We start from the raw sequence: 72,089 nt of genomic DNA, 5'->3' as shown, positions 1-72,089 counted from the left end.
ATAAGGCTATCCCTAGTAGGCAGAGTGGCGGTGGCGAACCAAGTATTTCTTGCACCTATGTGGTACATCACCTTGTGCTGGGCCTTTTCTGGGGCTTGTATTGGCCAAGTACAACATTTGATCCAGAACTTCTTGTGGGCCGACAGTGATGGTAGGCCAACCAGGGCCAAGGTGGCATGGAGAGTGATCATTCAGCCACATAGCAGAGGGGGGTTAAGCCTCATTGATCCAGCTATACAAAGCCGTGCCCTGTTGGGCAAGTTGATTGTCATAGGACTCCAACCCGGTGGTGAGCCTTAGAAGGATTTTCTCCTGGCCCGGATTTCAGCCTACACTCCGAGCCTTGGAGGCCCTGGCCCACAGAGTACTAGATGGATCTTCACAGAGATGCAAGCCCGTGGTTTTAGTCCTTCCTTTGAGGATAGATTCACAGCCAGTCTACTTCGTGCTTGGCATTATATCAGGCTAGCCCTCAGACAGATTGTTCCAGTGGCCTCAAAGGAGCAGCTTCGGTAGCCTTTGATCTGGAACCCCCTAATCCGCTCACCCAATGGCTACATGCTAGGGGCCTGATCGCACATATCTTGGGGTGCCTTGAGCATGGGACCAGTCAGGTCTCTTGGAGATTGTCACGTAGGCTGTAACGCCTGTGATCGACGGCCGGCAGACCGGATGGCCATGTCCGGGGTTCAGTGGGAGAGGACGCCCATGCGGAGTCATGGCGGCCAGGCTAGTGTGGATGGCAGGCCACACACTATATAGCCTGGGGGATGAGGGGCAATCCTCATTCTTCCTCTATGGCTGGGTGGTGAGCCAGAGGCCGTCCCCTCCTGTGGTAACGCCCGTAGGTTCGAAGGGGTCGTCAAGGTCCGCGCGTGACCGGGGGACCGGAGCCCACTCAATGGTTTTCAACCATTCATCTTCTCATCCTTATCTCCAATGGAATGTGTGGAGGGAAGCGGCCAGAATTGAAAGGAAGATTTTGAAGGGAAGAACTCTCTCTCTCTCTCTCTCTCTCTCCCCGTCACACACAACAAGCGATTGCAGATAAGATCTCGTTTTTTTTCTCTGCGTTGAAGCTTGTGTGCAAAAAAAATTTGGTTTGGTGTGGGGGGGCGAAGACCAGCCCCATGACCCGTCTCTACTGTTTGGGGGGGGGCGAAGACCAACCCCACGACCCAATACGGACGAGACAATGCTGTGAAAAGCCAACATTGATTCTGCGTGGGGGGGCGAAGACCGCCTGCTGAAGCATTACGCCGTTTGAGGTGGGGTGAAGAGCACCCTAAGCGCCGTCTGAGGGGGGCGACTTGCGTTGAAGAGGAACCTCCGTCTCTACTGGGTGGTGGTTGTGAGGGGGGCGAAGAGCCTAGGTGGCTAGCCCAAGCGGCCAGCCCAGTGGGCGGCCAGGCCAACCAGGCACAGCCAGCCCAGGCTGCCTAGGCGGCCAGCCAGGCTAGCCAGGCGACGGCGGCGGCGGCGGTGGCCAGCCAGCCAAGCGACGGCCACCAGAGCAGCCGACGACTAGCAGGCAACCAGCGCTGTAGGCGGCCAGAAGAAGAAAAAGAAGAAGAAGAAAAAAATATTTATTTATATATATATTTTTTAATTATTCATTTTTAATTTATTAAAAATGAAACTAAATTCAAACGGATCCTCTCTCTCGGCTCGGCTGGGGAGGGATAATCCCGGCAAGGGATAATCCGATGTTTCTGTTGTGTATTTCTGGTTTATTGCATTGTTTACATTGCAAGTAAATAAAAATGTCTGCCCGTCCCAGTGTGTCCCCACCCACTAGTCCGGTAGGTTTTTCAAGACTTCTCTCCTCGGTCGCGGGCCTTACCTCGACCGAGTTGGCTGGCCGTAGATGCCAGGCCGTCTCCCGTTCAGAGGGGCGCTCTCCGGGCACGTCTCGTGACCCGCAGGCGCCTTCCACGTCTCGTGACCCTGCCCTTGACCTTGGCATGCCCGTAGAGGCCGTCGACCTGGCTGACCCCGCTCAGGACGATGAGCTGGATTATATGGACACTAAGTCCCCGAGGGGGACGATGACCTCTTGGCAAACCACGACTTTGACCGGTACCTTACTGACCCTACCGACATGAATAAGTACCCTATGCCACGTATGGACGAGTTATTTGATCAACTCTATGGGTCGAAATATTTCTCTAAGATAGACCTGAGATCTGGGTATCATCAGGTTAGAATTAAGGTCGAGGATGTTGCGAAGACAGCATTCAGGACACGATTCGGTCACTTTGAGTTTTTGGTTATGCCGTTTGGGCTAACCAATGCTCCAGCGACTTTTATGACGCTGATGGACAATGTTTTACGTCCATACTTAGGAAAATTCGTAGTAGTTTTCCTAGATGAGATTCTTGTGTACAGCAAAACGCATAAAGAACACTTGGCACATTTGCGATTAGTGTTCCAGTTATTGCAACAACACAAGCTATTTGCGAAGGAGAGCAAATGTGAATTTTTTGAAAGAGAAATTCACTATTTGGACCACATTATATCCGCCCATGGTACGCGGATGGAACCTGAGAAAGTGGAAGCTATTCTCAAGTGGCTAGCCCCGAAAAATCTCGAAGAACTGCAGATTTTTCTTGGCATGTCGGGGCTTTACCGACAGTATGTAAAGGACTACGCGAAGATTGTAGTCCCGTTAACGGATCAATTGTGCACAAAAACAAAGAATATATGTTGGGAGGGAGACCAACAAAAGAAGCTTCGAAAAACTTAAGGTAGCCATAACAGCTGCACCTGTTTTGACTATAGTTGACCCTACTGAGCCATTTGTCTTGGAGACAGACGTTAATGGTGAGGCCATTGGAGCCGTGCTTTTGCAGAGGGGACGCCCTGTTGCATTTGACAGGAAAAATTAGATAGGGCTCAGCGTAACTACTCGGCTTATGAGCGGGAGTTACTGGCCATCGTACATGCACTTAAAAAGTGGAGACACTATTTATATGGTGCCACTTTTGAAGTACGTACGGATCACGAAAGCTTGACATAGCTTTCGAGTCAAAATAAGTTGAAAGGTCGGAAAGCTCGATGGGCGGAGCTCCTACAGGAGTTTGACCTTCAAATTTGCTACCAAAGGAATAAATATAATGTTGTGGCGAATGCGCTTAGCCGCATGCCACAAATTAATGAGTTAAGCTTTACGGTTTTCAAGAATGAGTTCTTGGAATCACTCTGTGGCTTGTGTGAGCATGATCCTGTCTTTACAGAGGTCTGGTGCACTGTACGTGTACGCACTTTGTCACAGTCGCGCCCACCTTTCTCGTCGGCAAGTAATGCTAGTCCGGAGAGATTGGCCGTAGGTGCGGCGGGTAGCGAGGCGAGAGTTAGTCCGGAGAGGCTGGCCGTAGGTGCGGCGGGTAGCGAGGTGAGAGTTAGTCCGGAGAGGCTAGCCGAGTCTTCGGGGTATAGTTTTGAGCCGGAGAGCTCAGACATAGGCCCTTCATCACCTTTGTTTTCCGACACGGTTTCAAAGGATGATGCTAAACTTCGTCGGGGGGAGAAGTATGCTAACTACTCCATTGACGACGGGTACTTACTCTACAAGGGTAGGGTGTGTGTACCAACTATTGGTGACTTTCAAGCATGCATTCTTAGAGAAAGTCACGATAGTCCAAGTGCTAGTCATCCCGGGATACAAAAGACCTATGCACTAGTCAAACGACAATTTTATTGGCCTAGTTTGTTCAAGGACGTCCAGACTTATGTGCTGCAATGCAATAAGTGTCAGGTCAATAAGCATGAAAGGCTAAAGGTTGGGGGCTTACTCCATCCTTTAAGCATTCCTCAAGGAAAATGGGAAAGTATTTCCATGGATTTCATCACCGGTTTACCCACGACAAGTCGAGGGAATGACTCGGTCTAGGTGGTGGTGGATAGGTTAACCAAGATGGCAAAATTTATTGCCACCAAGAAAATGGTAAAAATGCCTGAGTTGGCAAAACTCTTTATTGAACATCTCTACAAGCTATATGGCTTGCTCGCAGATATAATGTCAGATAGAGATAGAAATTCAACAGCCACTTTTGGAGGGAAGTCTTCAAAAAGCTGGATACTACTCTGAGTATGAGTACGGCGGACCATCCGGAGTCTGATGGTCAAACAGAAATGGTTAACCAAATACTCGAGGATATGTTGTGTTCTTATGTGCGAAGCAATCAAATTGGGAAGAATATTTGCCCATATTGGAGTTTGCTTATAACAGCTCCAAGCATTCAGGACGACGACTGGATTTACACCATTCATGTTAATGTATGGATTCCAGCTGAGATCTCCAATGGCTGTAGGCCTAGAAAAGGATAAGATTCAATCTGTCAAGGATTTCCTTGAAGATATGAATGATATGCTCAAAGCCGCACGTGAGAGCATTCGTAGCGCTCAGGATCGCGCTAAAACTTATGCGGATAAAGGACGTAGAAAGGTGACCTTTGCAGAAGGTGACTTTGTATTCCTCAAGGTTCCTGCGCAGTCAGAAACCATGAAAATGAGAAAGTGTGATAAACTTTCTCCGAGATATTGTGGTCCTTTTAAAATCCTTAAGAAAATTGGGGACATAGCATATAAACTTGAGTTACCGGAGAGTTCTCAAGTCCATCCTCTCTTCCATGTCAGTAAACTGAAGAAATCAGTTCACGGGTTAGAGAACGCAGTTTCTCTAGAGATTTTGGTGGACTTGATAGAGCCACCAAAGATACCACATGAACCTGAAAAGATTCTAGAGTATCGTGACAGACAAACCCGACATAAAGTGTACCAGGAGGTACTTGTTAAATGGACAGATAGGGATGAGAAGGTAGCTACCTGGGAACGCTGTAGTGTAATTTCCAAAAGGTTTCCTTAGTTTGTTTTCGAGGACGAAAACTCTTCTTAAGGGGGGGTAATGTCACGTGGGCTGTAACGCCTATGACCGACGGCGGCAGACCGGATGGCCATGTCCGGGGTTCAGTGGGAGAGGACGCCCATGTGGAGTCATGGGCGGCCAGGCTAGTGTGGATGGCAGGCCACACACTATATAGCCTGGGGGATGAGGGGCAATCCTCATTCTTCCTCTATGGCTGGTGGTGAGCCAGAGGCCGTCCCCTCCTGTGGTAACGCCCGTAGCGGCGTTACGGATATCTAACAGAGATTGGGTCGCACACAAGCAGTTTCCTCAAGAGGAGAAGGAGAGAGGCTTGACAGGGATCCGAGGTAGAGACAAGCTCAGCATCGACATCGACTCAGCTATTCCTCCAGAGTGGTTGACTCCTATTCTAGACCCGACCCCCCCAATGTGGCTAGGCGTGTTCCATAAGACACAATATTCTCGTGGCGGTCTATGGAGCAGATGAGGACAGTTGTCTACTCACTTTTTCTATTGGATTACATGGCAGCTTAGAGAGATCAGAGCACCCCTTGAAGGATTTCAGAGGCTGCACCTTGCAGAGGGTGAGGGTGATTGGTTTTTGGGCACGTGCATGGCACATAGATCCAGCACCGGCCAAGGTGCTAGGGAAAGATTTTGGCGGTTATGGATTTGGGAGTGCCAACCTCTCATGTGGTTGTAGTGGGACCCTAGAGAGTGGATGTGGCATGATCCCACATATCGGGTGGAGACTCTGGATGCCCCTTTCTTTGCATATATAGCGCGGCTTGGCCGCAGGATCCAAATGTCAGAGATAGATGGCACACCGACAATAGTAGCACACTGGCAGTCTCAGGGCCTATCACAACGCTTCCTTTTAGATTTTTGGAAGAGGCTTTGGGACAGCTTTCGGCCGAGGAAGATCACTCTCTTCCTCTGGTTGACGGCACACAAGAGTCTGGCAGTGGCCAACAGTTGGAGGTCGGTCTCAGCAACTTGCCCAAGGTGCGGCCATCCCCAAGTGTCTCAGCGACATTGCCTTTGGGATTGCCCGAAGGTTCAATAGATTTGATAGCGGATTCTCTGCATCTTTGCTATGGACAAGGCATCGACCTGGATTATTACTTGGGATACTATCGCTTGGGCCAACGAGGCTAGAGTGGTCAGGACTTACGAGGAGGATGAGGGAGGCCATGGCCTTGAGGTCTCCCACTATCGTATTGCAGTAGTACTAGTCACAGCCCCACCTATAGGTGTTTGGCGTCTAGGCTCATGCCAACACTAGGAGATTTGCAGTAGCATAGCAACCTGGCACATATGGCGTGCTAGATGTAACGAGGCCATCGAGGGTACCCACACTTCGCCGGCTGAGACCATCAGGAGCATATGGCTCGACATCATTCACACCCTCCGCGGTCAGTGGGGGGGGGGAAGCTGCAGGGAGGTTTTGACCGCATGCGGAAGCCTTCTTGAGACTTTGGCCTGGCCCTTTCTTCACAGATAGAGGTGGTGATCCCATTTGGCACTAAAAACCACCTGTGTGGTTGTTTCTCCCCCCTCCCCCTGTATGACCCCCTGTATGAGATAGCCTTTTGCTCATAGAGTGGCTAGCCGGAGGAAAAGCATCTCTCCCCTTTATGATTACTTGTTTCCCGCCCTTATATGAGACGAGTTTGTATTTAGCCCTTCGTTGTTGAACTTAGCCCTTTGTGGCTGTTTTCTCTAACTAATTGAATTATCTTTTTTCTTGGGAAAAAAAAAGATGATACGGCAACACAACTTTTTAAATTATAACTTGGTTAAGAAACTTAATTTGCCTCAAGTCCCAAGTTCTCATAAGTTATCATTAGCCAATGGCTATGATAAAGATGAGTTGGATACTGTGGTAAACCAAGTTTGGATAAAGATTCAAGAGTATGAAGCACTTTAAAATTTCAAGTTATACATTTATCAACCGTAGATGTAATTCTTGGGAGAGAATGGTTATTCTCATTGGAAGAAACACTTTCGAGAAGCTATTTGCCTAGTACACTAACATTTGAGCCTAGCGGAAAATTTACTACATTGCAAGGAGAGCACAATGTACTATCTTCTCCTTTGATATGTTATATTGAGCTCCAAAAGCTTCATCAAGATAATGAAATAGAACAAATGTTTTTGTGTTATGCAATGCCTCAATTTAAAAACCATTGTGAAAAGCTTGATTTAAGTATTTGTCAAGTAGTTAATTCTTCTTTGAACAATTTAAAGCTTGATTTAAGTATTTGTCAAGTAGTTAATTCTTCTTTGAACAATTTAAAGCTTGATTTAAGTATTTGTCAAGTAGTTAATTCTTATTTGAAGAATTTATTAGAAGAATTTAAAGATGTTTTTCCAAAAACATTGCCAAAAGGTTTACTTCTAGATAGAGGGACAAATCATCCCATATAAGTTTTAAAGGATTCAAAGCCAATTAGTAAGCCACCTTATAGAGTAAGTTTGATCGAAAGACAAGAAGTTAAAAAACAATTGGCTAAATATTTAGAACAAGGCTTTATTACGCCAAGTAAATCTCCCTGGGCTTCACCAATATTATCGGTGAAGAAAAAAGATGGATCTATGTGCTTGTGCATAGATTATCGTGGATTGTATATAATGATAATAAAAAGATGGATCTATGTGCTTGTACATAGATTATCGTGGATTGTATATAATGATAATAAAAAATAAATTTATATTCCCAAGATAGATGAGTTGTTTAATTGACTCAAAGGTGCTAAATATTTTAGTAAGATAGATTTAAGGTATGGATATCATCAAGTAAGAATTAGAATTGATGATGTGCCAAAAACAGCATTTAGGACATCTTTTGGACATTATGAGTTTTTGGTTATGCCTTTTGGTGTAACTAATGCTCCCGCTACTTTTCTTACCACGATGAACACTATACTTCATCTTTATTTAGGAAAATTTGTGGTGGTTTTTATTGATGATAGACTAGTCTTTAGTAAAAATGAACAAAAACATATTGAGCACCTTAGAAAAGTATTTTAATTCATGAGAAAAAATAAATTATTTACTAAAAAATCTAAATATAACTTTTAAAAAAAATAAGTACAATATATTGGACACAGTGTGTTTGAGGAAGGGATTTGTATTATGGATCTTGCTAAATTTGAAGCTAGATTGAGATGGAAGGCCCCATCCAATAAGGATTTACAGGGTTCTATCGAAAGTATATAAAAAATTATGCTAAGATAGATGTTCCAATGACGAGAACCAGCTTAAAGGAAAAGGAAAACAATTTAGTTGGTCAACAAACTAGTTTTGAAAAATTGAAAGTAGTAATAGCTACTACTCCGATTTTGCAAATAGTGGATCCAAATGAACTATTTGTATTAGAAATCAATGCTAGTATTTTTGTTGTAAGAGCAGCATTAAGGGAAGGCCAGTTGCATTTGAAAGTAAAAAGTTAGACAAAGCTCAAAGTAACTATTCAACTTATGAAAAAGAACTATTTGCAATTGTACATGCTCTTGAAAAGTGGCATCATTATTTGTATGGTGCCAATGTCGAAGTATTGTCTGACCATGAAAGTCTTAAATAGTTAAATACTTGAAAAGTGGCATCATTATTTGTATGGTGCCAATGTTAAAGTATTGTCTGACCATGAAAGTCTTAAATAGTTAAATACTCGAAAGGAGTTAAGAGGTAGGAAGGCTAAATGGGTTGAAATCCTACAAGAGTTGGATTTTCAAATAAGATCTAGAAAAGGAAAATTTAATGTCGTGGTAGATGCTCTAAGTTGAACACCCATGATAAATGAGTTGAGTTTTACTCAACTAAAAAGTGAGTTGCTAGCTCACTTAAAAGGAAAATGTGCTAATGACCCTAGCTATCACAAGTAGTTTGGAATTACTTGATTAAAAAAGATAACTTTCAAATAGAGAGTAAAGAAAATGGTGATAATGGGTACTTATTATATAAAGGTGGCATTTGTGTACCTAAAGAAGAAAATATTTGTGAGAATATATTACTAGAATGTCATGACAATCCAAGTGTGGGGCACCCGAAAATTTCTAAAACCTATGTACTTGTTAAAAGATAGTTTTATTGGGTAGGTTTAAAGAAGGACATCCAAACTTATGTTATAAAATGCCCTAAGTGCCAAGTCAATAAAGTTGAGTGCCTAAAAGTAAATGGAATATTATAACGACTACAAATACTTGAGGATAAGTGGGAAAGTATTTCTATGGATTTCATAATGGGACTACCCCGAACAACTAGATGACATGATTTAATGTGGGTAGTAGTGGATAGGTTAACAAAGCTGGTATAATTTATACCAACTAAAAAATAAGTAATTTTAAACACCAGAATCAGCTAGAATGTTTATCCATCATCTATATAGATTGTATGGATTGCCACCCAACAGATATAGTAAGTGATCGAGATACAAAGTTTACAAGCCATTTTTGGAAAAAAGCGTTCAAAAAATTAGACACCAAACTTAGTATGAGTATATCTGAACATCCACAAAGTGATGGACAAATGGAAAGGGCTAACCAAGTCCTAAAAGAAATGCTTCGAGCATACGTTAATCATAAGCAAAACAATTGGGATGAGTATCTTTTATTATTAGAATTTGCTTATAATAGTGCTAAACATTTTGCTACCGGTTTTAGTTTATTTATGTTAATATATGGATTTCAACCTAGAGCACCCATAGCAGTTGGGTTACAAAAAGGAAAATTGTAGAGTGTAAAAGACCTTCTCAAAGGCATACAAGATAGTCTAATCATTGCAAGAAGTAATGTTGAAAGAACACAAGATCGTTTTATTAGTTATGGTTTATGTAAAAGTTTCTTAAAAAACTTTAAAAAGTGAAAAAGTTTCAAAATTAAGTCCAAGGTATTGTGGTACTTATACAATACTTAAAAAATTTGGAAGTGTATCTATATGAGAGTGAACTTTCTTGAGAATTTAATTATATTTATTCAATAAAAATTATAGTTAGAGATGAGAGTACATGAATATCTCTAATCAATTAGAAAAATATAAAGAAAATAAATTTATGATAAAAATAGCATATGTATGATAAAGATCCCCCAAAAATAGGTCGATTTTTGCATATGGTTGAATTTAGCAAAATGGCCCACTTGAGTTGTAGACTAGGTCTATTCCCATAATGTTAAGTACCAACTCGACTATATTCTGACGAAAAACCAGAGAGATACAGTGGCTACAAGTTGCAGGCATGTACTTGTATATAGGGAGTCAAGACAGGCTGAGATAGGCAAACGTCTACGGGGAATATTAATTCTCTTAATGTTTTCCTTATATGGTTTAATTATTTCATGAGAATGAGAGAGAGAGAGAGAGAGAGAGAGAGAGAGAGAGAGAGAGAGAGATTAAACATGGTTTGTAAGAATTGTAGGTTCCTTGGATGAAGTTCTCTTTTCTTGGATGAAGTTCTCTTTTCTTTCTATGTTCTCTTTTCTCCTCTCATGAGAAGATGTATTATTGTATCAAATGCACACAAGCACATAAATACACTCACATACACAAGTACATGTTCACACACATGGACATGCACACACTCACACACACATATGCACTTGCACGTGCACACACATAGATGTACACACGAGTATATTCACATGCTCACACACACGTACATGCAGGCACTCGCTATGGATACACATAAATAAAAACACACACCATGTACACACACACACTCGCTATGGATACACATAAATAAAAACACACACACCATGTACACACACACACAACAAATACACACTAACACATAGACACAATCAAGACACACTTGCATGATGCATGAACGCGTGAAGACATTACACCATCACACATACGTATGTATGTGCACACACAATCACACACATATGTATGTAAAAGAGAAGACAAAAGACATTGTATATAAAATACACTTATTTAAGAGTGAACACACCTCATCATGCATCCCCACGTATTAAATTTTAATATTAATTAAAAATATATGTTTATATGTGTTTATTTATTTTATAAATGCACATGTATCTATATGTATACGTCTCTAAATATAATAAAACATAATATTATAGATAATATATATTTACATGTGTGTGTGTGTGTGTGTGAGAGAGAGAGAGAGAGAGAGAGAGAGAGAGAGAGAGAGAGAGAGTTTCTATATGTGGGCGAGTGTGTGTGAGAAGAGAGATAGCGTGTGTCTGTGAGTGGAGCGGAGAGAGAGAGAGAGAGAGAGAGAGAGAGAGAGAGAGAGAGAGAGAGAGAGAGAAATGAAATGATATATTAACGTCTTCAAAAGGCCAAAATGACCTATGAGACCAAAAAGGTTACAACAATTGGTGGATCTGATACAATGTCTATGTAAGAAAAGCTAAAACAACTAAACAACTAACTGAAACTGAAACAACAACTATGGGGAAAAGTAAGGTACTAGGAGCTCTTAATGGATAACATATGGGAAGGAAAACTCTAGCAACAAAGGTAAGCATCATATACATCACTATCCAAAGATGTCTCTTATCGGTCGATGGCAGATATAATCAATGTCCTCCATGGTGAGAACTCTGACTGGATGTCTCCCATGCTGTGCTAGTATGGTCCTGATCCTCTGTTGTAGTCTTCGCCGGTGTCAAGATGGGCCTCTCATCTTGGGGTGCCTGGACCGCCCCAGCTCTATAGCCTGATCAATCAGTGTATCTCTTGTGCGGCTATACTCTGGGGCTAGCTGCAATGCCTGCTGGCCTGACTGCTCAATCTCTGGTCGAAAGAAGTTTGTAACCTGCCTCTGTAGGTGTCTCTCCCTCTCTAATCCCCTCCCTCTCAAGAGACCCTCTCTATATCTACGTAGCTCCAGCAAGTATAATCCGAGGCATATCTGATCTCCTGGTATCTCATGACTTTGGAAAGTGGTCCGAAACCATCTCTGAACAGGCTGTGAAAACGGCCTCGTATCTCATAATATACTGGACAGTGACATATGTAATGTAACTCTGTCTCTGGCTCCATCTGGCACAACTGACAAATCCTGGCCTCAGCTGGTACTCCTCTGAATCTGCCAGTTTCAATCTCTAGCAGGTGTGAGGATGTGCGCATTTGACCAATAGCACACCGTACCCCATGAGAAAAATAAGCATCCATGTAGTTGGGTCTAATCACAATCCCATCCTCCGTGAGCTGGAGAAGATGATCTCTATAGAAAGCCATCTTCGTACCAAGCTCGTGTGTCGGCTGTATCCATGTCCTCCTAGTGTCCAGTTGAGTCAAGTCCTGCCTGATAAGTCTGGTAATCTCTGCCCGTGTGAGAGAGAGGGAGGGTGCATCCAGGAAGTACTGAAATGGAGGTAGCCTGTCGATACTAAAGCCATGCAGCTGGAACCAAGCTATCATCTGTGCATACCAACATGATCTGTCTCCCTGTGATGCCAACTATCGTGAAGGCTCCAGGGCTAAGTGAGCATATCTGTCTCTAGGGAGAGCCCAAGTGCTATGTATAAAGGAGACTGATCGAGTGAGTGCCTCTACTACTAATGGGGGGGCAGCCATCTCTGCACGGATAATATCATGTGGTATGGAGGCCATGGCCCTAATCATCCAGGAAATCATAGAAACCAAGGGCCGCTCCATCCATCAGTGCTACTAGCTCGGCTGTGGTGATCCACTGAGGGTCCCCATATCTCCACTCCATATAGCATGGCTGAAGTGACCAAAGTGTTAAAGAGCCAGAGCTTTGTTCGAAGTTCGTGAAACTGAACCTGCGAACACATCCTCTCTAGTCTCCCCAATGCTACATAAGCCCTGGTCAATTTGGTCTCCGCTGCTCTCCTCAAGGAAAATAGTGCTCCACTAAAAACCACACCAAGGTAAGTATATGCATCTGTATACTCCACTGTCTCTTGACCATATGTAAAGGTGGGTGCTGACCTCCTAACCCACTGTGTTGTCGTGTTAAACACCATCACCTTGGTTTTACCAAGGTTAATAGCCCTGGTCAATCTGCTCTCCTCAAGGAAAATAGTGGGCCACTAAAAACCACACCAAGGTAAGTATATGCATCTGTATACTCCACTGTCTCTATATAAAGGTGGGTGCTGACCTCCTAACCCACTGTGTTGTCGTGTTAAACACCATCACCTTGGTTTTACCAAGGTTAATAGACAATCCACTATCCTGTGCAAACGTGTGCAATGCATCCAAATGACGCTGCATCCCCTCTAGAGAATATGAGATCAACACAATATCATCGGCATACAATAACGGTGGAATCCATGTCCCTGCTAGCTATGCTCCTCTGTCACCCTCCCGCTCTACATAGTCCGAAACCCCATCCACATACATCCCAAATAAGGTGGGAGAAAGGGGGTAGCCATGTTTCACCCCAGTAGTGGAGTGAACCATCTCAGATATACCCTGAGTAGTACGTACCTGCCCCACAACTGTCCCCACAACTGTCCTATATAAAGCCATGATTTCCCAAATCAACTCTGTGGCACTCCCATCTCCTGTAGTCTGCGCATCAGTCTGGCTCTCGATACTGTGTCAAAAGCTTTGCGGGAATCCACAAAGCAACAATAAATCCTCCTGCCATATGATCTGCCCTCCTCAATAATAGCTCTGAGTGTCAAGATATGGTCAAGAGTGGAGAAACCTCTCCCGAACCCTGCCTGAGTGCCAAGATATGGTCAAGAGTGGAGAAACCTCTCCTGCTTGCCCTGATGCACGTATGCCCTCTCTCTCTGCCCATCTACTCAACTCCTACTCAAGAATAGATGCATATAATCTAGCCAATGTGTGACCAATCATGATGGTACGATAATTCCGAGGAAGCATGGAATCCCCTGACTTGAAGATAGGTACAATCGTGGACATATTCCAAGTCTCAGGAAAACCCTCACACATGGCTCGGTTAAACATCATAGCAATAAGCTCTGCAAGCATATCTCTGGCACGAATAAAGTGCTCTGCTACCAAACCATCATGATCATATGCTCTCCCAGTCCTCATCCTCTCAATAGCTTTCCTTACCATCTCAGCAGTAAAGAAAGCACATGTCTCTAGGCATGGCTCCGATGGGTCTGGCAGGGGTGGCTGTCCTGGTGCTGTGTACAGGGATGCTGCATACTCACCCCAAATCTCTGTGGAGGTAATGGTGGCTGGCGAGAGAGAGAGAGAGAGAGAAACACAGAGAGAGACAGAGACATGTAAGTCTATGTGTGAGAGTGTGGGGGGGGGAAAGAGTGTGTTTGCATTAGTACATGTGCATGTGTGTGTGTGTGTGTGTAAGAGAGAGAGAGAGAGAGAGAGAGAGAGAGAGAGAGAGAGTTTCGACATTTGAGAGTGTGTGCATGTGTATGTGAGAGAAAGAGGGTGTGCATGTGCATGTGCATGTGAGAGAGAGAGAGAGAGAGAGAGAGAGAGAGAGAGAGAGAGAGAGATTACATGTCCTCACCACTCATCCCTTACCATTAAAATTTAATTAATTAAAATTATATATGTGTGTAAATCTCTGTGTGAGAGAGAGAGAGAGAGAGAGAGAGAGTTTCTATGTAGGAGATAGTTTGTGTCGGAGGAGAGAGTGCGCATTTGCATTAGTGTATGTGCGGTGTGTACATGTGTGTGTGTGTGTGAGAGAGAGAGAGGCAGAGAATTTCTACGTAAGAGATAGTTTGTGTGGGAGGAGAGAGTGTGCGTTTGCATTAGTGTATATGCAGTGTGTACATGTGTGTGTGTGTGTATGAGAGAGAGAGAGAGAGAGAGAGAGAGAGAGAGAGAGAGAGAGAGAGAGAGAAATGAAATGTTATATTAACGTCTTCAAAAGGCCAAAGTGACCTATGAGACCAAAGTTACAACCATGTGACATCTGATACGCTATCTGGAAAAGAAAAGAAAGGACTGAAGGTAAGTATCTAGCCCTACAATACATCAGTAGATAGGGAGCATCCGGAAGCAGCAACTAGGGAGAGTGGGAAGCTAATGCTACTAGTCAAAATGGGATACATGAGAGTATGCATGCATGTGCGTACATTTGCATCTGTGTAGAATGTGCTTGAGAGAGAGTGAGATGGGGCAGACCTGGAGAGAGAGAGAGAGAAAGAGATGTAACGAGGGAGAGGGTGAAAAGAGAGAGAAAGAGAGCGAGAGATAGAGAATAAAAAGTAGCTTTTAATAAAATATAAATTAAATAGAAAACATATATTTATATGTGTGTGTTTTTATTTACATTTATAACATACATACATACATATGTAATACATATATATGTGTGTGTATGTGTGTGTGTTTCGATGTGTGTATGATATATCTATCTGTATATTTAAAAGTGACCACAGCTTATCACCCATCTTTGCACATTAAAATTTAATCAAAATTAATTAAATTATGTCGATGTTTGAATTTATATTTTTTAATACATGTATATATGTATAAGTATATGTGTCTATGTATAAGTATATGTATCTAAAACATAATATTGTATATACTATATATTTACATACGTGTGTGTGAGTGAGAGAGAGAGTGTGTGTATGTGTGCATACGCGTGTGAGAGAGAGAGAGAGAGAGAGAACGCTTCTATGTGTGGGAGAGTGTAAGAAGAGAGAGAGAGAGGGTGTGTATAAGTGTGTGCATGTGAGAGAAAGAGAGTTTCAACATTTGACAGTGTGTGTACGTGACAGAAAGAGGGAGAGGGTCATGTGCATGTGTGTGAACGAGAGAGATGGTGGTAGAGAGGGAATAGTTCTTTTCTGGAACCTTGGTAGCGGCAGCAATGCACTGGTGCGATACTAGTATATATATATTTACTCGCTGAGGGGGGGAGCGAAGGTAAAGCATTCGCATTTATAGTTTGCACGTCACAACAAGGTTTTCATCAAATGGTTTAGCAATTCTTCAATCGTTCGTCAGCGGTTAAACAGTGAGTAATAAAGCTTCTTCTTTTTACTTCATACTAGACAGTAAAGCTTTTGTAATTCCTTGTGGGTGTTGTACAGTAAGGATTATATGATAATTAGGATTCTTTTGTTCTAAATCATCCATTCATGTGGGTTTTTTGCATTATACTTGGATATTTATCACAAAGCATTTTTTCCCATGTGGGTTTTTTGCATAATACTTGGATATTTATCACAAAGCATTTTTTCCCATGTGGGTTTCAAGTTCTAGTTTATGCTGATGCTTGAAGTGGGGATATGATGCTGGTGGGGGCTTTTTGATTCCTTGCAGTGCCCAAAATCTTAGAAAGTCTGGTGCTGGGCATCCTCACTGAGTCTTAAATCTTTGTCATGGTGTATGCGATTGCCTTGAAAACTCTGTTTCTGGCAAGTTTGATGTGTGCAACCCTCATCTACATCGACCTTTTCTAGATAGGGGTTTTTTAAAACCACCATTTGCCTTTGTTGGTGAGCTTTGAAAACCATGCCGTACGTCCCCCCGCACTTGCGTGTTTCTCAGGACAACAAACCCAAACCCACCCCAGTTGCTCCTCCGTCTTCATCCCGAAATCCACAGCTTCGTGTTCAAAGCAGGAAGGATTTCTTACCTGATGTGTCAATTCATAAGTCTCGTGACTTCATCAACAGGTTCACCATAGTGCTTGATGAGAATTTGAGTGGCCAGCATGTGGAGTTTGCAAGATTTGAGGGGGAGACGTTCGCCCATTTGCAACATTCCGTACTCTACACTCTTAAAGCTGCAAGCACTGATACGACAGGTATGCATGTGTATCCAATGTGTCATCAGTGTTTCCTAGCAGATGGGGGTGTTCAAGTGATCAATCTTCCAATAGTTACAGATCTTGATGCACATCCAAGCCAGGGAAGCTCAACTGGGAATGATCAGATGATCGCTAGACTAAGTTTGCAAGAAAGCAAAAAGCCAGCAAAGTTCATCATCGAAGCTCTGCAAACGGATCTCAGAGAAGTGCTAGAGAAGTTGAAGGCATTTACTCAGGCAAATACTCGCGACAGAATCATTCCTTCAATATGGCTGCGATTTGGAAGGCTACTCTTCAAAACGAACAGGTTCGTCTCCTTTCCAACACACACATGGAAAGGTGCATTTTTGCAACCAGATGATGAGGCTGTGGTTTTAAATTCAACAATGTTGCAGAGGTTCTTTTGATTGGCCAGGAAGTTACACTCCTGAAAATGTAGAGAAGCATCTTCAAAGAGAAGGGGATCTCTCAAAGACATTTGATAATGGCTTGTCTAGAGCGGAGTTTACCTTTCTACATGAGTTAGCATACAGGAATGCCCTGCAAAGCTGGTCTAAAGAGCGGTTTATCATCGATGTGTTACCTAAACCCTAAAAACCCTAAACTTTCAAATGCTGAAAATGTGTCTTGGCCTTTAGCTGTGACATCCTTAGGTGACTCAAAAAGATTGAAGAGCGTTTGTTTCTCTTTCATGGCATCAGGTTGTGGACGAGATGAGGCCAAATTCAGACCTAGTGTGCGTGTGCCTTCTTTCCAAACTCGATGAACGGAGCTCAAACCCTGCTGAGAGTCATCACTTATCAGAAACCAAGGGTCCTGCAGAACACTTTCTAGAGATGAAAAAGGTAAGAGTCCTTACCTTTTGGGTGACTCAGGTGAGACTAGGGCTGGATACAAAACTCCTCCTGCCTGTCAGCAGGGCGGCCGCTGACAGGTGGTTGTTGGAGATTTCCCATCCAACTCCCTCCTTTTGCATGGACGGGGAGGGCTGAGTACCCAGCCTAAGATGGTAACTATAGCGCATGTATACATGCACATAGGAAGGTGAGTTTCTTCAGTTCTTAATTGTTGAGCTTGTACAAGAGTTTGCAGGTCAAGATGAACCCTGTTAGGCACATGATTGGTGATGTTGCATGCATAGGCAAGAAAAGAGATATCCGGTTAGCATTTTTTATCAAAAAGTATCTTCATGGGCTAACTGTAAGTACCTGCAAAAATGTATTGACTGCATAGCTCTATACGCTTTTCTTTAGTGAGAGGTTTTGACAAATGTACTAAAAGCTTGAATTATCATATGGCATAGGAAGAGGAATTGCGTGATCTCAAGTCAAGTTTCAGCAAAGCATACATCGATGATAATGTGAAGGGAGGCATGCATTGGCCTCTTGGTAGCACACGTTCGACTTCCAGAAGATTCAAGGTTGTGAAAAGCTTGCATGAGATACAGACAACGGTGATTGGAGGAGGGCTGCGGTGGCGTCTGCAGAAATGCAACAGGGTAGAATTTAAAGCCTCTTCGGGAAGGATATCGTATGAAGTATCCGTAAGGCCTGCCATTTTCAATGAGTTCAGCAAGGTGAGGGTAAACTGCTAAGAACACATTTTTTGCGCTTGTCTGTTTTGTCTTTTCACTGCAATAATTCTAGGAAAATCCATTCCCAGCCCCTTTTCTTAGAGTGCATGGTGAGGACTGTCTTGCAGAGAACATTCAGCATTTTGTGATTTCACTCTCATTTAGTAAACACTTCACAAGGGGGTAGCCCAATTGTCACCAGCCCTCTTCTCCTTCTTCGGCCTCTGCTTTTCCTCTGCCGCCTTCTTTTTGGCATCCTCCCCTCCCCCCCCCCCCACCCCCCTCCCCGCTGGTTCTGCCTGTTTCTTGGCCGCTGTCCTTGCCCCTGTTTTTCTCCGTTTCCTCCTCTCCCGCCTTCTTGCTGCTCCTTGGTTAGTTTGCTCTTGTCTGCAGCTTGGTTGGCCCTTTGGCATTCCCCTTCGAAAGATTCCATGGCAGCCGCTCCTTCACCCCACCCAAGGCCGCCGTCAGCTGTCAACTATTTGAAGCGGGCCTTGTCATATGGTGGTCCCCTTAGCTCGCTGGTTCTGCCTGTTTCTTGGCCGCTGTTTTTCTCCGTTTCCTCCTCTCCCACCTTCTTGCTGCTCCTTGGTTAGTTTGCTCTTATCTGCAGCTTGGTTGGCCCTTTGGCATTCCCCTTCGAAAGATTCCATGGCAGCCGCTCCTTCACCCCGCCCAAGGCCGCCATCAGCTGTCAACTATTTGAAGTGGGCCTTGTCATATGGTGGTCCCCTTAGTTAGATGGCTTACATTTCTTGCAGTGGGTGTTGTTCTTTGGATTGCCTGGGCAATGTTTTGTACGCCGTTAGATGGGCTACATGGCATGGGCCTGTCCTTGTTGGCGCTCGAGTACAAAACAATCATCATGAGCCCGGGGAGGTTGGACCCCACACTGGTGTTGAGAAGGCCTACTTGTCAGCGAGTGTGTGGGCTCACCTTGAGCGATTGAGGCCCTAGACGGATTGTGACCATTCCCCATCCAACCTCGCTCCCAAAACCTTGCGTGCTGAGGACAGGCCACCACCGTGGGGCTGTAACCTCTTCCTAGTCATGTGGATTGTCTCATGGAATGTCCATGATTTGGGCGGCTCCCACCAAACCATAGTTGCAATGAAATGCGTTTCATTGCAACTGAATGAAACGAAATGTTTCATTGCAATGAAACACGTTTCTTTCATGGCAATTGGGAAAACCTACGAATTCAATGTTTTTTATCCAGAGCACGATTTTCCAGAAAAATGTCTGCAGGCGACCGTGAAACAGATTGAAGGAGCTCCTACCTTGCACAAATCAGCCCCTACCAGCTCCTCCCGCACGTCCTAGGTTCCATGCCCGCCATCTCTCAGGTTGGTTGTGCTGATTTGTGCTTTTTTTCTTTGATTTTGCAAAAAACACACAGATTTTGAAATTTTGGGGTTTTCATGCCAGGGTGCCAATCCAGCCCTACCTTTGTCAAGATGCCTCGCAATAAGGATGCCATGTGGGCCCACGTCATTCCTTTACCTAAATGTGGTGGTTCATGCACACAAAAGTGGAAATGCAATTTTTGTGGGGTTTGTTCAGGAGTGTCCATAATCCGTGTCAAGGCCCATGTCACAGGTTTAACCGAGGAAGACATTGGTGCATGCAAACTTGTGCCTACAAACATCAAAGCCGAGCTACAAGAATGAAAAAGATAGCAACTGGCAGGATGCGGTTGTGGGTCTGTGCTTGAGGATTTTGGGGCTAGTGAGGATACAAGTGATGCATCAAAGAGAACACGGTTGGGTTCAGAGAAAGATGGACAGAGCCAAGTAGGATTCGGGGGTGTTGGTAGTTTCACTCCCACAACATTACGAACCCCTTTGCCTGCAGCATCCAGAGCCTCTCTAAAGAGAGCAAGCATTCAAGCAAGCAATTAAAGATGCAACTAGGAAACTCACTAGGCTTTTCATCCAATGTGCTTTGTCTTTTCACATTGTGCGCACACCACGATGGAAAAAGGCCATGATGGCAATCAGACGCATTGGATGTGAGTGGGAGGGACCCTCCTATGAGACCTTGCGCAATAAAAAGCTCAGAAGAGAGCAACAAGTAGTGGAGGTGGAGATGGAGCCATTAAAAGCTACTTGGAGCAAGTATGGTTGCACATTGTTATGTGATGGGTGGTCAGACATATGCAAGAGGAATGTGTACAATATTTTGGTGTCCTCTTGCAAGGGCACTATGTTTTTGCGTGCCATTGATGCATCTATGCTTGGGACAGTTGTTACAGGAGAGTTTCTATGGTTACACCTCCGCAAGGCTATCATGGAGATAGGTCCACAAAACATAGTGCAGGTGGTCACTGATAAATGGTAGCAACTGTGTCTCTATGGAAGGGATGCTAGAGGATGAGTTCCTGCAGATTGTATGGACTCCATGTGCATCCCATAGCCTAGACTTGCTCATTGAAGATCTTGCCAAGATTAGGTGGATTGTTGACATCTTTGACACTGTGTGTAGCTTGGTGAAGTTTGTTACCAAGAGGCCCAAGGTCTTGGCAATGTTTCGTGCCAATAGTGACCTTGAGCTTCTGAAGCCCTCACAAACCAGGTTTGCATATATGTTCATTGAGGTTGAGAGGGTAGTGAGAGTCTGACACAGGGACTCATGCGCATAGTGGTCTGTTGAGAGTGGATGAGCTGGGAGTACCATGAGCACCCAAAGGCGGTTGCTTTTGCACACAGAGTGATGCAAGAAGGTTGGTGGAAGGAGGTAGAGGCTTTATTGAGCACTCTTCAACCAATCTATAGTGTTCTTCGCATCATTGACATGGAGGGTAGCACTCTTGGACTCTTGTACTAGTTCATGGATTGGATTGGAGAGGCTCTTAACCGATGCGCTCGCTTGACAGATGAGAGGTACTGAACTTCCAACTAGTTGTGTTCTTGATGTAACTTGTATTGTAGGCTTTAGCTAAGAGCTTTGATCATTCATGGCTAATTTTCAGGGTTGCGGACATTCGACGGGTTTGGAACAATCCATGCGGTTCCCCACATATTGCACCGTCTGGCATAGTGAGGCCCAGTATATTAATGAAGAGTTGGAAGATGGATGGCAAGATTACATCCAGAAATGGACAGGAGGAGACGTGGAGCTCATGAGACGCTTGGAGGATGAGCGGCTAGTGTATCGGAATGCCAGCCACGCATTTGGTAGACAGACTGCATGCATGCGAGAGATAGCTTGAGCCAGTCTCATGGTGGGAGAAGTATGGGATTAGTAGCCCTCACTTGGTGAGTACAACTCTAAAAGACAAGTCTGTTATTTACACAATACATTGATCAATGATGATTATACTTAGTACTTACAAAGTTTTGGTATTTGAATGGCAAAAACGCCTCGCCATTCGAGTCCTCACAGGATTGCAGTTCGGGTCCTGCTGAGAGGAACTGGAGCACATGGGCCCTCTTCCATACAAAGAAGAGGAACAGGTTGTCTACTGCTCAGTTGGAGCGGTTGGTGTATTGTCATTGCAATCTCCGCCTAATTGAGCGGTCGGGCAATCCGATAGAGCCTCCCCAGGTCAATGTTGATAAAATCGATATTGAGAAGATGAAAGATGTCCCAGAGATATCTCATGAGGAGCGCGACATATATGCCATGTTGTATGAGGAGTTGATGGCACCTGCTCATGCGAGCATCTACAACAACATTATTAGGAGGTGCTAGTACCAGTGCAACAGTTGAGACGAGTGCGACAGTTGAGGCAGCATCGTCCTCTTCTGAGAGTGACGTTCAGTCTATCGAGGAGACTACTGATGAGGACATCGAGTTGAGGATTGAGTGCCCAAACTCCAGATTGAGGATTCTAGTCTTTGGGGCCATCAAGCTCCTCTGGTTTATTGTTTGTCGTGCATGATTGCACCTATGAGCATGCTTTGATTTGTGTATTTCAGACTTCAGTTCACTTTTTTTGTATCAGCTCAGCATTCAAACTTTTTGTGATCACTTTGAGTGCCATTATTGAGTAGTTGCTGTAACGGGAGGCGGACGCGTGTATTGGAACCATATAAATGTGAACAAGATTCTGAGCACTTAACACTTGAGCATTACAACCACAAAGCTGAAAATGACAGTACACCACATAAAGGGGCCGATGATAGGCTGACCCCCCCCCCCCTTTAGGTTATATTACCAAAAGAGTCTGCAAAGTACAAGATTACGGGTGCCTGGGGATTCACCACCAGCCTGCACCTGATTCTTCCAAATACATTATGAATGAATACATTTCAAACAAGAGAATCTGTAGATACATCCGCCCTACACATATCCGCCCTGCACAAGCCTCTTCACAGGTACATCCGCCCTGCACAAGAGTATCACAATCCTCACAGGTACTCCGCCCTGCACAAGATGTAAATGGATCTTTAGGCCATGTTTCCACGCGAGAAACTGATCCAGAAACCTGTGTTCTCTGCGAGCAAGTGTCCCCAATGCTTGCCCTAAGCACCTGCTATACCGGGAATCCTTGAGACACATCCATGCTTACATATTCCATTGCTGTCCGGCCTGTTTTGTGCAATAACTAGTCCAAAACAGCAACTTTCTGTCGCGAGAAATCCACCTGTAAAGGGTCCTACAGCCCTGTGGAGGTCCCTAGAGCTGTCCTGTACTGTCCAAGTTGACTTTGGACACTTGTAACCAGCCCAAAACTCGCAATAACCAGAAATTGCAGGTCTGAAATTTACCAACCAGCCCTTTAGAAGAGTGTGGGGATCGTTGTCCAAGCTTGTGTGAGTCCGGGAAGCAAGCAACCAGCCCTGTAGCAACTCCCAAAGCTCCAACCAGCTCTCCAATATGTTGAATAATGAGTAAAACAGCCCAAAAGGGCCTCTTGAGGGAGGCGCCTTTTTCAGGTGCCACCTCAGGGTCCTGGTGGGTACACATGCTGGCTGACATGTGTCCCCATAAGGTGTCCAGGTAGGTGTCCAGCCCATAGTGCTCCATTTGTCCTGTTTCTATAAGTTTAGGTCCAACCAAATGGGAAATGGCCATAAGCTGTCCGGACTTCATTAATTTTGGTCCAACCAAATGCGAACGCATTATAAGTTGTCCGGCCACTTATTAATGAGTGTGGACCTGCAAACCAATAAACCTTAGTAGTAAATGAAGTAAGCTGTAAATTGAGTGTGGACGCACTTACCACCTGCAAAACCCATAAGCCCACAGTTTTAGGCCCAAACAGGAGTGCACACACGTGTCCACAAGGAGCCCGGGCGTCCCCGGTCCCTCGGACTTCACAAGCCAAAATAACAAGCATTTCCAAGCAGCAAGACAATGTCACACAAAGTAAAATAAAGTTATGGCATGCATCATTTATGCATTGTGCACACGTAAACTTGGAGAACCACCTATCATCATTCTTGTACTTGAAAATATTCCGCCTGCCATCATAACACACCATGTGTGCATGGCCGGAATCCACACGGGCACCGCGTGAAAGTCCACAAATGTCCTGCCATGTCCTTGGACTCATATGCATCCACTCATATGATCCATACACATGCCCAGGTATAATACATACATGCATCTGCATGTTTCTAGGCCTGACACGCATCCGCATGTCCCTAGAATATAGGGGTTTGTGACATTCCCCCCGGCTTCTAATCAGTTGACGGCAACTGAAAAGCCTCCAGATAGGCCTTCAAAAGATCTGGGTAATCCTCGAAGTAGGCCTCATCCATCCATTTTGCATCCAAAGCTGAATAATTCTTGAACTTCACAAGGTACCTACGAACAAGTTTGCCTCCCGCAAGCTTTCGTTCCTTGTGAAAAACAATCTGTTCAGGTTGAAGAATCTCTTCCAGCTCATCCACCTCGGGTGGGTCTTCCAAAACCGGCTCAAACGGTGTCGGTCCCACATAAGGCCTCGATAGGCTCACATGAAAAGCATTATGCATGTTCCAATGATCTGGGATATGCTTCCATATCCTTGCGAATATCTGGCCAAAAGATATACCTCTCCAAAGCTTGTGCTGTGGCCAAAATGCCTCTATGACCTGCATATGGAGGAGCATGGCACTCATCCATAACCTTATGGCGAAGGTTCTTTACCACACACATACGATTTTGCATCATGAGATATCCATCTCTTATGACATAAGATGGGACAGCAATACCCTCTTGCAAATCAGCCCATACATGTGCAAAATCCTCATCCAGATGATAAGTATTACGCATATCCGATAAGTCCTCATGGTATGCAACTGTAATAGCATGAACCTGTGGTCGTCTAGATAAGGCATCTGCCACCACATTCTTTTTCCCTGGAGTGTGTAAAATCTGAAAATGAATCATTGAGAGGAAATTTGCCCATCTGATATGTTTCTCTGAGAGCTTACTTTGAGTCAAAAAGTATCTCAAACTTTGATGATCAGTTTTGACCATAAAATCAGCCCCTAAAAGATAGTGTTTCCAAATAGTAAGGGCATGAATTACAGCCAACAACTCCTTCTCATAAACTTGTAAGTGAAGCTCTGCATGTTGCAAGCGTTTGCTCTCATAGGCAATGGCATGTCCTTCTTGGTTCAAAACAGCCCCTATGCAGTCCCCACATGCATCACATTCCACCACAAAAGGTTTGTGCAAATCCGGAATAATGAGTACCGGTCCTGAGATGATTGCACTCTTCAACTTTTGAAAGGCATCTCTCTCTTCTTGTGTCCATTTAAAGATTGCGTTCTTCTTCGTTAACTCATGTAACGGAGCGGCAATGAAAGCAAAATGCTTGACGAACCTCCTGTAGTAAGCACATAAACCAAGGAAGCTCCTCACTTCATGGACTGATTTCAGCTCTGGCCATTCTTGCATGGCTTGTATCTTTGCGGGATCCATGCGCACACCATCCTTTGATACAATGTGACCAAGATAGTGAATCTCTGGGAGGAAGAATTCACTCTTTTTTGCATTTATGTAGAGCTGATTTTCCTTAAGCTCTTTAAACACAATAGCCAGGTGCTCACGATGTTGGGCTTCATTCTTTGAGAATACAATAATGTCATCAAAGAATATACCCGTGAACTTTCTATGCTTTCTGAACACCCTGTCCATCATCCTGTTGAAGGTAGCGGGTGCATTTGTAAGGCCAAAAGGCACCACCAAAAACTCATAAAGACCAAAGGCTGTCCTAAATGCAGTCTTGTGTACATCTTGAGGTGTCACTCTCACTTGATGATATCCACTCTTGAGGTCTATTCGGCTGAAACATGCCGAACCTTCAAGCTTGTCCAAGATGTCATCAATGCGCGGAATCGGAAACCGATTCTTGATGGTTATCTTATTGAGGGCACGGTAATCAACACACATCCTGTAAGTACCATCCTTCTTTTGAACAAGAAGTACCGGCGAGCAATATGGCGAGGAACTAGGCCGAATCAAACCCTTTTCCAAAAGTTCATTCACCTGTGCCATAATCTCTTCTTGTTGACTAGCACTCACCCTGTATGGTGGCCTATTAGGTGGAGAGCTACCGGGAATTAGATCTATGCAATGATCTTCCGGCCTCTCGGGTGGCAACCTTGCTGGCAAAGCATTCGCAAAACAATCTTTGAACTCATTCAAAAAGTTAAGCTTGTCTTGATCTAATGTACTAACATCAACACTAGAATGTTCAATGGTATCACGTACAAAAACCAGGTAAGAACAAGCTGATTTCTTTATTGCCTTATTAATTTGTACATGGCTTACAAGAGGTATGGTACTTCCAGTAGTACCAGCATCTATAGAGTGCTCACGGCCTCTATGTACAAAGCTGATTTTCTTCTCTTTGTAAGCCTTAATAGGCTCTAAACGGTGATGCCAGGGCATTCCCAACAAAACATCACAACCTGTAAGAGGAGCCACTAAAAAGCTCTCATGGTCGAGGTAGTCCTGTATATGTACACGGAGCTTACCTTTGACCGGAGTTACATCAACCTGTGTGCCCTCAAAGGCGGCATCTGCATTCATTTGCATTCCCATGTCTTCCACATTGAGACCTATGGCGGCAGCCATCTGTACGGATATAAAGTTATCTGTGGAAGCATCATAAAAAAGAAACAAAGCGGGCATATCCTTCAATTTGCCCCAAGCCTTGCATATGACTCTACTCTTGGGCTCATGCCTTGTATTACCCTGCACATCGGGTACAACATTCACAAGAGGCTTTTCCACATTAGGCTCAGCATTCTTAGGATTCTGTGGGCATTTAGGATATATATGATCTTTACTGCCACACTTAAAGCATTTTCCAGCCTTCCTGTACTCTTCCAATTGCTGTTTTGAGAGCCCAAAATTGTGGCGTTTACCCCCCGGCTTCCTTTCGGAGTCATCCTTTGCATCTCGGCCATCTTTGGGAGTATTCTTAGGTGGCTGTCCACCCTTTTTCTGGTCATAACCAGCCCTGAATTTGCTCTTGTTTTGACCTGCAAATGGCTTATTTGTGGGTGCTTTCATGTGCAAGTTCTCCGCAATCATGGCTGAGTGTATAAGCTCTTGTATGGTCTTATTTGGGTACACTCCCAAGCTTTGTTGGATGATGTGATGGAGCCCCGATTCAAACTTTCTCTTCTTCTCGTCCTCTCCAATCTTCATGAAGGGAGTAACCTTGAGAAGGACTTTCCAAAACTTTGCTATGTATGAAGCAACGGACTCTCCCTCATCTTGGGACAGCCAATCCCACTCCTTGCGTACATCCTTTGCAAAGTTTGGTGGTAAGAATTGATCATAAAACTGAATTTTGAAAGAAGACCAAGTTGGGGCAGCACTTCCATCAAGTATTTTTGCAAGCCACCAATCACTTGCCGTATCCTTGAGATGCATTCCCACATGCCTGAGCATAGACTTTTCCGAAAAGTTTTAATTGCAAAAAGCTATCTCAAACTGTCTAATGAAAGCAAGTGCTTTGGTAGAGTCCATCCGTCCCTAAAAGTTTTCAAACTTTACATCCTTGTCACCGGACTTGAACTCTCGAGGCTTCTTCCTTCTATGTGCATCCCTATGTACATCCTGTTCATCTCCATGGTGATGAAGCTGCGATGAAGATTCACGATCCCTCTTCGTTCTCTCTTGAGCCACTCTCTCCGAATGAGTGGAAAGCTCAACACGAGAACGGATATGTCTTCTTGGAGCAAAGCGGGAATGAGTAGAGGATCCCTCATCCTTACTCTTCTCTTGACCTGCATCAAGCCTAGCACCAGGGACTCTTGTCCTTTCAACATTTGGCACTTGCTGTGCTCTTCCTGCTTGTTGTGCATCATGTGCACCATCACGGGCAGCCATGAGGGGTGGCTTCTTGAAAGCCAATCTACCATCTGCTTCGGTGTATACATCACCCTTAACCATTAGGTATGCAAGTGCAAGCTCTCGGGGTTTCTCAACATCCATTTCCTTTGCAATTGCTTCAAAAGTGACTTCATGGACCGAAGCCTTTGCCTTCGCAGCCAACACCCTTTGTACATCCGGGTCATTTTTCAATGACCTAAGCTCTTCGGTTTCAGCCCTATAGCGTCGCACTTGACGCCTCAAAGATTCCAAATCAGAATGCATAGTGTCATGAGTACCTGCATCTCCATAGACATCATTGCCTGCAACATCTCTTGCATCCCTTGTACCATGAAATTCACGGTCCTGTGTGTTCTCCACATTGTCAGAAATGTGGCTGTCCATGACACTCAAATCAGGTCACCAGTTATGATTCCAAGCCTCAGACCGTTTTCTAATGAGGGAAAAAACTGAGCTCTGATACCAATGTAACGGGAGGCGGACGCGTGTATTGGAATCGTATAAATGTGAACAAGATTCTGAGCACTTAACACTTGAGCATTACAACCACAAAGCTGAAAATGACAGTACACCACATAAAGGGGCCGATGATAGGCTGACCCCCCCCCCCTTTAGGTTATATTACCAAAAGAGTCTGCAAAGTACAAGATTATGGGTGCCTGGGGATTCACCACCAGCCTGCACCCGAGTCTTCCAAATACATTATGAATGAATACATTTCAAACAAGAGAATCTGTAGATACATCCGCCCTACACACAGGTACATCCGCCCTGCACAAGCCTCTTCACAGGTACATCCGCCCTGCACAAGAGTATCACAATCCTCACAGGTACTCCGCCCTGCACAAGATGTAAATGGATCTTTAGGCCCTGTTTCCACGCGAGAAACTGATCGAGAAACCTATGTTCTCCGCGAGCAAGTGTCCCCAATGCTTGCCCTAAGCACCTGCTATACCGGGAATCCTTGAGACACATCCATGCTCACATATTCCATTGCTGTCCGGCCTGTTTTGTGCAATAACCAGTCCAAAACAGCAACTTTCTGTCGCGAGAAATCCACCTGTAAAGGGTCCTACAGCCTTGTGGAGGTCCCTAGAGCTGTCCTGTACTGTCCAAGTTGACTTTGGACACCTGTAACCAGCCCAAAACTCGCAATAACCAGAAATTGCAGGTCTGAAATTTACCAACCAGCCCTTTAGAAGAGTGTGGGGATCGTTGTCCAAGCTTGTGTGAGTCCGGGAAGCAAGCAACCAGCCCTGTAGCAACTCCCAAAGCTCCAACCAGCTCTCCAATATGTTGAATAATGAGTAAAACAGCCCAAAAGGGCCTCTCGAGGGAGGTGCCTTTTTCAGGTGCCACCTCAGGGGCCTGGTGGGTACACATGCTGGCTGACATGTGTCCCCATAAGGTGTCCAGGTAGGTGTCCAGCCCATAGTGCTCCATTTGTCCTGTTTCTATAAGTTTAGGTCCAACCAAATGGGAAATGGCCATAAGCTGTCCGGACTTCATTAATTTTGGTCCAACCAAATGCGAACGCATTATAAGTTGTCCGGCCACTTATTAATGAGTGTGGACCTGCAAACCAATAAGCCTTAGTAGTAAATGAAGTAAGCTGTAAATTGAGTGTGGACGCACTTACCACCTGCAAAACCCATAAGCCCACAGTTTTAGGCCCAAACAGGAGTGCACACACGTGTCCACAAGGAGCCCGGGCGTCCCCGGTCCCTCGGACTTCACAAGCCAAAATAACAAGCATTGTCCAAGCAGCAAGACAATGTCACACAAAGTAAAATAAAGTTATGGCATGCATCATTTATGCAGTGTGCACATGTAAACTTGGAGAACCACCTATCATCATTCTTGTACTTGAAAATATTCCGCCTGCCATCATAACACACCATGTGTGCATGGTCGGAATCCACATGGGCACCGCCCGAAAGTCCACAAATGTCCTGCCATGTCCTTGGACTCATATGCATCCACTCAGATGATCCATACACATGCCCAGGTATAATACATACATGCATCCGCATGTTTCTAGGTCTGACACGCATCCGCATGTCCCTAGAATATAGGGGTTTGTGACAGTTGCCATTATTGATGATGGAATCCAGTTCTTGATTCTTGATACTGCTAGTTTATTTATGCCAATTGGTCAGTGACTCAGTTGGGTGCCCACTGTAACTAGGTCACCCAGATTCTTTAGTTTTAGCTTGTAAACATGTTTTAATGTGCAAATGATCCATGTTTAATATTGTTTTGCAGGGAAGGCAACATATTCTTAACATATTATAAACTTGTATATAAATTTTGGGGCCAATACTCCCCCCCCCCTTTTTTGTATGAAACTTTTTGAAACTTCTGGGAAATGAAAGAAACGTTTATGAAACGCATTTCATGAAACGCCTGGCAACTATGCACCAAACGCAAGAAACTCATAGCACAAATGAGTTCTAGAAATTTCTTTTCCAAGTGTCAACATAACAAGTTCCACAAAACCAATAAAGAGCCCACATGATATGCATGGTAGCTGCATGCATATCCGCAAGTCCATACATTTGTTTTATTCTTGAGATGCCAATCATAGTACCCTAATCTCAACATGTTGTTTATCAAGCCTCAAAATAATTGCTTGCATAAACACATGAGAGGTTTAGTGTTGCAAGTACCATCCTGCAAAGATACGTGTTATCCTAGATGTCTTTTTTTTCCCAAGAAAAGATCCTTTCATTAGTTACCAAAAATATAGCTGAAATGGCTAAGTACATGACCCAGTCTCAATCAAGGGAGACAAGAGAAACAATAGGGTGTTGGAGTATGCACAGGCGGAAGCATAGACAAAGGAAGAGAGAGAGAAAGAAAGAAAGAAAGAAAGCTGTATTAACGTCTACTAGAGGCCGAACTCGACCTATGAGACAAATCAATGTACAACTGTCAATGTCTTCTGGATCTTGTGTGGTTGGTTTTTAGACTCTGGAGGACCATCCCTTTTGTTATGACTCCTGTCCCTAGAAAGTCGGTTGGTTTTTAGCCTCCGGAAGCCTCCAGAAATCCTCTCACACGCATAGTGGATGGTTTTGTTGCGTTCTAGAGAGGAAGTGCATATGCCCACTATGGCGAGCTTTGACGAAGAGAGAACAAAGAAATCCGGAACAAGAAGCACTAGGGAGTCCTTCGAGGACGGCAAACATGAGTGTGCACAAGATGTTCCAGACGATGATCTGAACACTCTCAAATCCCTTGTTTATCCTTATCAAAAGCGGACCTCCCTCCAGCTCCTCGCCACAACAGTTGCCTCTCTAGAGGCTTCCACCTTGGTTTGCAAGATTGTTGGTAGCCGCCTGGCACGAGGACAAGATTGTTGGTAGCCGCCCGGCTTCCACCTTGGTTTGCAAGATTGTTGGTAGCCGCCCGGCACGCGGACAACTCAGGGATCTTTTAAGGCTAGCCTCCTTGGAGTGCCTGCAAAGATCACATAGACCTTTGGCGCGTGGCTACTACCAGGTAGAGTTTGACTCGCCAACGGTGTTAGATAGAGTCATGCAGTTGAGCCCCGTCGCACTGCGGATGGCCCATGCCTTCTTTGCGAGGTGGCAACACGGCTTCGACCCCGCATCCGACTCATTGGCTGGCGTTTTAGGCTTTCCCGTGATAGTTTGCTTCCCAGGCCTCAGGAAGGTTCCTCTTCTCCTGGTGGAGCCATTGGAAGAGTGATGGAATCCCCCCTCATTGCCACTTCGTCCCTTGCATGGGCAGTTGTGATTCCATCCCTCCGCATCTGTATTGCCTCGTCAGAGACTGTGCCTCACGTCATATCCCTTCCTTGCCTCCGAGGAGACCCCATTCTGCAGAGAGTGGAGTACTCAAGCCTCCCAGACCAATGTTTCGTTTGCAGGCAGATGGGTCACCTCGCCACAGTTTGCCCTCGACGACAGTCCAGGAGACCACCACCGGTGGTTCCCCCTTTGGCCATAGCTCAGATCATCATCAGGGGGCATGGAGAGATGCAGGTCCCGAGGCAATTGAGCACCAGGACCTGACCACGGATGACTCTGCTTCCGGAGAGTGCCAAACTGTTGGCCCATGCCAGGGCCGCCGATTGACTTCCAGAGCTGAACGGTGTCGTCGGGTGCGCCAGGCTGGCAGAGCATAGGAGGATTCGGTTCTGTCAGAGAACCGTTGCAAGCATTTATCGTAGCACCCACCCGTCGACGATGGGCCACCCCTAGTCACTGCGAGGGTCCCACCTCCGGCCCCTCCGGTTTGGCGGTCATTACCTTGCCGAGACTCCTCCTTAGGTTCTCAGATTCCAGAGAGGCCAGCTAGCCCCTTCGAGCCCCAGCGAGTCCCTCTCCGCACCCTCCCTATCCAATGGAGCACTTCTAGCCGTCTCCATCTCCTTCTCCCCCGCCTCCCCAACCCCAACCCCCTCTGCCTCCCCCCCCTCCCCTCCTCATCCTCCATCCTCGCCTCGGACCCCCCTAGCAACCCCCCCGCCTTGTCCTCTTCTTTTGAGCTCACACTCCCCCCTCTGAAACCGGTCTATGGACACATAAAGCGGTAATTCATTCACAAATAACCTGGACTTACTCAGACACACAATCACAGAATCCTCGCTCCCTCGCTCAACAACACATTGGCCCCGAAGTCCGGCGCCCCTTGCGGTATTTCTTTATTGTTAAAAGGTTGGAAATTACAAAGCACAAGTGCAACAAAGCACTCTACTTGCATCAGCTGAGTTTTACAAATTCTGGGAGAAATTTGCCAGCATAACTGCACTAAAACTGTTCCATAACATCTCAGAATGAGTCCTAACTGACAGGCTCACTTCCATAGGCATCAGGCTACCCAATGGAGTCCAAAACATCACAATTCAGCTTGCTGTAATTTTCTGCACAGACCTGTTTTCAGCCCAAAATAACCCTTGTACTGTCCTGGAGGACTTTAGCAAAGTCCTACTGCATTTTGGCATCAACCGGGCAACATAACAGCCCAAAAACAGCACCTAAACAGTGCTGAAACAGCATTGTATTGAAGAGGTTATCACCCTCTTCCGTCCCTCCTTTGGTGTAGGAACCAACTACACCTGTTCCTGTTCAAGGAGGCAACTAACCTTTGCATATAAGCATGAAATTCACACAACTGTACCTGATTTTATCTGATGAGAGCATTTCCATAGTCTGCAAGAGAGAGAAAGAGAGAGAGAGGCTGTGGGGAGCAAGCTCAACCCTCAATTCATGAGTTGTAGGGCAAGGGAGTGCACCACAAATGTTGGTTTTCCTGCAACAAAACTACACGATGGCTGCAAATGAGCCTCCTCCTTCCCAAATTCCCACGCTTCCCTCTTCTCTATGAGGAAAATGCACCAAAATTTGACACTTGGCACATTTTTAAGCCTTTTCCACATGCAATCTTCCAGGCTAAAAATCTCCTGACTGGTTCACATTCTCACAACAGTCCTTTGTCAGCTTTTGGTCCCCTTGACATTCCGCACAAACTGACGCGAACACTTTTCAATTTCGACACTGCCAAAAATAGCAGTTCCCTAGATTTTAGGGATGATGTCATCTGCATTCCTTCTGGTCTCCTGACCATCTTTGACCACTATGGTCACTTCAAAATTTGCTTAGAATTCAAGATACATTCACATTTCGGTGGCGGCCACTTACTAATGTAAACTGGCCTATACCCTCATTCAGTGGCCATGTCCTGGACACTGTCCTTCATCTTTCAGTGCCCATGTCTTGGACACTGTCATTCATCTTTCAGAGGCTTAGCCAACCACTGGTCCAAAGTCCCACTGGCTGACCCATTCTGACATTGCAATGGCCCAAGCCCTTCCAAGAGATCCCGGGGGAAAGCAACAGCAACCAAAAAGAAAGAAAAGAAAAATATATATTTATAAAGAAATGTAAATAAGGAAAACAACTGCAAAAAGTTTCACCTCCTGGTGACATACCCCCCTCTTGAAAGAAGCAAGCGACCTCGATTGCAAGTCCACATGCAAACGGATGACACAGGACGATCACAAGACTCCGCAGGTGATTAGTGTCATCGCATGTATCTCTTGCCAACGGATGACACGGGGCGATGATAGGGATTCCCCACTACCATTTGTGCCATCGCAGGTTCAAGCCTTTCAAATACATGTTTCCGGATGCAACACAGGGCGATAGCATATATCTTGTACTATTAGTGTCACAACATGTAAATCATTCATTTGAAGCGTAACAGATACAACTTCAAAGCACTGAAAGTTCATTCATTGATTAAGTCATTGACAACAAACGTCAAAACTGTACATTGCCAAACATATAATACAAATGTACAGGTCATTCAAAATTCAGGTTCAAAAAGCAGAAATAACTGGGACAGACTCTCCTTTTAGCTTCACATCCAGAACATGAGTCTTGTCCTTATGTACAATTGTGATTTTCCTGTTGAAAGCATCCAACACTGCATGTTTCCTATGACACCATGGAATTCCCAATAGGACATCACATGCTTCCAAGGGCATGATAAGAAACTCCTCTGTGTCGACATAACTCTGTATATGCATGCGAAGTTTGCCAAGTATGGGAGTGACAGGAACTGAATGCCTAGGGCATGCCAAATCAGCCTGTCCAACTGGTCCCATCTCTTCAGCATGAATTCCTAACTTGGCTGCCAATGCTGGTGAAATAAAGTTGGCTCGAGCACCAGGGTCAAAGAAAATCAGAACTGTAGCATCTCTGATTTTACCCCATGCTCTGCACAATTCTGTCGCATCATCACATGGCTGGTCACCAACCATGTCAGGTATCAATCCTGCACTCGGCATTGTCTTCTTCTTGGGTGGCCCTTGTTTATCCTCCGCATCTTTTGCTGGCTGTTGTGGACATTTTGCAGCCATATGCCCTTTCTGTTCACAGATGAAACATTTCCCAGCTTGCATCAATGCCTTTCTCTCTTCAAATGACTTGCCATATAGTGGCCTCTTCTGTCCTTTGTCTTGAGGTTCCTTCTTCACTGTGCTCTTAAAGCCACGTGAACCTCCCTGTAGCAATGCATTAGCCATGTTTGCATTCTCAATGAGCTGAGTCATATTAGACACATTGGTCTTAATGCAATAATCCCTGATTTTTTTGGGCAAACCACAGCAATACTTCTCTATTTGCTCTGACAATGGCACTGTCCTGTAAGAAGTTACTGGCAAGAGTGCATCCCAAAACTTCTTATTGTACTCTTCCAGATTTGCACAATTAGCTGCATCCAGTTTGTGCCATGCTGTCATCACATCCACTTCGAAGGTGTTTGTCAGCCATGCAAAAGAGAACTGCTGCTTGAATTGGACCCATGTAGCAGGTGCCTGTCCTTGCATCAACAGTGAGGTCCACCATTGCAATGCATTACCTTTCAAGAAAGTAGCAGCCTTCCGCACCATAGAAGACTCTGTAAAGTTACCCCCAGTGTATGCTGCATCAAACTGCTGAATAAAAGTCAGCGCTTTCAATTTGTCTTGCATCCCACTGAAAGTCTCAAACTTGACTGCTTGACCACCTTCTTTGTAATCCTTTTGCTTACTGCTCTTGGGGGTCAAGTAATCATAGACTGGTGGCTGTAAGAATGGTAAATCCTTCTGCACTTTCTCTGCACCAGTCCTTGCTGCCCTTTGTCCACTAGGCTGAGAAAATTCAGCCACACTGACAGGTGCTGCGGGCCCCAAAGCTGGACTAAAATAAGTTTGAAATCCGGGCTGCACACCTATATTGGCATAAAGAGGGTTCACAACTTCCATAGGCATCATTCCTGGTGACCCTCTTGACATCAGTCCTGGCAAAACTGTGGGCGGCCTAGCCATGGCTTGGAAAACAGACCCACCACCAAAATAGCCAGGCTGGGAAGCAATGAATGGAGGAATGGTCGGCATGACCCTTTGCACATTACTGCCCTGGCCATTAAATGCCTGTACCTGTGCCTGGGTAACATGTTGCACTGGATCAGCTAGTATCACAGGTGCCTGCTCAACATGCTCTACCCTCATTTGCAACTGTTCTTGTGCCCTCTCTATTGCATGTTGGGATGCTTCAACTTGGGAATCCCCTGTACGTGACTGCAAAAATTTCTTCATTCTAGGATTCTTAACTAGTTGTTGAAAAGTTCCAAGCATGCTAAGAAGCTGTGCCTGAAACAAATCCTCCTGTTCCTGTTCTTCCTCTAACAAGGCTGGCTGTACTATTGGCTCCGTCCGAGCAGAGGCCGACACCTGGGCACCTGTCACCTCTATACGCTGTCTGCGAGTAGAAGAGGAACTCTCTTCGGCAGGGAGCTTGCCTTTCCCTTTGTATGTCATACTGTCAACTGAAAGTTTAAGGGAACCTGTATCCAAAGAAAGAGACCGTACTCTTTCTCACCTGTAATCAGTTGTACCTCACTATGTGTGTCTCCTGTTCACCCAATCCAATCCGTGTCCGGGCTCTTGCAGAAAAGAGGACCCTATCCCGGCAATGGAACCATGAAACCGGTCTATGGACACATAAAGCGGTAATTCATTCACAAATAACCTGGACTTACTCAGACACACAATCACAGAATCCTCGCTCCCTCGCTCAACAACACATTGGCCCCGAAGTCCGGCGCCCCTTGCGGTATTTCTTTATTGTTAAAAGGTTGGAAATTACAAAGCACAAGTGCAACAAAGCACTCTACTTGCATCAGCTGAGTTTTACAAATTCTGGGAGAAATTTGCCAGCATAACTGCACTAAAACGGTTCCATAACATCTCAGAATGAGTCCTAACTGACAGGCTCACTTCCATAGGCATCAGGCTACCCAATGGAGTCCAAAACATCACAATTCAGCTTGCTGTAATTTTCTGCACAGACCTGTTTTCAGCCCAAAATAACCCTTGTACTGTCCTGGAGGACTTTAGCAAAGTCCTACTGCATTTTGGCATCAACCGGGCAATATAACAGCCCAAAAACAGCACCTAAATAGTGCTGAAACAGCATTGTATTGAAGAGGTTATCACCCTCTTCCGTCCCTCCTTTGGTGTAGGAACCAACTACACCTGTTCCTGTTCAAGGAGGCAACTAACCTTTGCATATAAGCATGAAATTCACACAACTGTACCTGATTTTATCTGATGAGAGCATTTCCATAGTTTGCAAGAGAGAGAAAGAGAGAGAGAGGCTGTGGGGAGCAAGCTCAACCCTCAATTCATGAGTTGTAGGGCAAGGGAGTGCACCACAAATGTTGGTTTTCCTGCAACAAAACTACACGATGGCTGCAAATGAGCCTCCTCCTTCCCAAATTCCCACGCTTCCCTCTTCTCTATGAGGAAAATGCACCAAAATTTGACACTTGGCACATTTTTAAGCCTTTTCCACATGCAATCTTCCAGGCTAAAAATCTCCTGACTGGTTCACATTCTCACAACAGTCCTTTGTCAGCTTCTGGTCCCCTTGACATTCCGCACAAACTGACGCGAACACTTTTCAATTCCGACACTGCCAAAAATAGCAGTTTCCTAGATTTTAGGGATGATGTCATCTGCATTCCTTCTGGTCTCCTGACCATCTTTGACCACTATGGTCACTTCATGGCAATCCATCCGCAAAACAATTGTTTCAGCAAGAAAATTTATTAATCTATATGTGAGAGAGAGTCTCCCTCCTTGCCGGCATTGATAACATGCATGCGGTCCTTATGAATAAAAGTGATTCTATTTGTCTTGTAATACTTGCGGATTAAGGCGATGGTGCCATAGCTTGCCTAGCAATACATCACAACCATTGAGAGGAGCAACCTAGAAGTTTTCATGATCCAAATAGCCTTGAATATGCACATGCAGCTTGCCTATAATAGGCGTAACTTGCAGGTGTTTGCCCACAAAAGCGGCTTCCCCTTCAATTTGGAATTCTACCTCAATGCCTAAAACGATGGCCATTTGCACGGAGATGAAGTTTTCCGTTGCACAATCATGAAACATGTAGAGAGCGGGCTGATCTTTAGAGTTTGCATAGCACTCTCTGATTGTCCTCATGACTTGTATTCCAGTAGCTGCATGTACATCACCTTAGGCTACTTGTCATTCTTATTTTTTACCCCTTGGGAAGACGATTCTTCTATTAGCTACCAAGCCAAATAGCCAAAATGGCTAAGTACAAACTCGGCTCCACATGGGGAGCAAGAGTCAAGAAGCATAAAAAAGGGGGGAGGATTCTCTCCTCCTCTGGTTGGCTGCTCTAGGAGGAGAAGGTTATCTCATACAATGGGGGGAGGGAGAAACAACCACACAGGTGGTCTATAGTGCCAAGTGGACTCACCACCAATGTTAGTAAGAAAGGGACTATGACACCAAATCCTGAGGAAGGCTGGTCCGCGCTTTGGCATGCGGTCTAAACCACCTTGGAGCTTCCCCACCATTGGTCACGGAGGGTATGAATGATATCTAGCCAGATGCTCTATTGGCGGAGTGAGGATGCCTTCCATGGCTTCGCTGCATCGAGGTCTCCTGTGCCATGCGGCTATACTGCTGCAAATCTCCCATCTTTGGTAAGAACTTGGAGTCCAGTGACCAGTAGATGGGGTTGGGACTGGCACTGCAGAAATACGAAGGTGAGAGACCTGAAGGGCCAGTTCCCCACCCTCCTCCTCATATGTGATAGCCTTAGCCTCAGTTGTTAGCCTTTGGCCTTCGAGAAGTCTTGGTGTGAACAGTCTTACACACGGACACTTTTTACCCTGTGCTGGTAGGGGTTTTTTCCCTGTGTGAACACTCTCCTGTGTGTTGGGCTTTTTAGCATTGGGACTAGTGTACTTTAGTACACACACTTGTACTTACATTATTATCTTGAGTACGTTTTTCCCAGCATACCCACTCATTTGCTCTTTGTGTTCTCTATGTGTGTGTGTGGTTATGTAGGTGTAGGGGCTCCTACCCAACATTGGTATCCGAGCTTCATTGTAGCTGGTTGCCTTTCAGAACTTGCCGCTCAGTTGCTGCTCGCTTGTGTGAGTGAGTCGCCTTTCAGATCTGGTTGCCATTCAGATCTGCAGCAGTGGCCGCCCACTCAGCTGTCCGCCTGCCCACCTTTCAGATCTATAGCAGCCGCCACCTGCTCCTCAGTGCTGCCTGCTCTACAGCCTTCGCCCAGCAGTGAATTAGCAAACCCCCAAACCAATTTTTTGATTTGGGGATTTCTGCCAGTGCCCCCATAGCAGCGTCACTTCCCCCGATTGAGCCGCGCTCTGTCCACCGCTGTCGGCAGCGCCACGTTGCAAAGACAGATGTTCAGACCAAAGGTTTTTTCGCACATTTGTATTCCTCGTCCTTTGCCGAGTCTCCCAAGCCGAAGCACACTTGAATCGGAGCCCGTTAGGCCATCGAATCCCCTCTGGAAATTTTCAGCTTCTCCAAAAACAGAGCTGAATCAAGCCCTGGGTTGAATCCATCATTCCTCGTGCTCTATTTCAGTGCACTCGGCATCGAAATACAACATTGCGACACCCATCTTTGGGGTCTGTTTTGGTCATCAGGCCTCTATTCAGATAACTTTTCTATCCCTATACTCTGTCATTTCAATACATTTGCAGGTCATTGTCATCAGTGAATCATTGGGTATCATAGAAGCCTAGTGGACATTGAGGGTTTGCAGTGCATTGTGCTTGGGAAAGGTTGTTAGTTACCTTTTGAGACATGGCTAATAACAATGTATTTGGGATGCTCTCTGCTAAGGACAAGCTTGATGGGACTAACTATCCCATGTGGGCATATAGATGAAGCATGTATTGGTTGCAAAGAATTTGTGGGTAGATGTATATGGTGCTGAGTTAAGGTCTGCTGGTCTCGCATCTACAGCTGGCACGTCGGGGGGAATCCACTGTTGGAACGAGTGATTCTGGTTCTAGTGGAAGTGCACCGCCTACACCTATTCCTTCTACACAAGAACAACTCAAATGGGATGCTAAAGATGTGTAGGCCCATGCCTTGATTGCTCTCTCGTGTAAATGGCAAGTCATTCCTCGTATCTGTTCATGTACTTCTTCTAAAAGTGCATGGGATATACTTGCCTCTTTATATCAGATCCACAATGAAGCTCATGTAGCTTCTCTCTGGAAAAAGCTTGACTTGGAGCATATGACAGAGTGATTCTATGGATGGATTTCTCACTTGTGTTAAGGATTTGCTAGAGTATTTAATCAAGATTGATGAGGTGATACCTTACAGTTCACTTGTCTCTATGGTTCTCAATGGTTTGCCTGAATCCTATCAAGGATTTGCTAGGCATGGGTTGGAAAAAGGTGGGACTGGGGGCAGCGCGCAGGAGAAGAGGACGGAGGGAGAGGGTATAATCATCCTTGCCGGAGCACTGTAATTTTTACTCGAATTGCTCGGTGGCAAGGGAGGAAGCAATAAGCTCTTGCAATTCGGATCTCTTCTTTTTGGATTCACTAATGTGCATAAATGGTGAGACCTCCAAGTAAATCTTCCAAAACTTTGTAACATTGGGCTCATCATCGGCATGATATGATGCATGTGCTCTTCGAGTAGGTGGCCATCCTGCAGACATGTGTGCATCCTTTCTTGTATCTCCTTGTACATGAGAATAATCTATGGCATGGGTGTCATGGGCTGCATACTCATCACTAATTCAATAGGCAAAGTCCCATGTCCTGCACGACGACCATGTTCACCATAAACTGCATGTGCATTATCATCAAGCTGTCCACCCTCTTTGGCATATGCATATCTTCGTCCTTTGATCCATGAGGTGAAGTGGCATGGCGAGAAGTCACCGAAGGCTCCTCTCTATTGATAAAAGACTTCATCTTGCGAGGAATAGCACCGCTGCCTGGCTCTGTGCGAGGCAGTTTTTTGAATTTCAGCTCACATGCTTCACCTGCCAACATATCTCCATTGTGGATGAGATATGTAAGAGTTAGCTCCCTTGGCTTCACACCCAACTCCTTTTCCATGGAGTCAAATGCGCAGTCCACCATAGATTCAACTTTTGTGGCTTCAATGAGCTTGTGAACGTGTGGGTTCTCATGTAAAAGCCTGAATTCCTCTTCCTTTGCGTGCAGTTGCCTTCTCACACGCTGAATTTTATCCTTTAATGCACTAGGCTCATCTTCTTGCTTGATCTCTTTGCCTTTGGACGGCTGTCCAACCTTTGCATAATCAAGAGCACGTGATGTAGGTGCATGTCTATCACGGATTGATTCCGAGGCACGTGTATGACGTGAATTCCCTGTTGAATTTGGCACTTCACCACTCCTTGCTTGGCTGTCCGTAATGCCAATGCAATATTTACGTGGTTCCCGGTTTGAGTTGGAAACACCCGTGTTGTGATACCAATGTAATTTTGGTTGCTGACACTAGCTATGATCACAAAGAACTTAGTAAGCAGTTTAGTTTTCACGAGATCTAGAAGGTTCTTTTGCAAAATTTTTAGGATTTATTTAGTTTAGTAATGCAAAAAAATTGGTTGAGATAGTCAAGTTTTCTCTCTTTCCTCTCTTGTGAAACCATTTCCATGCCCAAAATCACATGTGCACCTAGCAAATGTGTGACTATGAAATCATGCATGAACTCAATGTGATGAATGGCCAACTCGGTACCCGACTTTGGAATTGGTACTATACCCATACCGGCATCAAAATCCTTTGCCTCTCGATGGATTGCAAGTCCACCAACTAGCATTTATTTATGAAATTTGCCACAGAGGTGGATATATATATATGTCTGCAAAAAAATGTGGGGTTGTCGAAGGATGTAGTCTACGCTATGCATGGCTGAATTGATGATTTAGCCTTACGAGTTGATTTTCTTTCTACAGCAATTTTTTCTTCTTGTGTTTTCTCTCATATGCTTTGGAGTATTTAAACCTTTCAATACCAGTACCCTACTAATTTTGACCCACTCCCTCTCCTTTTTTGTGGCATACTTTATGTAGGGACACAAGGAATGGAGCACAGAAGAGTTAATGCTGTCCATAGAGGAATTATTGCAACAAAGTTGGATGGATTTTATCTAAAGCCCTTATATATGTACAGATAGATGCCACTTGCTTCAACCAACTTTATGGGTTTTTTGTGAACAAAGCCTAACTTATGAAGATCTCAACCAACTTGTGTGCCTTGGATGTGGAGAAGGTATTTTTTGAAGTTGGTATTTAAAAAATGTTGGTATTTGAAGAAGCTACAGAAGGGAGGTTTTTGAATTGATACCTTTATGTTCCTTATGTAAGTGTAGAGGATGCCATAACATGTTACTCTTGAAACAACACTTGACCAACTTTTTAAAAAGGAAGGATTTTGTGATGTTTGGAATCTTCAAAAAATATATAAATTATGACCCTACTTTTTAATAGTTATTCTAGCTTTGCCTTCGATGAGCTCTATCTTTTAATTTTTCCCAATGTTTGACTCATTATCCTTCTCTTTTGTAAAGGACCATGTTTGTTGCAACATAGTTTGGACTCTAGCCTCTCTTTTCTAGGTGCACATGTGAGTTGCAACATCCTCTAGAGTTTAGTCTCTCCATTTTAGGTGTACATGTAAGATGTAACATCCTCTAGAGTCTCTCTCTCTCTCTCTCTCTCTCTCTCTCACATGCACACCCCCCACACACTTTTTTTTTGGTACAATATTCCATCTCTTACATGCACACGTAAGATGTAACATCCTCTCTCTCTCTCTCTCTCTCTCTCTCTCTCTCTCTCTCTTACATGCACATCCACCCCCACACACATTTTTTTAGGTACAATATTCCATCTCTCTTTCATGATTTCAATCACTTCATGGACACATTGTGACACTTTTGGTTTCATAGATTCTGGTCTTTTGTAAGTGTTAATAGTCTCTCTCTCTCTCTCTCTCACACACACACACACACACACACACACACACACACACACACGCATATGGGCACATGAGAATGACAATTTTATACATGCCATCCTTGTTTACTAAACTCCACTTTTGGGAGTGCATGTATAGCCAAGCTCCCCTCCATTTCTTCCTTGCTCACACACACACCCACCCACCCACCAACCCATGTTGACATATATTTTTTCGTAGAACATTCTCTCTCTCCTTGATTCCATCACTTCATGGACACATTGTAACACTTTTGGTCTCATAGACTCTTTGGTCTTTTGTAGATGAGCAAACCATAAAGGGTAGATAACTTATCATGATAAACAAATAAGCAAGTTGCATCATTGAGATGTTATTTTAGAAGTAGATTCTTTTCGATAATGGATCTCAAAATCAAACTCTTACTTAAGCTTAGATGACCAACAAGTCTTTTTTCCCCTAAACTTTGGAGAATTATAAAAGTAAGATGAATTATTCACAAATACCATAAAAGTAGAGACGTAGATGTAATGTCTCCACTTTTTCAAAGTACAAATAACAACAAAGAGCTCATGCATAGGTCACTTAATCTGCGGGTCAGGTAGCTTTTTATTCTCAAAAGCAATTTGCCTACCATCTTAGAACAATGCAACTCCAATGGCAAAATCACTAACATCCATTTCAACCATGAATGGTTTACTTGGATCTACTATCTATAATATAGTAGCTTTAGTAGTATGATGCTTCAACTCATTGAAACATCTATCCAGCTCCTCAATCCACTCGATAGGCTTGTACTTATTATACTTGTCTTTCTTCACATGCTTAGAAAGATTCCAAAGAGGTAATGTAACCTTTGCATAGTTCTAGATGAATGTGTAGAAGAAGTTGACAAATTCTAAAAAGGATTTGACTTGGTCTTCACACAATTGGCCCTTTATAGACCTTCTTGATCTTTTCATAATCAAAGTGGACACCATTAATGGTTAATGTGGACATTAGTGCATTGATCATTTACGTTGGCATGTTGCACACTATAGATCTCCCCCCTTGGGCTTCCCTCCTTGAGCTTGCAAAATTTGCGTAATGGGCCTAGTGGTTGGCATACTTGAAACCAATGCTTGTGTTATCATCAGCTCACTTTCCCTTCTCTAAGGGCTAGGCATCTCCCTCTACACGTTAGTTTCCTTACCATGTTCACTAGGCATTTCAAGCATATTTCTTTAGTGCTCCTTGGTGGTGAATAGGTTCCTACATCAGAAAATTCTGATGGTTGTCATTATGCTAGAGAACTTTTCTTTGCTAACACTGGGACATGCATTTAGAGCTGGATTGATCACATTGTTGGTGGTCACTCGGCATCGCTGGGATATGTAACCTTTGGACAAGAGAAGCATCAATAAAATTGTGAATACTACCATCATTTAAAAAAAACAACATGAAGGATGCCATAATTTCACATGTTACCTGGGCAAGGTCATGTGGACCAATCATCCCCATGTTTAAATGAAAATTCTCACAAAATTTTATTGAAAGAATAGACATCAATACCAGTGAATAGAAGAAGTAAGTGGATTACCTCGAACAATACCAGTCTAAAGACACTAAGTGAGCATGCACTGGTAGTGCATTGCTTTTTGCCACCACCTTAGTGGCCTTGCCTGTGGCTTTTAAATCATGCCCTCTTTTTGTGAGCATTAGGGTTCACAATAAAATCTTCTAAAGGTCTTTCTCGAGAGACTTCGACTTTGATACCTCAAAAGACAAGGCATATTGTTAGGTAACAAAGGGAAGGTTGCTGCTACAATAGCTACCACCTAGATATGCGCAAGCACAGTGCAATGCATCCTCAAAATTTTACCTTACCTCATTTTGATATAATCATAAGGTAATTCTTGGAGGAAGAACATGTGGACATAACAAAGGCCTCCAAGAAAACAATCTTATAAAATCATCCCAAGTCCTCGTTGTTGGGCTTACCCTCGAGGTTTCCCAAGTCCCTTCTATGACCAAGTTGTTCATTAGGTGTAGCTTTCATTCAAACAATTAACAAAGCTTAGCTTTGGTGTACTTGTTAATTATCTTTTTTCAATCCATAGTTTCAAATGTAATAAAGCTTAAACCCCCTTCTCTAATTTTATGCATAAAACTTAAACTCCCTTCTTTAATTTTATGCATAAAGCTTAAACTCCCTTCTCTGATTTTCCACAATTTTATGCATAGAATCTACCTACTCCATCATGCTCAAAAAATTGCCAAAATTAATCAAATTCTATGTGCCACTCATGAAACAAAACCATACATTAATTTGATACATCCACAACACATTTATGCACATCCAAGTGCATAAAAATCACCCCGCATAATCCATTAAAATAAATATAATGTGTATATATGTGATGATGCAAGTTCACTTGACTCTATCACCCAAATTCCTTAGTTAAAACATATCAATTATGTAGGAAAAAGCACATATTTTCACCCCCATGACAAGAGTGAAACATGAAATTTGACATTGTGTATAGGAATTTAAATATTTCCAAAACATAATCGTAAAGTTGTGCTCTTGTTTTATGCATAGAAGTTCTTAGATTCTTGAAAATCTTGATATTAGATTTAAAAGGGTGAAAACTTTTGTAGAAAGGTTCAAAGACAGTTTTAAACACTAGATTACGGTAGTATGGTGTATAGGCTTGAAGCCTGATAAGCGTTAGTGTGAGATTGATATGCTATAAGGTTGATTTTTGCAATGAGTAGTATATGGTAGAGAAAAAAAGAAATGTGCTGGCAGAGAAATATTATAGAAATTTATAAAATTACCAAATGTTGAGATAATGCAAAAAAGCATACATATAATGCCAAAAATGCTTGATTGCCTCTTACAGCATGAGTAACCCATTTGAACTTAGGTTTTCTACACAACCATTATTTCCATGCTTCTAAACCTTATATTTACAGTTTTTAACTGGTTGTTTCTTGCAAATTCATTTCAATAAATTTACAAAAGATAAAGACAATCAACTTTCACCAATCTTCTTAATTATCATTTACCATAGACAAGTTATCACAAGCATTATTTAAAGTCATAATTAACGCTCTGATACCAAATGAAATGCCCCAAGTAATTGTCCACTTACTCAAATTTAGAGCATGGCCACTTGCTCTTTCAGCTTCCTTACATGTCATGTATAACTTTTTCATACTTTATATACAATTGCTCTTTCTTTTAGATAGTCTTGAGTATGATCTCCTCGATTTGGTCTCCCAAACTTTCTTAGCCTCTAATGTGTTTGTGAAATTTCTCTTACCCTTCTTATCTTCTTTATTGACTTCAACCCATTGTTGGCTCTACTTTTCCTTTATCAACTCTCAAGTCTTCTTGTCCCCTTTCCTCTTACCGGAGCTAGCTGATTGAATTTGGCTTAGGCTAAGATGCTTAGAGTTTTAGCATTTACAACAATCTTCTTTGTTGTGTGGATAATTGGTTTCTTTTGTTGATCCTTTCACTTTTGGCATCTCCTTTGTTGAGCTTTTATTCTTTGTCCTTTGTTTCTTTGCTTCAATTTCTGCTTTAGCTGCCTTCTCAATGAGTTCTTTCTTGGGTCTAGTTCTTTCAGCCTCGGCTTGTTTCTTTTTCTTCTCTCGACTTGTTTCTTGGATTCTCTTCTCTTTGCCTTGGCCTTTTAAAAAAAAAAGTAATCTTTTTCCTTTTTGTGATGTCTCCTCCTTGGTTTACAATAGATTTCTCATCAAAACCATTGCATTAATGGAGAAGAGTATGAATCTATTAGGACTTTGGCTAATGTACTTATACCTCTAAAATTGATTACATCAAAACTATATAATTTATTGTACCAACAATGAAGTAAAATTTATTGTATGTGGTGTAATATGTGATCATTGTCATAGTGGACACATTACTCATACATTAGCTTAGGTAATTAGAATGAACATTTACATTATATATGGTGATTAGGCCTTAGGCAAATACACCCATTCAATTTGCACCTTAGGAATGAAAAATTGGCCCAACGGCTTGGAAATGCTTCCAAGGTTTGCAAATCCGTCGCCGTCGGGGCGGTAGGTGGCGTCGAGTTAGCCTGTAGTGTCGGAGTTGAAGTTCGGTTACGTTGAACCTAGTCCATGATCCCCGACTAGCATTTCGAATGGTAAAAAGAATAAAAAACAAAAGAAGAAAGTTTCCTAAGGTTATAAATTAACATTTTCTTCTAAGGCTTAATCACACATAACGGACTCCATGGAATCATCCATTGGGGAAGTTTTAAATTTTGATCTAATGGGAAAGAAGAAGGAAACAAAAGAGGTGTGACATTTACCTAGAGAGGGATCATAACACCTCTTTATGCCCCTATTTGTGTGCACCTTGTCTCGAAACACGGATAAATGCAAGTATTTTTGCATGGTGGATTTAGCTAAATGGGGGGCCTTAATAGCATAATTATATCCCTAAAGGAAACCTTATCATCCAAAAATTTGGAAAGAGCTAGAGACAAATTGGTGGATTTTTCAGACGCCCTAGATGATGGTTATGCCTATCATGAGGGCTAGACACAAATCATGTTCCTGTAGAGGAAGAGAGCTTTATTACAATCAACTATAGAGGAAATAGAGGAGACCTGTGAGAGTGACTCAGAGTCAACGATGATAGTGATGATGATGAGGGAGCATGGGAGAAGCATGAAAGCCAGAAGGGCTAGGTGATGTCCTTGGGTGCCCCTAGCTTTGGATCGCCGGATTTACCCTCTGGTGATCAGGATAGTGGTGATGATGATGTGTTTGCTTTTGACTTATTGGTTAAGGATGATAATGTCATACTATCTTATGTTGAGGATACATGATTTACTCAATGATGATGATGAAGTTATCACACTGTTCTTGGCTTTTATTACTCATGATAATGCCATAGACTCTTTAGATGGGGATATTATACAATGGTTATGATAGGCATACATATGATGGGGACACATAGGGTGATAATGTGGTGAGATGCATGGTGATGTGGTTTCCATTCATGATGCCAATAAGAGAGAAAGAGAGCTTTATTATAATCAACTATAGAGGAACTAGAGGAGACCTGTGAGAGTGACTCAGAGTATGATGATAGTGATGATGATGTTGACCTTGCTTATGTGGGATGGATGCGGTGATTGAGGGATCATGGGAGGAGCATGAAGGCTAGAAGGGCTTGGTGATGTCCTTGGGTGCCCCTAGCTTTGCACCTGATTTACCTTATGGTGATCAGGATACTGGTGATGATGATGTGCTTGGTTTTGGCTTATTGGTTAAGGGTGATGATGTCATACTACCTAATGTTGAGGATACATGACTTACTTGTGTATAGGAATTTAAATATTTCCAAAAGATAATCGTAAAGTTGTGCTCTTTTTTTATGCATAGAAGTTCTTAGATTTTTGAAAATCTTGATATTAGATTTGAAAGGGTGAATACTTTTGTAGAAAGGTTCAAAGACAGTTTTAAACACTAGATTACGGTTGTATGATGTATAGGCTTGAATCCTGATAAGCGTTAGTGTGAGATTGATATGTTATAAGGTTGAGTTTTGAGTAGTATATGGTAGAGAAAAAAAAAAGTGCTAGCAGAGAAATATTATAGAAATTTATAGAATTACCAAATGTTAAGATAGTGCAAAAAAGGATACATATAATGCCAAAAATGCTTGATTGCCTCTTACAGCATGAGTAACCCATTTGAACTAAGGTTTTCTACACAACCAGTATTTCCATGCTTCTAAATCTTATATTTACAGTTTTTAACTGGTTGTTTCTTCCAAATTCATTTCAATAAATTTACAAAAGATAAAGACAATCAACTTTCACCAATGTTCTTAAATATCATTTACCATAAACAAGTTATCTCACAAGCATTATTTAAAGTCATAATCAACGCTCTGATACCAAATGAAATGCCGAAAGTAATTGTCCACTTCTTCAAATTTAGAGCATGGCCACTTGCTCTTTCTCAGTCCCCTTGCTCTCTTGCATACATCTAGAGGCAGTTATTCTACTAGGCTCCAAGCTAATGTTTAAGCTCATGAGGCTTGATTAAAGAGGTTCCTCTTAGAGCTATTTTGCTAGTGAGGTTTCTTCCTCCACAAGCAATAAAATCTTTATTGCTTCATAGGGAACTATCCGTCAGGATGGGGAAGCAGTTATCACCCTGAATACTTATCTTCCTTACATGTCATGTATAAGTTTTTCATACTTTATATACAATTGGTCTTTCTTTTAGATAGTATGATCTCCTCGATTTGGTCTCCTAAACTTTCTTAGCCTCTAATGTGTTTGTGAAATTTCTCTTACCTTTCTTATCTTCTTTATTGACTTCAACCCATTGTTGGCTGCTCTACTTTTCTGTTATCAACTCTCAAGTCTTCTTGTCCCCTTTCCTCTTACCGGAGTGCTAGCTGATTCAATTTGGCTTAGGCTAAGATGCTCAAAGTTTTAGCATTTACAACAATCTTCTTTGTTGTGGATTTTTGAATTCTTTTGTTGATCCTTTCACTTTTGGCATCTCCTTTGTTGAGCTTCTATTCTTTGTCCTTTGTTTCTTTGCTTCAATTTCTGCTTTAGCTGCCTTCTCAATGAGTTCTTTCTTGGGTCTAGTTCTTTTAGCCTCGGCTTGTTCCTTTTTCTTCTCGACTTGTTTCTTGGATTCTCTTCTCTTTGCCTTGGCCTTTTTTTAAAAAGTAATCGTTTTCCCTTTTGTGATGTCTCCTCCTTGGTTTCCAAAAGATTTCTCATCAAAACCATTGCATTAATGGAGAAGAGTATGAATCTATTAGGACTTTGGCTAATGTACTTATACCTCTCAAATTGATTACATCAAAACCATATAATTTATTGTACCAACAATGAAGTAAAATTTATTGTATGGGGTGTAATATGTGATGATTGTCATAGTGGACACATTACTCATACATTAGCTTAGGTAATTAGAATGAACATTTACATTTATATATGGTGATTAGGCCTTAGGCTAGGCCTTAAGCAAATACACCCATTCAATTTGCACCTTAGGAATGAAAAACTGGCCCAACGACTTGGAAATGCTTCCAAGGTTTGCAAATCCGCCGGCAGGTGGTGGCGTCGGGTTAGCCTGTAGTGTCGGAGTTGACGTTTGGTTACGTTGAACCTAGTCCATGATCCGACTAGCATTTCGGATGGTAAAAAGAATAAAAAACAAAAAAGAAAGTTTCCTAAGGTTATAAATTAACATTTTCTTCTAAGGCAAAACCACACATAACGGACTCCATGGAATCATCCATTGGGGAAGTTTTAATTTTTGATCTAATGGGAAAGAAGAAGGAAACAAAAGAGGTGTGACATTTACCTAGAGAGGGATCACAACACCTCTTTATGCTCCTATTTGTGTGCACCTTGTCTCTCGAAACACGGATAAATGCAAGTATTTTTGCATGGTGGATTTAGCTAAGTGGGGGGCCTTAATAGCATAATTATATCCCTAAAGAGAACCTTATCATCCAAAAATTTGGATAGAGCCAGAGACAAATTGGTGGATTTTTCAGACGCCCTAGATGATGCTTATGCCTATCATGAGGGGGCTAGACACAAATCATGTTCCTGTAGAGGAAGAGAGCTTTTTTACAATCAACTATAGAGGAAATAGAGGAGACCTGTGAAAGTGACTCAGAGTCAGATGATGATAGTGATGATGATGTTGACCTTGCTTGTCATTATGTGGGATGGATGTGGTGGTGGTTTAGGGAGCATGGGAGAAGCATGAAAGCCAGAAGAGCTAGGTGATGTCCTTGGGTCCCCCTAGCTTTGCATCGGATTTACCCTCTGGTGATCAGGATAGTGGTGATGATGTGTTTGATTTTGACTTATTGGTTAAGGATGATAATGTCATACTATCTTATGTTGAGGATACATGATTTACTCAATGATGATGATGAAGTTATCACACTGTTCTTGGCTTTTATTACTCATGATAATGCCATAGAGTCTTTAGATGGGGATATCACACATGATGATGATAGGCATACATATGATGGGGACACATAGGGTGATAATGTGGTGAGATGCATGGTGATGTGGTTTCCATTCATGATGCCAATAAGAGAGAAAGAGAGCTTTATTATAATCAACTATAGAGGAGACCTGTGAGAGTGACTCAGAGTATGATGATAGTGATGATGATGTTGACCTTGCTTATGTGGGATGGATGCGGTGATTGAGGGATCATGGGAGGAGCATGAAGGCTAGAAGGGCTTGGTGATGTCCTTGGGTGCCCCTAGCTTTGCACCTGATTTACCCTATGGTGATCAGGATACTGGTGATGATGATGTGCTTGGTTTTGGCTTATTGGTTAAGGGTGATGATGTCATACTACCTAATGTTGAGGATACATGACTTACTTGTGTATAGGAATTTAAATATTTCCAAAAGATAATCGTAAAGTTGTGCTCTTTTTTTATGCATAGAAGTTCTTAGATTTTTGAAAATCTTGATATTAGATTTGAAAGGGTGAATACTTTTGTAGAAAGGTTCAAAGACAGTTTCGGTTGTATGATGTATAGGCTTGAATCCTGATAAGTGTTAGTGTGAGATTGATATGTTATAAGGTTGAGTTTTGAGTAGTATATGGTAGAGAAAAAAAGAAAATGTGCTAGCAGAGAAATATTATAGAAATTTATAGAATTACCAAATGTTAAGATAGTGCAAAAAAGGATACATATAATGCCAAAAATGCTTGATTGCCTCTTACAGCATGAGTAACCCATTTGAACTAAGGTTTTCTACACAACCAGTATTTCCATGCTTCTAAATCTTATATTTACAGTTTTTAACTGGTTGTTTCTTCCAAATTCATTTCAATAAATTTACAAAAGATAAAGACAATCAACTTTCACCAATGTTCTTAAATATCATTTACCATAAACAAGTTATCTCACAAGCATTATTTAAAGTCATAATCAACGCTCTGATACCAAATGAAATGCCGAAAGTAATTGTCCACTTCTTCAAATTTAGAGCATGGCCACTTGCTCTTTCTCAGTCCCCTTGCTCTCTTGCATACATCTAGAGGCAGTTATTCTACTAGGCTCCAAGCTAATGTTTAAGCTCATGAGGCTTGATTAAAGAGGTTCCTCTTAGAGCTATTTTGCTAGTGAGGTTTCTTCCTCCACAAGCAATAAAATCTTTATTGCTTCATAGGGAACTATCCGTCAGGATGGGGAAGCAGTTATCACCCTGAATACTTATCTTCCTTACATGTCATGTATAAGTTTTTCATACTTTATATACAATTGGTCTTTCTTTTAGATAGTATGATCTCCTCGATTTGGTCTCCTAAACTTTCTTAGCCTCTAATGTGTTTGTGAAATTTCTCTTACCTTTCTTATCTTCTTTATTGACTTCAACCCATTGTTGGCTGCTCTACGTTTCTGTTATCAACTCTCAAGTCTTCTTGTCCCCTTTCCTCTTACCGGAGAGCTAGCTGATTCAATTTGGCTTAGGCTAAGATGCTCAAAGTTTTAGCATTTACAACAATCTTCTTTGTTGTGGATTTTTGAATTCTTTTGTTGATCCTTTCACTTTTGGCATCTCCTTTGTTGAGCTTCTATTCTTTGTCCTTTGTTTCTTTGCTTCAATTTCTGCTTTAGCTGCCTTCTCAATGAGTTCTTTCTTGGGTCTAGTTCTTTTAGCCTCGGCTTGTTCCTTTTTCTTCTCGACTTGTTTCTTGGATTCTCTTCTCTTTGCCTTGGCCTTTTTTTAAAAAGTAATCGTTTTCCCTTTTGTGATGTCTCCTCCTTGGTTTCCAAAAGATTTTGTTGGAATTAGGGTTGCAGGAATGCACACACAACTTCAAGAAGATGAGGAAGCTTGAGCACAACACAGTAGTGTATTATGAGTGCAAAAAATGAAAGATCACAAGCCCTAGAAGATAATGGGCGTATATACAATGCACGGGGGAAAAAACCTCCTAGTGAGGGAAAAAGTGCCCCGGCGGTCCTAAGTGTGTTCACACACATCACTACTATAATATGGTAACAAATCCCCCCTGGAGTGATGCGGTGAACAAGAGCTAGCACTCATGTATAGGGAAGTGTCTAGCTATGTGGACGAATCCACAAAAGGGAGTAAGCCCAAAGCTTTGCGAAAAGCTTCGAACTTCTCACGAGGCAGAGCCTTTGTGAAAAGGTCTGCAAGGTTATCCTGTGTTGGCACATAAGCCAAACTGATCTCTCCTGCAGAGAGTCTCTCCCTGACATAATGGTAGTGCACCTCAATGTGCTTCGTACGAGCATGGAACACTGGGTTCCGCGCAACTGCCAATGCGCTCTGACTGTCAGTGAAGATGGTGGTGGCAGATGGCTGCCCAACACCCAAATCAGCCATAAGGCGTCTGAGCCACACACACTCAACCGTAGCTGTGAAAGCTGCCCTGTACTCAGCTTCACAACTAGAAGTGGCCACAGTAGGCTGCTTCTTGCTCAACCATGATATGCATGAGCTTCCAAGCATGAAGCAAAAACCACTCGTGGACACGCGTGTGTCATAACAACCAGCCCAGTCAGAATCTGAAAAAGCAAGTAAATCTGGCGGCAATGATCCCCCCTTGGGATAAAACAACCCAAGATGCCGAGTACCACTCAAATAGCGAAAGATACGCTTCACTGCCTGCCAATGCTTAATGCCTGGGCTATGCATAAATCTGCTCACCTGTGAGACTGCAAACTGAATGTCTGGCCTCGTAATGCATACATAAATGAGGCAACCAACAGCTGTCTGATAGAGTGTGACATCAAAGTGATCTCCAGCATCATGAAGACTCAACTTCAAACCTGTCTCCATTGGAGTAGCAATAGGCTTGCAGTCTTCAAGGCCAAATCTCCGCAACAATGTTTCAACATACTTTGTCTGACACAAAGCAATACCTCCATCACATTGCTTAAATTGTATCCCCAAATAATGATGCAAATGCCCCAAATCTGACATCTCAAAAGAGGCATTCAAATCAGCCTTAAAATCAGCAATATGACTCTCATTTGGTCCTGTGAGCAGCATGTCATCGACATAGAGAGCAATGATTAGATGTACACCATCCACACGTTTAACATACAAAGTGCTTTCTGTTGGACTATTCTGAAACCCATGTGCAGTCAAATATGCATGTATTTTTTCATACCAAGCTCGTGGAGCTTGCTTTAAACCATATAAAGCCTTTTTTAACCTGCACACTTTGTTTTCCTGCCCTCTTTGAACAAAACCACGAGGCTGCGATACATACACCTCCTCATGCAAATCTCCATTTAAGAACGCAGTCTTTATGTCCAGCTGATGTACATTCCAACCATTATGAGCTGCTAATGCACAGATGCTACGAACAGTGGTCATACGACATGTGGGAGCAAAAGTCTCATCAAAATCAATGCCCTTCTCTTGAGCATAACCTTTTGCAACAAGCCTAGCCTTATGGCGATCCACTGTGCCATCAGGCTTACGCTTCAATTTGTATACCCACTTAGTGCCAATGGCCTTCTTGCCAGGGGGCAAGTCACATAAAGACCATGTACCATTCTTCATAATAGCATCGTATTCTGCTTGCATAGCAGCCATCCAATTTTCTGAACTTTGTGCCTCATCAAATGAAACAGGCTCACTTTCATCGCACATACTAGAAACAGCCAATGCATAACAATCTGACGCATAAGAGGCACCATGAGAGCCAGAACGAGTGCGACTAGACAAAGGGGCATCCAACTTGCTGTCACGCAAAGTCTGCACCAGCCATCTAGGCATATTCCTAGAGCCCTCAATCTCTTGTCTCTCATCCTCAAGTGCATCATGCACATCTGCATCAGATATAGGCTGATCTGTGCCATCATTTAAAACCTGCATAGGCTGAAAAACTGCCTCATGAGGTATTGCACTTGACTGTGCACCACTGAAAAGAGGCAACAATGTATCATAGACATCACGTGAGCTGATATCTGTCTCCTTAGTACATGAAACCAAGGGCTGAACTGCATCTTCCACAAAAACAACATCACGGCTAACCAAAATGCGCTTTGTCTGTGGATGATACAAACGATAGCCTTTGCTCTCAGCACTATATCCAACAAAAATACATTTGACAGCTTTGTCATCCAATTTTCTGCGATGTTGCACAGGCACTAATGCATATGCCAGGCAACCAAAAACACGTAAATGGCCAACAGATGGCTTGCGGCCATGCCATGCCTCATATGGAGTGACAACCTGTAATGCTTTGGTGGGACACCTGTTTAGTACATAAGTGGCACACATGACAGCCTCAAGCCAAAAACCATGTGGTAGACTTTGACTCTTAACCATACATCTTGCCATTTCCATGAGAGACCTGTTTTTTCTCTCAGCCACACCATTTTGCTGTGGTGTATACGGCACTGTACATTGGTGTTTTATCCCACGCTCAGCCAGAAATGCATTAAATTCTGAAGACATATACTCCCCCCCTCGATCTGAACGGAGGGTGCCCATCTTACTTTCTGACACATTTTCAGCCATAACCAAAAACTGTTTGAAGCACAAAAACACTTCGGACTTTGCCTTCAAAGGATATACCCATGCATGCCTGGTAAAATCATCAATGAAAGTCACGAAGTAAAGGTAGTTTCCAAATGATGGAGTTTGCATGGGACCACAAACATCACTGTGAACAAGCTGCAATCTGCGTTCAGCTCTCACTGATCCATCTTTGGGAAAGGAAGCACGCTGCATTTTACCCAATATGCAGCCCTCACAAACATGCTTGACAGGTGCCTCAAGCTTAGGCAAAGAAGACACCATTTCAGATTTCTGCAGGCGCAGCAAACTTGCAAAATTCAGATGACCAAAACGTGCATGCCACAGTTTTGCATTTGAAATAGCCTGCGTATCCATAATAGCACATGCTGAATCCTCTACACATTTGCCATCCATATTGAGCTTATACAGCCCTCGACATAGTGAACCAGATGCTACAATGATGTCACCACAAGAGAGATCATGAACAGTACATCTGTCATCCACAAATTTTACAACCAAACCTGTTTTGGCAAATGCGGAGACTGACAGCAGATTCTTTTTGATCCCTGGCACATACAATGCATCAAAAAGTGTAAAGGTGTTGCCATTTGCAACATTCAGCACAATCTGTCCAACTCCTTTAACGGGATAAGAGGAGTTATTGGCACAAGTGACAGTATTCCCTGTGGGAGCAGACTCAAGGAAAGTGAATAAACTGCGCTGCGAGGTGATATGCTTAGTGGCACCACTGTCAAAGTACCATACATCTGAATCTACTGCAGACATACATGTGTCATGCAAAGATGGGTCATAACTGCACTGCGCATTGAATGCCCATTCTGTATCTAGCACAACATTAGCAGATTCATTGTTAGAAGGAGAGGCATCTGCAACAGCCATACCAGCCTCTTTCTTCTTAGCCTCTTTCGCAGCCAGCTTAGGACACGCTTTGATGACATGATCATTTCCCTTACAGTACTTGCAAAATGTCTTCTGTTTGTCACCCTTCTTCTCATCTTTGTCTTCCTTCTTTGGTTGCGCAGCATTTGCAGATTTCTGCTTACTAGAAGAAAAGCCAGCTTTACCTTTCCCGCTTCTCTGACTAGCACCGAAAGCTTGATCTGCGACACGCATACTATTCCTGTTTTGCCTTGACTGGTCTTCTTGCAGCAAAACAGAAACTAACTCCTCAAATGATAAGGCATTGGGATTGCCTTTCATCATCAAGCGAAGAGTGGAAGCAAAACCCTGATAAGAATCTGGTAGACCATTCAAAACAGTCTGCACAAGTGAACTGTCTGACAGGATTTCATCTGCAGAAATGAGCTGCTCTTTGAAATCTTTGATCTTTGTCAAAAAGCTATCCATAGAATCACCTTCGTTCATATGCTCATTCTCCAACTGTTTTCGGAGATAAGCAACACGAGCCTCATTTCTTGCCTGATACAATGTGGCAAGTACATCCCAAGCATCCTTAGAAGTCCTGCAGGAGCGAATATGTGGGATAATGGTACGTTTGACAGACAGCGCAATCAAGGCATGAGCCTGCGCATCTCTACCATCCCAACGAATCTGCTCTGCTGAAAGTGGTGGTTCTCGAACAGCTGCTACAGCACTTGTGCCTGCACCATCATCAACAGTACCTGTTTCTGATGTGTTTGCAGCATTCCCAGCCACAATAGGACGTGCATCAATACCCTGCACAATATTCCATAACCCCTTTGCTACCAATACATGTCGCATCATATATGCCCACAATGGATAGTTGGTGCCATCCAACTTATCCTCAGCAGCCAACATGCGGAATACATCATTGTTGTCAGCCATGGCCAATGACTGTACTACTAGATGTAAATGCTGTCTGGAAGAGGTAAACCTGTATAAAATCGACCTGTGCTATGTAGCACAGCCCAAAACAGACGAATGGGCACCTGTCCTGCAGATTTTAATCTTGACAGAAAATCTGCACAGTAGGACGGTTTTGCCTGCGCAGTACTTGGAATGCAAAAACGGAGGGCGAAACGACTTCAGATCAAAATTCTGAAAAAAACAAGCCCTACGGGCTCTCCCACGGCATATACTAACCTGCAGACGCTCGTGAAACCTCGTTGCAATCGGAGGAGATGAAGCGGCAGGTGCCGGTGATGCTGCCCGGGAGGAGGAAGCCTGCTCTGATACCAATTGTTGGAATTAGGGTTGCAGGAATGCACACACAACTTCAAGAAGATGAGGAAGCTTGAGCACAACACAGTAGTGTATTATGAGTGCAAAAAATGAAAGATCACAAGCCCTAGAAGATAATGGGCGTATATACAATGCACGGGGGAAAAAACCTCCTAGTGAGGGAAAAAGTGCCCCGGCGGTCCTAAGTGTGTTCACACACATCACTACTATAATATGGTAACAGATTTCTCATCAAAACCATTGCATTAATGGAGAAGAGTATGAATCTATTAGGACTTTGGCTAATGTACTTATACCTCTAAAATTGATTACATCAAAACCATATAATTTATTGTACCAACAATGAAGTAAAATTTATTGTATAGGGTGTAATATGTGATGATTGTCATAGTGGACACATTACTCATACATTAGCTTAGGTAATTAGAATGAACATTTACATTTATATATGGTGATTAGGCCTTAGGCTAGGCCTTAGGCAAATACACCCATTCAATTTGCACCTTAGGAATGAAAAACTGGCCCAACGACTTGGAAATGCTTCCAAGGTTTGCAAATCCGCCGGTAGGTGGTGGCGTCGGGTTAGCCTGTAGTGTCGGAGTTGAAGTTTGGTTACGTTGAACCTAGTCCATGATCCGACTAGCATTTCGGATGGTAAAAAGAATAAAAAACAAAAAAAGAAAGTTTCCTAAGGTTATAAATTAACATTTTCTTCTAAGGCTTAACCACACATAACGGACTCCATGGAATCATCCATTGGGGAAGTTTAAATTTTTGATCTAATGGGAAAGAAGAAGGAAACAAAAGAGGTGTGACATTTACCTAGAGAGGGATCATAACACCTCTTTATGCTCCTATTTGTGTGCACCTTGTCTCTCGAAACACGGATAAATGCAAGTATTTTTGCATGGTGGATTTAGCTAAGTGGGGGGCCTTAATAGCATAATTATATCCCTAAAGAGAACCTTATCATCCAAAAATTTGGATAGAGCCAGAGACAAATTGGTGGATTTTTCAGATGCCCTAGATGATGCTTATGCCTATCATGAGGGGGCTAGACACAAATCATGTTCATGTAGAGGAAGAGAGCTCTATTACAATCAACTATAGAGGAAATAGAGGAGACCTGTGAAAGTGACTCAGAGTCAGATGATGATACTGATGATGATGTTGACCTTGCTTGTCATTATGTGGGATGGATGTGGTGGTGGTTGAGAGGGAGAATGGGAGAAGCATGAAAGCCAGAAGGGCTAGGTGATGTCCTTGGGTCCCCCTAGCTTTGCATCGGAATTACCCTCTGGTGATCAGGATAGTGGTGATGATGATGTGTTTGATTTTGTTTTATTGGTTAAGGATGATAATGTCATACTATCTTATGTTGAGGATACATGATTTACTCAATGATGATGATGAAGTTATCACACTGTTCTTGGCTTTTATTACTCATGATAATGCCATAGAGTCTTTAGATGGGGATATCATACATGATGATGATAGGCATACATATGATGGGGACACATAGGGTGATAATGTGGTGAGATGCATGGTGATGTGGTTTCCATTCATGATGCCAATAAGAGAGAAAGAGAGCTTTATTATAATCAACTATAGAGGAACTAGAGGAGACTTGTGAGAGTGACTCAAAGTATGATGATAGTGATGATGATGTTGACCTTGCTTATGTGGGATGGATGCGGTGATTGAGGGATCATGGGAGGAGCATGAAGGCTAGAAGGGCTTGGTGATGTCCTTGGGTGCCCCTAGCTTTGCACCTGATTTACCCTATGGTGATCAGGATACTGGTGATGATGATGTGCTTGGTTTTGGCTTATTGGTTAAGGGTGATGATGTCATACTACCTAATGTTGAGGATACATGACTTACTTGTGTATAGGAATTTAAATATTTCCAAAAGATAATCGTAAAGTTGTGCTCTTTTTTTATGCATAGAAGTTCTTAGATTTTTGAAAATCTTGATATTAGATTTGAAAGGGTGAAAACTTTTGTAGAAAGGTTCAAAGACAGTTTTAAACACTAGATTACGGTTGTATGATGTATAGGCTTGAAGCCTGATAAGCGTTAGTGTGAGATTGATATGTTATAAGGTTGAGTTTTGAGTAGTATATGGTAGAGAAAAAAAGAAAATGTGCTAGCAGAGAAATATTATAGAAATTTATAGAATTACCAAATGTTGAGATAATGCAAAAAAGGATACATATAATGCCAAAAATGCTTGATTGCCTCTTACAGCATGAGTAACCCATTTGAACTTAGGTTTTCTACACAACCATTATTTCCATGCTTCTTCTAAACCTTATATTTACAGTTTTTAACTGGTTGTTTCTTGCAAATTCATTTCAATAAATTTACAAAAGATAAAGACAATCAACTTTCACCAATCTTCTTAAATATCATTTACTTTAAACAAGTTATCACAAGCATTATTTAAAGTCATAATCAACGCTCTGATACCAAATGAAATGCCGAAAGTAATTGTCCACTTACTCAAATTTAGAGCATGGCCACTTGCTCTTTCTCAGTCCCCTTGCTCTCTTGCATACATCTAGAGGCACTTATTCTACTAGGCTCCAAGCTAATGTTTAAGCTCATGAGGCTTGATTAAAGAGGTTCCTCTTAGAGCTATTTTGCTAGTGAGGTTTCTTCCTCCACAAGCAATAAAATCTTTATTGCTTCATAGGGAGCTATCCCTCAGGATGGGGAAACAGTTATCACCCTGAATAATTATCTTCCTTACATGTCATGTATAACTTTTGCATACTTTATATACAATTGGTCTTTCTTTTAGATAGTATGATCTCCTCGATTCGGTCTCCCAAACTTTCTTAGCCTCTAATGTGTTTGTGAAATTTCTCTTACCTTTCTTATCTTCTTTATTGACTTCAACCCATTGTTGGCTGCTCTACGTTTCTGTTATCAACTCTCAAGTCTTCTTGTCCCCTTTCCTCTTACCGGAGAGCTAGCTGATTCAATTTGGCTTAGGCTAAGATGCTCAAAGTTTTAGCATTTACAACAATCTTCTTTGTTGTGGATTTTTGAATTCTTTTGTTGATCCTTTCACTTTTGGCATCTCCTTTGTTGAGCTTCTATTCTTTGTCCTTTTTTTCTTTGCTTCAATTTCTGCTTTAGCTGCCTTCTCAATGAGTTCTTTCTTGGGTCTAATTCTTTTAGCCTCGGCTTCTTGTTCCTTTTTCTTCTCGACTTGTTTCTTGGATTCTCTTCTCTTTGCCTTGGCCTTTTTTTAAAAAGTAACCGTTTTCCCTTTTGTGATGTCTCCTCCTTGGTTTCCAATAGATTTCTCATCAAAACAATTGCATTAATGGAGAAGAGTATGAATCTATTAGGACTTTGGCTAATGTACTTATACCTCTCAAATTGATTACATCAAAACCATATAATTTATTGTACCAACAATGAAGTAAAATTTATTGTATGGGGTGTAATATGTGATGATTGTCATAGTGGACACATTACTCATACATTAGCTTAGGTAATTAGAATGAACATTTACATTTATATATGGTGATTAGGCCTTAGGCTAGGCCTTAGGCAAATACACCCATTCAATTTGCACCTTAGGAATGAAAAACTGGCCCAACGACCTGGAAATGCTTCCAAGGTTTGCAAATCCGTCGGCAGGTGGTGGCGTCGGGTTAGCCTGTAGTGTCGGAGTTGAAGTTTGGTTACGTTGAACCTAGTCCATGATCCGACTAGCATTTCGGATGGTAAAAAGAATAAAAAACAAAAAAAGAAAGTTTCCTAAGGTTATAAATTAACATTTTCTTCTAAGGCTTAATCACACATAATGGACTCCATGGAATCATCCATTGGGGAAGTTTTAATTTTTGATCTAATGGGAAAGAAGAAGGAAACAAAAGAGGTGTGACATTTACCTAGAGAGGGATCATAACACCTCTTTATGCTCCTATTTGTGTGCACCTTGTCTCTCGAAACACGGATAAATGCAAGTATTTTTGCATGGTGGATTTAGCTAAGTGGGGGGCCTTAATAGCATAATTATATCCCTAAAGAGAACCTTATCATCCAAAAATTTGGATAGAGCCAGAGACAAATTGGTGGATTTTTCAGACGCCCTAGATGATGCTTATGCCTATCATGAGGGGGCTAGACACAAATCATGTTCCTGTAGAGGAAGAGAGCTTTATTACAATCAACTATAGAGGAAATAGAGGAGACCTGTGAAAGTGACTCAGAGTCAGATGATGATAGTGATGATGATGTTGACCTTGCTTGTCATTATGTGGGATGGATGTGGTGGTGGTTGAGGGAGCATGGGAGAAGCATGAAAGCCAGAAGGGCTAGGTGATGTCCTTGGGTCCCCCTAGCTTTGCATCGGATTTACCCTCTGGTGATCAGGATAGTGGTGATGATGTGTTTGATTTTGACTTATTGGTTAAGGATGATAATGTCATACTATCTTATGTTGAGGATACATGATTTACTCAATGATGATGATGAAGTTATCACACTGTTCTTGGCTTTTATTACTCATGATAATGCCATAGAGTCTTTAGATGGGGATATCACACATGATGATGATAGGCATACATATGATGGGGACACATAGGGTGATAATGTGGTGAGATGCATGGTGATGTGGTTTCCATTCATGATGCCAATAAGAGAGAAAGAGAGCTTTATTATAATCAACTATAGAGGAGACCTGTGAGAGTGACTCAGAGTATGATGATAGTGATGATGATGTTGACCTTGCTTATGTGGGATGGATGCGGTGATTGAGGGATCATGGGAGGAGCATGAAGGCTAGAAGGGCTTGGTGATGTCCTTGGGTGCCCCTAGCTTTGCACCTGATTTACCCTATGGTGATCAGGATACTGGTGATGATGATGTGCTTGGTTTTGGCTTATTGGTTAAGGGTGATGATGTCATACTACCTAATGTTGAGGATACATGACTTACTTGTGTATAGGAATTTAAATATTTCCAAAAGATAATCGTAAAGTTGTGCTCTTTTTTTATGCATAGAAGTTCTTAGATTTTTGAAAATCTTGATATTAGATTTGAAAGGGTGAATACTTTTGTAGAAAGGTTCAAAGACAGTTTTAAACACTAGATTACGGTTGTATGATGTATAGACTTGAAGCCTGATAAGCGTTAGTGTGAGATTGATATGTTATAAGGTTGAGTTTTGAGTAGTATATGGTAGAGAAAAAAAGAAAATGTGCTAGCAGAGAAATATTATAGAAATTTATAGAATTACCAAATGTTGAGATAATGCAAAAAAGGATACATATAATGCCAAAAATGCTTGATTGCCTCTTACAGCATGAGTAACCCATTTGAACTTAGGTTTTCTACACAACCATTATTTCCATGCTTCTTCTAAACCTTATATTTACAGTTTTTAATTGGTTGTTTCTAATTCATTTCAATAAATTTACAAAAGATAAAGACAATCAACTTTCACCAATCTTCTTAATTATCATTTACCATAAACAAGTTATCACAAGCATTGTTTAAAGTCATAATCAACGCTCTGATACCAAATGAAATGCCGAAAGTAATTGTCCACTTACTCAAATTTAGAGCATGGCCACTTGCTCTTTCTCAGTCCTTGCTCTCTTGCATACATCTAGAGGCACTTATTCTACTAGGCTCCGAGCTAATGTTTAAGCTCATGAGGCTTGATTAAAGAGGTTCCTCTTAGAGCTATTTTGCTAGTGAGGTTTCTTCCTCCACAAGCAATAAAATCTTTATTGCTTCATAGGGAACTATCTCTCAGGATGGGGAAACAGTTATCACCCTGAATAATTATCTTCCTTACATGTCATGTAAAACTTTTTCATACTTTATATACAATTGGTCTTTCGTTTAGATAGTCTCTTGAGTATGATCTCCTCGATTTGGTCTCCCAAACTTTCTTAGCCTCTAATAGGTTTGTGAAATTTCTCTTACCCTTCTTATCTTCTTTATTGACTTCAACCCATTGTTGGCTCTACTTTTCCTTTATCAACTCTCAAGTCTTCTTGTAAGATTCCTCCCCAGCCTCTCAAGATGTTGAGTATCTTCCCCTGTAATCAAATCCCTTTTCAAATATATAAAAGATCTTGTTTCTACCTATTTTGGCTTAGAGAGAGAAAATGTTCTAAAGAGAGGTTATTCAGATTTTAGATATTTTTGAATGGAAAAATATCTCTTCTTATTAAAATAAATACCCCCAAAATAGAAGTTCAAAAAGATTTTCAGAAGGTGCATTAGGAATCAATTATAATAATCTGTTCAAAAGGCCTTATCCTAGGGGTCCAGATTTTCTAAAATTTTTAAATTAAGGTTTTGAGGGGCCAATCAGATTCATCCAAATGTGTGGAGGAGATAAATAGAAGAAATAATGAAAATCCCTCCCAAAAATGAGTAAATACTCACATAAGATGAAGAGTGGACTAAGGACCAAAGGAAATACTAAAAAAATAAAATTTTGACACCTCAGAGTGGGGATTCCCCCTCATGAAGGAGGCGCCTATTTCATATGTGTGGTGGAGTTTTGAATTCCCAAAAATTGAGATATTTCATCTCTCCTCTCTCCTAATTCAAGTCTTGTTCCAAAAAGTAAGCTAAGCTGACCCAAAAATGGTCAAAAATTGACCAAACTGATCTGGAAAATTCTAGAATCAATTTGCTTGGTTAGAAGCTCACTTTTTTCGATAAATAGAAGCCTCCCCCTTTTTTGAAGCTTAATAGTGTTTTATGCACTATTACTCTACTCCTCCCCAGAGCCAAAAACTGTGAATTTCTTAATAATTCATTAATTTTTGACCATTCCCTCTTCTAAAGAATTGGTGGCCACTCTTGTTACAAATAAGAGTAGATCCCTCAAACCATCAAGCCAAAGGAAAGCTCCCAGAAATTCATGTAAGTTAGAAATCTTACTTTTTCTTTATTCTTTTAATGGTTTTCTAATTTTTGTTATCTTTAAAATGATAAATTGATGCTATGCCTTGTTGGAAAGGCTTTCCCCCTCTCTTCATTCCTAAATTCAGCCTTTCCTTATCCTAGTTAAGTAATCAAATTGTTAGAATTAAACTTTTCATTTTGTTTTGAATTCAGTTAAGCAAAATACTCAATGAATGAAATTCAGTAAAGTAGTAATTGAAATATTACCCTTGGAGAAAGATAGTTCAGGGAGAACCTTTCCAGACTCAAACCCTGAATCAGACTATGACCAAGATGTAACTCCTTCATCAGTTTCAAGAAAAGACGATGTGACCAGTTCAGTAATCTACACTCAAATCACCCATCGAATCTGAAACTAAGTTGAGACCTTTGATTTTGATCTGAGGATCAAGAATTCAGAATTCGAGGAATTCTGCTTGGGAATCCAGACCTGTGATCTAGAAGTCTTGGGATACAAAATTAAGATATACTCATTGTATTCAAAAGACAATCAAAATTAAAAACTTGCATAGAAACCATGTTTTCTTAAAGGACTGTCTTACGCCAGAATGCTGGAGGGAGCATTTGGTATATGTGTTTTTCTAAGGGAAGTTCGGTTGCAATAGCTGGCGGCGGGGAGTGTTCAAAGGACGGCTCACGTAGTAAAAACCTGCCCAGGTCTTGACCAGCCTGGGTATGGTGTAAAATGGTGTGCTTCCAGGTATGATGGGCGAGGGCCGACGAAGCAGTCCCTGAGTGAAGTGCCATGACACCTAAGGAGGATCCTGGAGGGTTTTGACCGGGCGATGCACGGGCTCGCGGTGCTTAGGACACCCATGCATATGTCGTGGAAGATATATATATGTATGATGACAAGAAAATTATTGTAATCTGTTACTGGATCTCGTTGTTGCTGGGACCTGCTGGTCTCAACGGAGAGTCCAAAGTGATACTGTTTTGTGAGAAACAAGGATTGAATGGAAATTTTGAGTTATGACATCTGTAACCAATAATTGTTTGTCAATGGATTGTTTTACAAATTAAAGTTTAAAGAGGAGTGTGTGCGTATCTGTATTCTAAAGCAAAAGTTAATAAAGGCATTCAATTATGGGTGGGTGAGTACTTGTCTGGTTCTACCAATTCCAGTGGTTGGGCGGTGGTGCTAACCCATGGACCGGATGACTGGAATCAGTAGAGTTTTAATAATAAAATTGATCAATAGGAATACACTTAGAACTCGAATAGTCAAATAATAACCTGAAGACTTCTCAAATGAATAAATCAACGGCTGTGCCTGATTCAATTAGGAAAAAAACATTGATTCCTTTAAGTTAAGTCTGTAATAGTTTCCTTCTATATGGTTTATTGAGATGAAGGTTAGTTCAGTATCTTGACCTCGTTAGAAAAATTCGTTAAGAAATTCAAAATGGTGGAATCGTCCCCGTTTTTTGGGCATGGGAAATTTTTCGGGCTTCGGTTTTCGGAATGACCACCAGCTTAGTCTCGTGCCCGGACATTTGAGGGCAAGGCCCCGAGTGGGGAACCCTGCCCCGCGCAAGAAGGAGCTGCTTCCGCTCTGCTGCCAGCAAACACAATCGGGAATCCGGTGCGCGGAGGGGACAATGGGATCCCAGAGTTGGTATCAGAGCGCTGTTGTAAATTTACCTTACACATCCACATCCATACATCCATTTCCACATCCACATCGACATGCATACATCCATTTCCACATCCACATTCATACATCAGAAATTGCTTAAAATTTTAAAGTAAATCTGGGAAATAATATTTTCGCTTGTTAAATTTATGTTGATTCAACAATTGAAAACTCATAAATTGAATTGGAAATTTATAGATGGATACCCCGAATCTATCTGGCATTCCTGAACTCTTCCAGAGTCAGGATATGATAGCCTTTGCATTCGAGCACCTCATCAACTCTGCTACGACCCGAGTAAGCAGAGTGAGACTCGCATGTCATTTTGAGAGTCTTTACTTTCCTGACCCTCTTGAGCGACGTCGGTATATGTGGTTCTGTGTGGAGGATGATGTATTAATGTCAGTACCAGTCAGCGTCAGAGGCTCAGGCAAAATATTTCCTTAGCCATGATTCAAATAAGGCTAGGGCTTGTTCAGCATGTACAACTCTTTGATCATTCACCCAGGAACTTCTGAATTTCATGTCGAGTTTTTAGGCTTCTTAGCTGCTTTATCCCTAGAAGTAGAATTACAGCACCTCTTTCTGTAATGAATCGTGTGTACCATGGCATGTCTCCTTCGTACTTTCGCTTCTTTATGCATATACGATTGAGGCAGTGATTTTGGGAGCCGTGATGCTCTATGTATATATCGAAAACTTTTGATAATAAACGATGTTTTGAAAAAAAATTCCAAATTGTTTTCATGATTGTGAATATGGTTAATAAAATTATTAGAGTAAATCTTGTTTTATGATATATGATGAAATAATTATTTGTTTAAAGAATAAATCATAAAAATTAAATAATCATCTGTTGTCAAAGTTAAGTTGACGAAAATCTTGTTTTGTTAGAGTCATGAGGCACGCGGCCCGTGCAACGCAACCGGATCCTCTAACCGGATCCTCTAACCGATGATGAAGAGTTAGATCCAGATGTAAAGCCCTGCACAGATTCCAACCTGGTCCCCCTTCAAGGGTGAAGGGGAGTAGTTAGGTGAAGTAGTGGAAAAGTGGATTGAGGCAATGGAGGAATACTTTGATGTAACTGGCTATAATGAGAGAAGCAAGATGGCTCTCGCCAGGTTAAAGATTGTGGAAATGGCCAGGGACACTTGGAGGAATCACTACGAGACTAACCGTCTCGACCGGAATACCCAGGCCTGGGGACCGATCTTAAAGCTTACCTCAGAAAGAGGTTTTGTCCTCTGGGCTTCCTTAAAACTAAAATGAATGAGTTCTTGGAACTAAAGCAGGATAGCCAGATAATTGAAGAGTACGATCAAGCTTTTTCCCTTCTCCTCAAATATTCCTCACAATTGGATGAAGAGCAGCTGATGGCCAAATTCATTCGAGGAATAAACGAGCCATTAGACACCTTAGTAAAGAATGCCAAACCTATCTCAATGGCCGAAGCAGTAAGAATGGCAAAAGACTTTGCCAAAGACTTTGTTGTTAAGGTCCCACCAAAGTCTGCACCCTCTAATTTTAAAAGATTCCAAACCCTGGGAAGTACAAGCTTTTCTCCCCCAAAGAGGTAGTAAGGCCCAATTCAGAATCAGGATACTGGGAGATTCAGAAGTGAAGGAAGACCCTTCCCACCACAGAACACTTTCTCAGGAGTCCCACCTCTTTCAAGGATTCAAAGGGATGGGCTTAGAAGTGAGAACCGGTGTTTTGGATGTCAGGGTTTTGGTCACCAGCAGCTGAAAGACTGCCCGACTCCTGCCATGTCAAGGGGACAGGGAAGTCAAGGACCGAGAGTGCAGAGACTAGCCCCTTCCTATCAGTCAAATCAGGGTCCATCTTGTTAAAATCAGAGCAATCCCAGGAGAACTCCAAATCAATCCCAGGAGAACTCCAGATCAATCGTCTACCTCTGTCCAGAGTAGCCTCAGAACTCCTTCCCCCCAGAACTGGGGCAACCCAAAGAGAAAGAGTTCCGCCTCAGACTACTGCAGCAGCCAGAGCAGTCACAATAGCAGAAGTAGTGGAAGAAGAAAGAGGATAGATTTATGCACCAATTGAAAACCAAGGGCCAAACTGTCAAAATCAGAGCAATCCAAGGAGAACTCCAGATCCCAGGAGAACTCTAGATCCCAGGGCCAAACTGTCAAAATCAGAGCAATCCCAGGAGAACTCCAGATCAATCGTCTACCTCTGTCCAGAGTAGCCTCAGTACTCCTTCCCCCCAGAACTGGGGCAACCCAAAGAGAAAGAGTTCCGCCTCAGACTAATGCAGCAGCCAGAGCAGTCACAATAGCAGAAGTAGTGGAAGAAGAAAGAGGACAGATTTATGCACCAATTGAAAACCAAGGGCCAAACTGTCAATTCTCCATCATCCATACTCCAGCTGAGTATCAGGGTAAGCCTTTTAAGCTTTTGATTGATTCAGGCAGTACTCATTCTTTCGTTTCCCTTGGATGCTTGCGTAAGATAGTCTTAGATCAGAAATCAGGAAAACCTATGCAAGTTGAATTGGCAAGTGGGAAGATTCTTTTCACTCACCTTGAGACAGATCATATTCAGTTCAGGCTCCATAAAAATCAAGCTGACATTCACTGTCATAATGGAACCATTTCCTTCTGTGACCTCCACGGAAATAATGTTCAAGGAACCAAAATTTCAGGATCCCCAAATCTGTAGATAGTAAAGGCTTCTAAGTTACTAAAAGGACTTAGAAAGAAGCTGCTCATTTATGTTGTCAAAATGAATCCAGTAGACTCAAAGTTAAAAGCTAAAGAACCTGAATGGTTAAGTGATTATGATGATTTATTCCCAGTAGAATTAACAGAGATGCCTCCAATTCGGGAAGTAGATCATGTGATAGAATTGACCCCCGGAGCTCAGCCAGTAGCCCTGCACACGTACAAAATGCCAAATTTCGTGAAGCCATCAAACTCAAGGAACAACTTAGACAGCTGTTAGAGAACAAGGGTTTGTAAGACCCAGTGTTTCACCTTGGGGTGCGCCAGTTCTCTTTCAGAAAAAGAAAGATGGAACGCTAAGACTCTGTGTGGACTACAGAGGTCTCAATCAGCTGGACAGTTAAGAATAAGTATCCTATCCCCAGAATTGATGAGCTTTTGGGGACAGCAGGCTAAGTGGAGCCCAGATCTTCACAAAGATAGATCTCAAATCAGGGTATTATCAGATCAGGATTAATGAGCAAGATATCGCAAAGACAGCCATCAATACTCGGTATGGGCATTATGAATTCACTGTCATGCCATTTGGATTGACTAATGCCCCAGATACATTCAATCGATTAATGCAGGACATTCTCAGAGAATACTTGGATGATTTTGTTCTTGTTTTCTTTGACGATATTCTGATTTACTCAAAGAATGTAGCTGACCATGAAGCTCATGTCAGAAGAGTTCTTGAGATCCTAAGGAAGCACCAACTCTTTTGCAAAAAAGAGCAAATGCACTTTCTCTGCCGACCATGTTGAATACTTGGGCTTTCTGGTATCCAAAGATGGAATAGATTCCGCTAAAGTCCAAGCAGTCATAGATTGGCCTGAACCAAAGACTGTGAAAGAAGTCAGAGGATTCTTGGGATATTGATTGGTTAGTATAGAATTTTTATACCAAAGTATGCTCTTATAGCTTCCCCCCCTGACTAATCTTCTCAAGAAGAATATTCCGTTTCAATGGTCTGCCAGGTGCCAGAGTACTTTTGATAAGCTGAAGACCGCCTTGGTAACCAATCTCGTTCTAAAGCTGCCAGATTTCTCTCTACCCTTTGAGGTAGTATAACTAATGCCAGTGGTTTTGCCCTGGGAGGTGCACTCATGCAAGAAGGTCATGCAGTGGCCTATGAATCTCGAAAACTCAGAACGCATGAGAGGAATTATGCTGTCCATGACCTAGAACTACTTTCAGTAGTATATGTCCTGAAGTTGTGGAGACATTACCTACTGGGTCAAAGATTCACTTTGATGACAGATCATTAGAGATTAAAGTGGATCTTCACTCAGAAGGATCTCAACATGCGCCAAAGTTGGTGGATGCAGACCTTGCAGGAATTTGATTTTGAAATCAAGTACCGCCCAGGCAAAGAAAATGTGGTAGCAGATGCCGTCAGCTGAAAAGCCTCCTTGCTTGTTGCAATTACTGTAGTGTCAAATCCTTTGATTATTGAAGCAAGTGAGAAGATCATGCAGGATAGATTCTTTGGCCCTATTGCTACCCTACTTATGCAGGAAAGCAAAACTCCACAGGAGTTGAACCGAGTTCAAGGGTATAGCCTAGATGATGGAATTATGTATTATAATCACAGACTATGCATTCCCAATGATGATGGAGCTAAGGGTCAAATTTTGAATGAAGCCCATGACAGCCTTATTGCAGGACATCCAGGTTTCATCAAAACCTACATGTCTGTGAAGAAAAGCTTATTTTGGCCTAGTCTAAAAAAGGATGTGCTTAATCATGTACGTCAATGTTTGACCTGTCAGAAAGTCAAGGCCGAGAGAGTAAAAATACCTGGGAAGTTACATCCATTAGACATTCCCCAGATGAAGTGGGAATGCTTCAGTATGGATTTTATTACTGGATGGTAATTGATAGACTAACCAAAGTTACCCATCTGATTCCAGTAAAAGAAACCTACACTGCAATGGATGTGGCCAGAGTGTTCCTCAACGAAATCTTCAGATTGCATGGACTACCCAGAAGAATAGTAAGTGATCGAGATCCCAAATTCACGTCAAGATTCTGGACTGCATTTTTTGAAGCAGTAGGAACTTTCTTGGATCTCAGCACAGCTTACCACCCCGAGATCGATGGTCAAACTGAAAGGGTGAACCAAGTAATCAAAGATATACTTCAGTCATGCTGTGGCAGGGAACCCAAGAAGTGGCTAAGCTATCTGCACCTAGTCGAGTTCGGCTACAATGCTTCTTATCATAGAAGTATTGGGATGAGCCCTTTCAAAGTTTTGTATGGACAAGATTGCTTAACTCCATTAACTTGGTCCGACCCATTGATTAGGTTTGAGATGTCCAGACAGACGCTTGATGACATGGAGCAACAGATGTAGTCAATTTGCAAAGATATAAAAGCTGCCCAGGATAGACAGAAGTAGTATGCAGATAAGAAGAGGTCAGACAGAAAATTCAAAGAAGCAGATACGGTCTTCATTCAAGTACGCCCCAAAAGAAGTTCTCTATCTCTTGGGAAGTACAAGAAGTTATCCCCCAGATATTGTGGACCATATCTGATTACAAAGAAAGTAGGTGACTTAGCCTACGAGCTTCTTCTGCCTCCTCATCTCAAAGTACATAATGTATTTCATGTCACCTTCTTAAAAAGTATATACCAAGCCCATCTCAAAGTACATAATGTATTTCATGTCACCTTCTTAAAAAGTATATACCAAGCTCAAATCATGTGCTTGATGTGATGAAATCTTAACTTCTTCAACCCAAGGGTAGATGGAACTCCAACCTGAAGAAATCCTTGATGCTCGAGAAAAGGTTCTCAGGAACAGAATTCTGAGAGAATTATTGGTCAAATGGAAGTTCTATCCTTTTGAAGATGCCACCTAGGAGAAAGAAGTCGAACTGTTGTGAGATTACCTCCAGTTTGCAAGATGAGGATATCTCGCGTTTTTCAAGTGGAAGAGAATGTAAGATTCCTCCCTAGCCTCTCAAGATGTCCAGTATCTTCCCCTGTAATCAAATCCCTCTTCAGATATATAAAAGATCTTGTTTCTACCTATTTTGGCTTAGAGAGAGAAAATGTTCTAAAGAGAGGTTATTCAGATTTTAGATATTTTTGGATGGAAAAATATCTCTTCTTATTAAAATAAATACCCCCAAAATAGAAGTTCAAAAAGATTTTCAGAAGGTGCATTAGAAATCAATTATAATAATCTGTTCAAAAGGCCTTATCCTAGGGGTCCAGATTTTCTAAAATTTTTAAATTAAGGTTTTGAGGGGCCAATCAGATTCATCCAAATGTGTGGAGGAGATAAATAGAAGAAATAATGAAAATCCCCCCCAAAAATGAGTAAATACTCACATAAGATGAAGAGTGGACTAAGGACCAAAGGAAATACTAAAAAAATGAATTTTTGACACCTCAGAGTGGGGATTCCCCCTCATGAAGGAGGCGCCTATTTCACATGTGTGGTGGAGTTTTGAATTCCCAAAAATTGAGATATTTCATCTCTCCTCTCTCCTAATTCAAGTCTAGTTCCAAAAAGTAAGCTAAACTGACCCAAAAATGGTCAAAAATTGACCAAACTGATCTGGAAAATTCTAGAATCAGTTTGCTTGGTTAGAAGCTCACTTTTTTCTATAAATAGAAGCCTCCTCCTTTGTTGAAGCTTAATAGTGTTTTATGCACTATTACTCTACTCCTCCCCAGAGCCAAAAACTGTGAATTTCTTAATAATTCATTAGTTTTTGACCATTCCCTCTTCTAAAGAAT

At 42.4% G+C, this 72,089-nt stretch overlaps 2 protein-coding genes and 1 long non-coding RNA gene across 3 annotated transcripts; 2 read left to right on the top strand and 1 right to left on the bottom strand.

Annotated features, from left to right (window-relative positions):
- The first annotated feature begins 15,349 nt into the window (after nucleotides 1–15,349).
- LOC147633341 (uncharacterized) lies at nucleotides 15,350–41,748 on the top strand. The gene is made up of 8 exons (XM_086806403.1): nucleotides 15,350–15,785; nucleotides 16,094–16,580; nucleotides 16,662–16,890; nucleotides 16,979–17,159; nucleotides 17,285–17,428; nucleotides 17,676–17,783; nucleotides 17,887–18,159; nucleotides 41,382–41,748. The coding sequence occupies exons 2-8, from the start codon at nucleotides 16,286–16,288 to the stop codon at nucleotides 41,460–41,462; spliced, it is 1,311 nt and encodes a 436-aa protein (XP_086662529.1). The 5' UTR covers nucleotides 15,350–15,785; nucleotides 16,094–16,285; the 3' UTR covers nucleotides 41,463–41,748.
- LOC147633343 (uncharacterized) lies at nucleotides 18,466–21,407 on the top strand. The gene is made up of 3 exons (XR_015267097.1): nucleotides 18,466–19,502; nucleotides 19,585–21,038; nucleotides 21,128–21,407. It is a non-coding gene; the product is annotated as an uncharacterized LOC147633343 (long non-coding RNA).
- Nucleotides 31,305–35,551, bottom strand: LOC147633342 (uncharacterized). Its single transcript, XM_086806815.1, has 3 exons — nucleotides 35,210–35,551; nucleotides 34,070–35,104; nucleotides 31,305–31,580 (listed from the first exon to the last, which is right to left on the bottom strand). The coding sequence occupies exons 1-3, from the start codon at nucleotides 35,549–35,551 to the stop codon at nucleotides 31,305–31,307; spliced, it is 1,653 nt and encodes a 550-aa protein (XP_086662941.1).
- Nucleotides 41,749–72,089: the final 30,341 nt, after the last annotated feature.

The sequence above is a fragment of the Cibotium barometz genome, chromosome 12 (assembly GCF_041138505.1).
Source record: "Cibotium barometz isolate CiBa-2024 chromosome 12, ASM4113850v1, whole genome shotgun sequence".
In the NCBI taxonomy this organism is placed as follows: domain Eukaryota; kingdom Viridiplantae; phylum Streptophyta; class Polypodiopsida; order Cyatheales; family Cibotiaceae; genus Cibotium; species Cibotium barometz.
Note: the sequence above shows the minus strand (reverse complement) of the source record. Positions and strands in the feature narration are given on the sequence as shown.

Bases quoted from the DNA above. Each gene is read 5' to 3' on its own strand.
- LOC147633342 (XM_086806815.1), bottom strand. From the start codon at position 35,551: ATGAAGAAATTTTTGCAGTCACGTACAGGGGATTCCCAAGTTGAAGCA. The intron at 35,105-35,209 runs GTGAACCCTCTT...GAATTTTCTCAG, and splicing joins GAATGATGCCTATGGAAGTT to CCTAGTGGACAAAGGGCAGC. The intron at 31,581-34,069 runs GTTGGACAGGCT...ATGCTCTGCCAG, and splicing joins ATGCTGAAGAGATGGGACCA to CCTGGCGCACCCGACGACAC.
- LOC147633341 (XM_086806403.1), top strand. From the start codon at position 16,286: ATGCCGTACGTCCCCCCGCACTTGCGTGTTTCTCAGGACAACAAACCC. The intron at 16,581-16,661 runs GTATGCATGTGT...CAATAGTTACAG, and splicing joins TGCAAGCACTGATACGACAG to ATCTTGATGCACATCCAAGC. The intron at 17,429-17,675 runs GTAAGAGTCCTT...AAGAGTTTGCAG, and splicing joins ACTTTCTAGAGATGAAAAAG to GTCAAGATGAACCCTGTTAG.